Raw genomic sequence first — 71,177 nt, 5'->3', positions numbered from 1 at the left:
AATACAAACCCAGAGAGGCAGACAGTGATCACAGACTATTTTAAGGGCTTGTTCAGACTAAATAGAACAAGATACAAAAAAGGTTAAAAAGACAACAGCCTTAATAAACACAGTGTGGTTTGGACCCGGAAGCAGGTTTCATATGTCATCACTTAACAACTGGATAACGAAAGTAATCATTTCAGGTTGAGGAGTGAGGAGTTTGACAAATGCAACGCCTTCTTTTCTTTCATCAACCTTTCCCAGTTTGGGCAAATCTTTAGCTGTCAGACATCTAGTGTCTTACATTTGACACTAGAATACTTTGGTATTGAGAAGTTTATGGTCGACCCAATGACTGCAAGGTGCCTAGGTCCTGTGGCTGCAAAACCCAAATCACCACACTTCCATCACTGTGCTTGAGGTATTTTTGCCAACATGCTGTGTTTGGTTTCCTCATGATGTGGTGTTATGCACTATGGCCAAACATCTCCACTTTGGTCTCATCTTTCCAAACAACACTGATAAATTCAGTATCTTAAGTCTTGTGCTTTTTTCAAATGCAGCTTTACAACCTAAGCTGCTATTTTTCTCTAATTGTATTGTCATGAATGTTAACACATAACATGCTAACTGAGGCCTGCACTGTTACTGCAGTTTCTCTGAGCACTGCATGATCGAAACTTAGCAGAGAATTTACTTGGAATTCCACTCCTGGAAAGATTGACAGCTGTATTGAATGTTTTCCATTTGTGAATAATCTTCCTCTTTGTAGAAAGGCTGATTCAGATTTTTTTTTAAATGACCTTCTAATACTTCCTAGAATGAGAAGCAATAATTGCTTCTCTAAGATCACTGCTAACCTTGACAGTATGTCACTACATCTGAATGCTCCAGACCTGCAAACTGCTAAAGATGTCTGCTATTATAGAAGTAATCACACTTACTGATGATCAGTTAATCATAAATAAATTTGATTAAGGGCACTGAGTTACTACGCAAGTCGAAGGTTGTATTTAACTTGACCCGCAAAGGACCAGATTACTTTTTTTATGCATTTATATGTAAAACCTTTGACTATGAAGAGAGAGAGTCGTGTACTTTCTTAGCATCACATAACATCACTACATGCTTTGATTAACTAGCATGTCTAATAATGGCCTGTGCTTTTATTTTTAATAATAACATAAAAAATAAAGTAAATATAGCGACAGTCATTCTTGATGTTCAAATGACTACATATCTAATCCGCGAATGTCTAAAAATGTATTCCAGGAGCTTCACATTTTCAAAAAGAGGATAAATATAAAACAGGACAAAGTGAGCTGAAACCCAAAAGTTCATTTTCTTCAAAGCTTGTGACTTTTGAGAGGTGAGGTTTTGATCTGGAACCATAGCCAGTCCTGTCCTAACCATCTGCTCTGCTTCGAGGGCCGGGCTGCTGTCATCACATTCTGCCCCCAACTGCCCTTTTGTCCATGTCTCTCACTCACTCACTCACTCACTCACTCACTCACTCACTCACTCACACTCACACACACACACACACACACACACACACACACACACACACACACACACACACACACACACACACTTTCTCTGCTCTCGTTTTTTTATACCTCCTTCTCTCCTCTTGTTGTCACTCCAGCTGGTGGTTTTCAGTGAGGGCTGTCAGATGCTGAGCTCCCTGATGCGGAGGCGAGGAGTGTGGAGAAGAGGACGAATGGATGAATAAAAGATCACAGGGCAGCTATCACCCTATTCTGTTTTCCAATGAAAGGAAAAATTCTGACGCAGATGCACATGAAATAAAAAATGCCACAGTGTTTTGAGACTGTGTGAGAGAAGAAAAGGTTGAGCAAGAGCAAGTAATCAAATATGTGCAGTTTCAAAGTTCGTTGTTGGGTTTTTGTTTTTTTTTTGGTTTTTTACACATGTTGACTGTTTCTTTTTTGTTTTTTACATTTTGGCTCATTAGTGAGAAGGAGTTATTGTGGACAGAGCAGTGCCCTTTTTGACAGGTTGTTCTTGGACTTTCTGTGGATTATATTTTACTTTCAAGATGAATAAATTGAGGTTTGTTTGTTTTTTTTAATTCTGCTCAGTGACTGAATGTGTCATCAAGCTCTACATCCTCTTACATTCAGAGGGACCTAAAATTGTGAGATCTGAGGGAATTACAGCTTTTTTTAAAGGGATCAGTGTGATCATTCCCCGTTAAATTTGCACTGACGAGCGTTTGGAATTGTACCTGTTCTGCCCTTGATCCTTTATTCCACACGAACTGGATACTTCACTCATTTGTAGTTTTTGGCAGAATCATTTGTCTGTTTAATTCCTTGTTGTTCTCTTGGCAAACCCAGTCTTTAGAAAGAATTTCTTAAAAAAAAATCTATTTCAAATGATTAAATAAAAAGCTACTTTATTTGATTTAAATTCGTATTTTAAGTTTAGTTTCAAATAAATTATTTGGTATGTGCAGAATGTGACAAATAAACGTGGAAATCTGTATGTAGATTTGTTCCTTGCATGCACTGTTTATAAAAGATGGCAAGACACTGAGTTCTGCGCTCCATTTTGAAATTTTAAGTGGAGCATTTGGGTGCTGTCATGATTATTTTCAAACCAGGTGAAACAGGATAAGAGGCTGCTAAACCGAGAACACTGTACACTCGTATGGTTTCATGTATTTAACTCTAAATATCTAAAATATGCAAAGTAAGTGTCACACCTTTTTAAGTCAGACTTGAAATTAATTAAACCACAAACGTATTAAGAAAATATTTACTGAGGTAACAAGTCAATTGAAATCAATAAGCCTGTAGAGTTGCCCCCTGCTGTACATTAGAAATAATGCAGGTCTCTTGTTCACTAGGAGCCATCTGGGTAAGCCTAGAAATTCTGTCCATAATCTTGAAGTAAAGCCTCAAGAGTGAGGGAGAGCACCTGGTGGCCAGGGCCTAGCAAATGGGGCCCAGCTAAAGAAGAGATGGGCCTTCCCTTCTGTTGGACCACCATCTACAGGAGGTGCTGTAGGGGTTAGGTGCAGTGTGTGAGTGCTGAGGCTCTCACAGACTGATCCTCTGCTATCCAGGCTATAAAATGAAACACCATGCCATGCAGTTTTCCTTTTCTTTTTGTCCATATAGGGTATTTATCAGTATACATGCATGCTAACCACTGCTACTGAGTTTTAGAAAAATAAGGAGGATAAAGCAGCAGGTGATAGACGGGGCTATGGTGCACATTTTAGAGGATGGGAATGAGTGGGAGGGGAGAGTGCAGCAAGGCTAAATAAAAGTGACACATGGTTCTGCCCAGATAGAAACTGGATACGTTTTTCAAAGGGCTGACAGGTTAAACAGGATTGCCTATCATCAATGAATCAATCTAGTGTTATGTGATCGTGTGTGTTCAGTGCATTGGGTGTGCAGAAAAAAGTTTGGGAATAACAACAGTGTACATACCATAAATAAAAATAATTTTCTGAGTCAGCGAAATAACATAATCATGTTTCTTATTACAACAATAGTGGACATGCTTGAGCTCATCACCAGAGAAAAAATCAGCATCATATTTTCTTGCTGTGTCAGTCCATTTAATTCAATGCCAGCATTTTTTTTGGGGGGGGGGGGGTGTAATGAAGACCTTACAAATCTGGGACTGACTAACTTTAATTTTCCGCTTTAACTTCAAAAACCTCTGTTCCTGTGTATCCATCCGTACAAAAAAGAAGCGGTTTTCCACGGTGTTCGCACAATTTGCCCACAAGAGCTCAATTCCTCTGTGCAAACACCACGTCCTCCCCACCTGTGCTCCCCTCTGAATAAAAGAGAAAGTAATTGTGTGCTTTTCCGCGCCCTGTGGTCCACAATGTTTCATCCCTGTGGCTGAACGTAGAGCTCGCTGTGGTAATTAGCGGGGTTAATATCCCGGGCAGCATCTCTAAATTAAATCTCCAACTCTGTGGCGATGAGGCTGAGTAATGCACCTGCTCACAGTAATTACAGATGCAGCTTGGGAGTGTGCTTGTAATGAGTTGGGATAGTCAAGGTTGAATCACTTTAAAGACGCATCCTGCCAATTTGCCAATAATGTTTTTGTCTGTCTACATGGAAATAGAAATTATCTTCTGGCAAATGAAACCTGGGACAGCCTTCACCTTTCTTTAAGGTGGACTAATTCATTTTAAAGTTGGAGCGTGGGCATTTTTGGATAGAGGGATAGGATAGATTACCGTGGCCTCCAGAGGGAAAACAACAACAGTTGAGCTTTGATATTTCACCATTTCCTCTAAAAGCAGGCCAGACTTTGTATACATGCAGTGATCTGCTTTATCTACCAGATGGCATATGTTTCTGACCATTTTTGTTTCAGTACTGCTGAAGGTTAACATTTTTAATTTTGAGCAGAATATCCTGACATTGTGTTGAATAAAACAGATGTCACATGTGTCTAGAGGATATTCACTTTGATAAAACGCCAAATACATACAAAAATAATGGCAACAGGAGTATCCTTGGCTAAGACATTGGACTTATCTATACCTGACACTTGATTAGGGTGTGACAGTTAAAGCACTGAATATATACAAGAAAGCACTTAAACTTGGCTTAAATTTAGCTTGTAGCATAAACCTCCTTATTGACTATAGTGATAAGCTATTTAGATCCCTTCACCTTACAAGTCTCAATTCAGATTACACTCTCATATAGTACTCTGTGCACATAGTGTGATAAGTTGTATAGCAGTTGAGTTTAATCTCCATAATGTTGCCTCAAATCAAACACAAAGTGCAAGCTGTGCTCTCAGTGTAGTCAGTGTTGCCAACCATGCCTGTTTTATGCATTTTGTTGTGTTGACACTGTTCCCTAACATGAGCACTGGTAGTTTGATGGGCACCAGTAGTACTACTGTTATTTCATTTAGCCTTACGTTTATATGTACTCAGCTCGCCATTTGTCGTTTTGCCTCCATAGTCTTGCATATGTTCTTCTGTATGCTCCATTTTTGTAAAGTCCTGTTTGTCCCTGCATTTTTGATTACTTCTGCTCTAGAAATTGAATTACTTTTGAACTCATGTTTAATTTTTGGATTTGACAGTCCGCTATTACGACATCGCTTTTTGTTGGTGAACCCTGCCTCCTTTATCCAGCACCAGAAGTCTATATCTAGGTCTTTTCTTTATAGCAGTCTTTATTTCTGGGTTAAGCAGTCAAAAACACCTACTTAAATTTTAAAAGAATGCTTGTTGTAGCTACTGACATAAAGTATACATAACTGGCTCTACAGTTTCCATTGATTGCTGCAGCTTTAGTCCCAAGAGTCTTTTTTTGTTTGTTTTGACAATGTCCCAGTATTTAAGTGAATGCCGTTACGCCACAAAGCTCCGCAGTCCTGTAAAGCAGTCTCGGACAGATCCCAAGCTCTTAGATCTCCTCTGACAATTTTCTCCCACCTTTGAGGCTGGCTCTCAGTGTAAGTATGTGCTCAGGCAAGATGGCCTTCTGCACTAATTGAAGTCAATGACACAAGCTGCAGGGGCACGTGAACAAATTGCGTCTCCATGGAAACACACGGTGGCAAGTGTGTCCACTGAGGAGCCTGCAGCGCTACATAGGATTTGCTGTATACACTCATCTGAAGTCCCTCATCAAGAAAGAGGGGGGAGGGGGTGACAAATCAACCCCAGACACAGTAAATGAGAACAGAGAGCGAGAGAGAGACTCTTATTGTCTGAGCCAAGTCCTGCTGAGTCCAGTACATGTGGAAAAAGACACATTACATCGTCCCCTGGAAATTAAATCAAACGTGTGAGTGAGGTATTCAGATTCAAGTTCACATTAAATGAGGCTTATCTGGAGGGGAGGGTGTGAAAGAAAGAAGAGCAAAAAAAGTGTTAGATGAAAACATAATGACACAAGTTTATTATTAATTTGGTATATAGTAACACAAAATTAAGGGAAAAGTAAACTCAGACAAACACCTCACCCTGTCATAAATGTATAACTAAATATAAACAAAACAACAATGAACTTTGTGTCTGAACTTTAAAGCCTGCGCAGATGGAAATTTTAATATTTTAAATACCATGACAGCAGGGCAACAACTTTTAGGCACTAGTGGCACATTTTTGGTGAACACAGCAGTAAATGAATAATTTTGCTGCAAATATATCACAAGTTCAAAAAATCCTTACCGATGAGAAAGCGATAAAAACAGTGAGTATTATATTTTTATGTTTTCATAAACTTTACAAGCTGAGAAAACTGTGCAAAAGAAGTTAAAACGTTTCCGAAACTCACCGTCTTGTTCGTTTGGAACAAACTCGGGATGTACAGGATGTGAGTATCATTGTTTTTCAGTGTCTGTTGAACTCTGTAATGGCATAGCTGCTATTAAAGTCCTACACAAACACGCAGATGTCAAGGCCCTTTGCCGTGCATTTCATCAAAAATGACTCCCAACATTCGCTAATGGTCGACCACGTCTGTGCGAGAATTTGTTTCCCTGGGGCTTCAGAAATCATCTTCTTTCATGCTTCTTTAAAAATAACATCTCTGATCTTTTGAGATGTTGTGGGCAGAGGTTGCTCAAGCAGTTACCATGGAAACAGTGGCCATCAAGCTACCTCCACAAAGAAGAAAGGCTGTAATGAACAACTGTGCCGTACCCTCCCCCTCCCCTTTCTGCTTCTATATGTGATTTAAGATGGTAGGGATTTGTGGGTGGATTAATGTACGACTGGAAAAAAAGAAATAAATATGGTTCTCAGGCAGCCACTCACTCATATAAATAGTGTATCCAGCACATATACGAGGACATTTATATTCGTTCTCCTAAGCTCTCTGCTGCTTCTCCTCGTGAATCTGTTTCTGTTAATGATCAGCCTGCTGGATCTATGTGTCAGGCCTCCTGTATCTCCTATGCATTCATCACAACAGCTTCGACAAACCTGGCTGAGACGCTGTAAATAGAGAAACAAAACTCCGGACGCATAAAAAAAAAAAAAATCACTGCTTCATGTGATACCTGCAGCAAAAAAAATACAGGCTCAAGCTGTGTGCACAGCACACAGCACAGCTGTGATATGTAGTAATAATAGTTTGGTCTGCGACCACTGCAGGATAATGCAGCATGATGAGGTCATCATCACTAGTTACTGTGGTTTTTATTCAACTCCACATTTTGACTCTCGGAGGAAATGCGTGCACTTGTTGTTCCCTCAAGCTCTCTTTCTTTTTATTCCTAAGAAAGTAGTTTCATTTTAATCTGCCAAGTTTAAAAAGCCAAGTGTGTTGACCCCACCTGTGAAGGAACCGGATCATTTATTTAGGGATGTCCAGGTCAAACCTGCGGGGTATTTGTTATGTAATTTCCTGAATGTTATTTTTTTTACTTAATGTCTTTGTTAGTGACGTCTCCTTTGTGATTGCTGCCCTCCCTTAATCAGTTTCACCTGTGTTGTGTTAGTCACACCTGTTTCCAATTAGCCAATCACCTCCAGAGTACATAGCTGTTCAGCTCCAATCAGCTAGATTTTAAATCACTTTGCGACTTCTGTTCTTGAAACAAAAGTCACAAAGTACATAAAAGTATAAATGCAACAATTAAGGCATCTGCTCTGAAAGTGGTCACCAAAATTTTGAGATCCTATTTTACTTAAGCACTATATACAATGTGCCTCATTCAGCCACATGTGTCTAAGTGCTTTATAACCAACGTAAGGACTTTTGTTGCGTCTTCCTCCTCTCACCCCAACCGGTTGCGGCAGATGGCCGCCCCTCCTGGAGCCTGCTGGAGGTTTCTTCCTGTTAAAAGGGAGCTTTTTCTTCCCACTGTCGCCAAAGTGCTGCACCCCATCTGCCATGTCACAAAAACTGTGTAGTTAAAAATCTAGACTATGTGTTGTTTTTAGGGAAGCTTACATCAGTCAGTTCAGACTGTTAGGACGTGATACCATAGCAAAATGTGGTCCTTAATGTAATTACCACAAAGGTTTAGTTTTTGAAAGGTTTGCATTTTATAAATGCCCCATTAGTTGCCCCTTACCCAAAGTAATTAGAATATCTATTTTTAACTTCTCACAAGGTATCTTTACCTGATGTAAACATGTAAAACACACAGCTATATACTGGCCTAAGAAGTTTGTGTAACAGCAAGTATGAGTACATTGGAGGACAATTCCTAACTTGGGCTGTGTGTGCTTGTGCATTTTTTGCAGCACAGGTGTGAAGCCATAAGAAATCAGGAAACAGGAGAAAGTTCAAAAAAAGGAAAGGGGAGTCCAGCAGAGGAAAACGAGATCTGCTGCTGTGTGAGCAAAATGTCTGGCTGGCCTGCAGCTTGTGATGGAGGGTCCCAGGGCAGCAGGAGCTGAAAGTGTCTGGTTGAAACTATGAAACTATATTTGACAGGAGCAAACTGTCTGAGAGGGGCCAACGCGACCTGTCATTACCACTACAGGGGGCTGCAAATCCTGAGCAGAGAAAGTGTTGAGAGAGGAAACACACATACAGTGAGCAAACAGATGGAGGCACATTCACAAAGACACACCAGCGTGTCCGTGTGTCTAACCTCACAATGCATACAGACATGCGTAGACTGCTAGGGACACAGCGGCAAGTCCAGATCAGTGCTGTGCTCTCTGCACATAGACAGGCTGCCAACTCACTCAGACCCATCTTTATTCAGTTATGATAATGCAGTGTCACGCAGGTACAGGTTATGTTAAGGTGTCTGAGGGGAAGACTTTAATAAAGCATGAGAGGTCTCTAAACAGGAGTGTAACTGTGGACAGTGGGTGGTCTGAGACTTCATCCACTGCAAATTGGAGATGTTTAGGTCTACTGTACTATAAGTTATATGTTAGAAACACACAGTATTTTGACAAAGGATGTTTTTTTGTGTTTACAGTGAAGAGACAAACTATCCATTTTTTAAAATTACATAAGCAACTAAAATGTATTTTCCCTACTGTGTTGGGCTAATTCGCTGCTCTGACTGTACACAGGCTATCAAACACCCACCTATGCACAGTAAATGAATTTTTCATTTCATTTTACTGCCAGTAATGCTGATATAATACACATTATGATTGATGGACAGTGAGTCAGAAATCTGCACATTAGGATTAACCCATGTGCATGATTCTGCCAACCTCAACATTACCGTGCCAGCATTGTCAACAGCAATCAGTTGGAGCAATGTGAGATGGAGAACAATGTGGGCTAACGTCCTGAGCTCAAAGACTCCAGGGGGCTGCAGAGATCCAGGCTAAATGTGTGCAAGCTTTAGAATTACACACCATTACAACATAATATGAGTGAATAAAAGGGCTTTAAAGACAAAACTGTTCTGCATTCCAAAAGAAGTTAATTAATAAGTTCTATTTAATAGGTTAGGTAAGATACTTTTTTAGGGCACTGTCTTGCACTATGAGCTCCATTTACACATGAACGAAGAAAAAAAAAGTTTCAAGAGTTTCTAGTGCATGCTATGATTAACTTCATTAGTAGATCTCTTATAGCATTAAACAAAGAACAACAACAAAATACTGTAATTCATTTTCACATCAATCATCAGATAATAAAAACAGACTTTTCTGTTGATTCTTCATCAGCTGTCACCTATGAGGTGCTAATATCTTCCACTCCAAACAAGAGCACATCAGAGATAATGTACCTCACACATTTTACTCTTTAGTTGCAAGGTGTTGCATCCCTTTTAATTTATGTAGCAGAACACAAATACAGTGCGTAACAAATTTATTAGACAACATGTCATAAAAAAGAAATATATTTTAGAAATCTGTCAAAAACTTGTCTAAAACTAAAAACCTACTTAATGAACTGATGTTGTGTTTTTATACCACGTTTGAGTCGGCATACTGGACTTTTCTGGGAAGTCAGAAATAAATCAAACATCCGACCACTAAAACTAATTAATCTGTTCAGGAATGCAAATTAAAAAACTGTAATTTGGCATCTTAATCAACAATAATAGTGTGCAGTACTTTTTTCTGTAAAATGGTAAAAAATAATTAGATTTTTAGAATTAAAAATATTTCAATCAAAAAGCTGGAACATGCTGGTGGATTAATGATTACAGACACATAAAACATGATTTTTGGTAACTACCAATACTGTGAAGGACTGCATGTGCTTACTTTTTTCAACTAGAAAAGAGAAGTTGGACTGATAAATGAGTTTTCGGGGGGGAAAAGACACACTTCTGTGTAACTGTCAGATACATGACGACGAGAGCAGAACAGCAGAGGAGGCTGTAAAGCAGTTTCTCCACCTATAAAGGAAAGTGTGATGTACTGTTATTGTGGAATGACATTTCATATAAATGTGCATCGTATGCACACTTGTGCAACAATGTGATTTTCCCCTTACACGCTCACACGTGTGAATGTCCCCATCTACATTCAACACGCAGTCACTATTATAAACAACCGCCTCCGACAGACACGCAAATTCATACATGTGCACAGCAACAGAGCAAATGACAGATTCAGTGAAGGCGACAGGCAGGAAGAGAGAAAAGCAGGAGAGAGGGGAGTCAGGGAGAGGGAAGGTGGATGTGACATGATTTACAATGAGATCATTAACCTTGAGAAACAGAATGGCCTGTGCGACATAAACACTATCTCTGAGACAAACACCCTCTTAGAACAATACCATGTGTACACGCACAGACACACACACACAGACACAGACTGATGTACGAAAAGGCAAACACACATCCTGTGATCCTTAAAATAACACGACTTAAGCTGTGTCCCAGACACGGAGAAGATGTAATGGATTCACACTAGAAGAAGAACAAGAAGTGGCAAAATAAAGGCATAATGAGAAAGAAACGTGAAGCAAACTATACTTCCCTTCTCCTATTTTCTTTTTGGGGGTTTTTTGGGTAAGAAGACAAATTCTTAAAATGCAGTAAACACAATTAATGCAGTAGCTGCTCAGAGCTGAAGTGACTGCTTCAGGAGAAAGGGTGCAAAGCTTCAGCTAACCAAAAATATTCAGACATGCATTCTGATTTTAAAAATGATATACTAAGACATTTAGATGTTTATATCTGATCATGATTTTGTACAGCAGAGACAGTGGGCTTCAAGCCACAGTACTTCCAGTGTTGGTCCCAAGCCTGGAAAAAACTGGGATGGTTGCATCTGGATGGGCATCCGCCATGAAATCATTGCCAAATCAAACATGCGGATGAGATTTTCATACTGATTCAGTCAGGGCCCAGAACAACAGGGTTCTGGCGGAAAATGTGCAACTGTTGGACAAAGACAAAAGACGAAGAAAGGGGGAACACCACAGAGAAGATTCATAGATAGTGAAGGAGGGTTGGTGTGACAGAGGAGGATGGGGTAAAGATGGTAAAAACAGAGCTGCTGAAAGAAGAAATGAGATTTTTAATCTCAATGAGATTTTTACCTGGATACATTTTTAAAAAAGGATTGCTAGAAGAAGCGGTTTTAAGGATATAGGTACAATATCCTGCACTTTGAGTGCAATGAGCTATAAGCTAATAAGAGCATGCTAACACAGGACATTTACAAGGACATGCTAGCACATGTAGTTCTGCATGTCAGGTACAGACCACCTAACAGTTCTTTGAGTACACAGTATATTTACAACAGTCTTACTGTACTATTTTAACAGAGTATCAAATTAAATTTATACCAATTATGAATGCAAGTTAACAATCTTAGTAACTAAAATACTCATATGAATATGATAAAAATGTAACTTACAATTGTATGCAAGTTACATGTTGTAGTTTCCCTCAGATTTAATATTTCTTTTGTGTTTCTCAGATTTGTAATTTGGACCGTTTCCCCAACCTTTTCCCAGCTACATGCTGCCTATGTCTCTTTGTCCACTGCATTATGAGTACCAACAGCAGGCTGAGGAGTCTTTTGTATTTAACATACCAACTCTGTGCTTTGAGAACATTTTGCTGCTTAGTGAGAAAAATGCTGTTAAGTTAACAACAAATGCAGTTAATGTGAAATTTGAGATTGTAGATGTAAAGTAAGGTGGGTCGGGAAATTTATCCTCACCACAGGGAGCAGTCTAACCCACAAGGTGAAAACTACACAGAAATCGTAAAAAATATATAATGTTATCACTCCAACTCCAGCAGTGTGGATACCAGCATTATGTGACTAAAATATGCAAATTAAAAATTGTTCATTCATTTAAAGCTGTTTGAATCATAAATAACGTGCTGCTGTTTCTTTCCAAAAATGTAACATAAAAATATTTTCTGCGTTTGTACATACATTGTACATTTTAATAAACGCGGTGTAACAACAACAGATCCAGTAGTCACCTGTTATGTAAATAAATGTTTCACTGAACGTATCCTTTTTCATCCCGAGCTGGTAAGATTGCTGTTACCGGCTTCTAGTTCCTGTCCGCCATAGAAGTCGTACAGCCAGGTATGATCATGCTGTGGTCGGTGCAGTCAGGGCGTGACAGTCCCGGTACAGCGTCGCATGGAGCGCATCAAACTCACTGAGTTCCCTCTGGTCTTAATCAGCTCACCGAGCTCATCAAACGTTCCCCACGATGATCACTGTATCAGCTCCAGCACTGAAACCCTGTTGTTTACACCGTAGCTCCTCTGAGATTACAAGCAAAAATCACCCCCCACAGAGCATCTATGAAGGGGAAACTATCTATATAGGCCAAAACTACTTTCTGTAAACATGCCTTCTAATGCTTCACAGTTGGGGATTTTAACATCAGGCTAGCTTTTACTCCTTGTTAACCTCACAACCTTCAGCAAATTCAGCTGAATTGCTCCTCTGCAAACCGTACATGCGTGAATGTGCATGGTAGCTCTTCTGGTGGTTGTCGAGACACTTCCATCGTGAGCAGATTGACATCCACAGACCAGTGTGGCTAAAAAACAATGTGACCATCAAATACATCACAGTGATATGCTTCAGATTAAAATGCAACCACACATTCATCACACAATCCTTATTTATTAACCATAAACGTACATCATTTCTAGTATAAATATTTAGTTCTCATAAGACGTGCCGGCAGATTCCCTCTGGTAAATCCAGCTGTAAACATCTACAATCAAACACTGCCTACATATGGAGGAGAAAAAAACCTCATTCATCATCTGGCACAAAGGCTCATGGGATACATATCGACAAAAAGCCCTTTCACAAAGTGCATTATACAGCAGTCATGTCGCAGTGTCTTTAAATAGAAACTCCCATTTAAGAATTGTAAAATATACTTGGCAACTTGTCACTCTTAATGAGCGGATGTATAAAAATCAATTAGCATTTTTCCTTATTTTCTTTTCTCCTGTCAGTTCTTCACAACATAAATTACAAAATGGGTTTAAAATGGTGGAAGAGATTTTGTAAAACCTCTGGATAGAGCAAAGCAGTTAAATCAATGTTACTCTGTCAGTATTGTTAAATGATGAGACACTGAGAGGATTGCTGATTGAAAACTTGGATCATCTTCCACATTAAACCTTTTAAAGGTCCACATATGAAAAAATTCAAGTATTAAAGTAACAGAATTTTTGGACTTGTGTGATTTAAAGGCTGAGGCTCGTGTTTTCTGTTTGACACACTGCAGGTTTTGCACATTTCTCATAACAAAACACTCTAATTAACTCATCCAGAACATTACACAGCAAAAGCATAAAAAAACCCCAAGAAAATCATTCTAAAGATGATTCTTTTTTCTTTCTAGAGACAGTAACAGCTTTGTGCTTTTCATGAGAATTTGTCCCATTTTTGCTCACTTTAAATGTAAAACCATCAAGAGTGATGGTTAAACTGATGGGGAAAAACAACTAAATACTGAAGCACTGAAACTTACATTTTGATATGTGCGTAATGAAGATGGGAAAGCTTGCACACACTCTTAATGTTTGCATGCACAGAACCCAAGCAGCCACATTCCCCTCTGTCTTCAGCTGCAACCACTAGAGACAAAGCACTGAAATAAAGCCTGTTTACTCAAGATAAATAAAACCAAATGCTTTCCGGGTTCTTCCTGTGGTTCTGTTTCTTCCATTTAAGCTTGGTCATGATTGCAACACATCCATTTCATCTAATTTCTGACAGCTGAAAAGGCAACAGTAAGAAAGATATGTGAAAGGACTGCTGGGCTCATTCTACCGCAGCATTAATGTCCACTGATGCGTCAGTTAAGACTCTGTTAACATCAGAGTTGAATTCTTCCACTGAAAAGTTTTACAATCAAAGTTACCGTTAATAAATCAAGTGATTAGATTTGATCTCAGCTTGCAACCACAGACGCTTTCACAACAAGAGGCTCCCTGTTTGATTATGACTCAATCGCATGTGTTTGCCAGCAGTCAGAGCTTTTCTGGGAACAATGTACTACAATTATTACTGTATATTATTTTTTTTCTCATAAAGAATTTTTATCTTATTTACGCAACACCCCACATCCCTCCCTGTTTTTTTTTTAAAGTGTATATAAACACTTTCTCAACCCTTTTTGTTTGATTTTGATACTTTTGGATATCAAAACATAAAACTTCTCATACTATGAAAAGAAGATTTTAACTGACACACACATTAAGCGGTCACATTCAAATACGAAAGCGCCTGAACTTTGGATATCCTTCCTTATGTATATTTAAACTAGCTTTCATAAAAGTGCATGCTGACATACCGTAGTGTAATATTGTTATTTACTTATGTGTTTTAATGCTGTGACCTTTCCGCTGAGGCTGCTCAGCATCAGAAGACTCTGAAGTGATACCTATGCGCTTAAACAGCCTTGACAGTTTGAAAAAGTCAGTGTTACACATCCTCGTGCTGCTCCTGCCACACTCAGAGGAGGTCGGTTCCATCGTAGACCACAGGCTTGTCTAGACTCAGATGATACAGCACTTTCTTAGAGATGAACCTGACAAACAGGAGAGAGAGAAAAGGCTTTATGTTCTGCTTTGTTCAGTCTTATTCTGAACAGTTGTTGTTTAGAGCACAGCGTGACTAACCTGGAGAAGGAATTGTCAAAGATAAGTGTGTATTCTCCAGGATTTCTGACTTTTAGTTCCCCCTGTATTGTCTCCTTGTGGGAGTTACAACGGGTCAGAGGGATCAAAACCTGCAGAGAGCAAAGGAGAGAAATCCGGGTTAAGGATTTCTTCTGTGTACACAAGATGGCAACAGGAGGCAACATTTTACCAACTGTGAAACCAATTCAGAATCAGCTTACTGAATCTAAATCCCAATAAATGTGCAGAAAAGCTGTCGGACTTTCTCCACTGCTCCGTGACCTTTTTTAACCCTGTCCTGACACATTTTTATGTTTGTTGCCGGGCAGCTTACACAGTGGGCGGCTCTGCTACGGCTGCATAAGAACCACAGTAGAATAAAATATTAGCTCTGCTTTATCACTGAGGAAATATGAACTGAATAATTTAGTTGCTTCTGCATGCACACTGCATATTACATCAGGGGTCACAGAATACAGCCCCACACTATCAGCAGGCTGGGAAAGGCCGCTTGTCCCTCTCTGACTTGATTTATTGCTAATAAATATTTAGGAAAAATCCTGCAGCAGTCTGAGGTGTTTTGTTGACTTTGATGAAATAAACTGACACAAACTTTTACTTCAATCACTGGTGGTTAGACGGTTAGGCTAAATACACATCCACGGTATTATTAAGGTTACACTATATAAACAATCTCTAAACTGTAAACTATAAACTGTAAACTATACATGTACAGTTTATCTGTCATTGACTGCCTGGCAAATAGAAAAAACATATCCAAAATAAAAAAACAAACAAAAGTAAAAATACAAAACTATATACAAAAGCATGTGTACATATACCCGTATGCACATCTGTGTATATGTCAACCCATCAGTGCCAGAATTTAAACGGGAAACACTGACCAATCAGGTTTGAGCGGGCTTTGGATGCACATAGGTGAACGATCTGTATAGAAAGCAAAAAAATGGCGGCATTTGCCAGAAAACATCTGAAACCGTCAGCTATCGTCTGACAGCGTTTTAATTTTTTTAAATTAATTTTCATTTGTAAGTAATGACCTGAAAGCTTAGCCCCGACAACTGCTGCAAGCACAGGAAGTCCTCCATATTCTAAGACATCAGACTAGCAGATTGATTTTCATATCGCATCAGTGTTAAAGGTTGGCTATTAACACATCCATTACTATTCATTTGGAGTCATGTTTGTGTGGCGGTAGTCACGGCAGTAGTGCCTTTTGGTCACTATCCTCTCCTGAGGGGAACATCTGGCTATTTAGCTGCTGAATGCTCCACTGCGTTCAGCAGCTGTTAAATTGTGTTTGTTGAACACCAAGAACACTGAGACTGAGTCAGTGCTAAAAAAAATCAGTTTGAAAGATAACCAACAAACCCAGTGTTGTGATGAGCTGCATATGCGAGCGACTGTTTTCTGTAGATCAATTCTATTCTTTCATATTGCTTACCCTTTTCATTTTACAACTATCAAATGAGATCAAATGTTCACGTTAATGTTCACTGGTGAGTTTATATTCCTTTGGAGATCGGTTTACAGTTGAATAAATCCACTTTATTGGAATGGAATTGGATGGAAATGTATCTCTGTGAGGACGTGTCCTTCACCCATGGTTATACACATGCTGGGCTCTCACCTTGGCTTGTTCCAGTGGAGTCTCAGTGCTCTCCCTGTAGACCACACTGAAGGAGATGCTCTTTGGTTCAGATGTGAAGGTCCAGGACACGGTAGGACCACGGTTGCTCATGGTGATGGGGATGGTGCTGTAACAGCTGGATTTGATGAAGAGCTCTCGGGGGCTGTCGCCAAACGCTGCGATGTCATCCACCGTGAAGTGCACAGAGAACCTGCAGCATGTGGAACGAAACATTTCACGCTGAAACAGTGGCACTGCAGTACCCAACCCAGTTTAATCTCATATCATTTATCCATTTTTTAAACAAAATCCTAATTTCCAATTTACTTGATATTTTTCAGGTTTTTTTTCAGTTTATCCAGTCACTGTGCACAAAAAAGTATTCCGATATCTATCAAACACCTTAAGAAACACACCACATTTACTGTTAATGAGCTAGAATAAGTAACTTCAGGGTCATATTTCTGTTAAACTGTAAAAAATATTAATTACAAATATAGTTGGCTGGTATCTTATGCTACATGACTGAATTTGCAGCAGGTTGAGAGCAGCTAAAACGCTAACATTTCTCAAAACACAGTGGTAATAAGAAGTACCGTGATTCCCGGACTACAGAGCGCACCTGATTAAAAGCTGCATGCTCTAATTTTAGAAAGAAAATCAATTTTGTACTTGTACAGGCCCACCGGATTTTAAGCCGTATGCATTTCACCTGTAATATGAGATATTTACACAGAAATATTACATGTGAGGACTTTTAACGTTTAATTTAATCCGTAAAGTAACATAAACATGGTAACATAAACGTTATGGTAACATACAAAAATTCATACTGCAAATGCTTCTTTTCCTCGAACAGCGCCTGTAACACGGCTACCTTTAAGTACACGTACGTATCGTAACACACAAATTACGTTGCTTATGGTTTTTTTACAATGTCTCTTAACAACCGGTAAAAATATATACCGTATACAGTGGGGCAAAAAAGTAGTCAGCCACCGATTGTGCAAGTTCCCCCACCTAAAATGATGACAGAGGTCAGTAATTTGCACCAGAGGTACACTTCAACTGTGAGAGACAGAATGTGAAAAAAAAAAATCCATGAATCCACATGGTAGGATTTGTAAAGAATTTATTCGTAAATCAGGGTGGAAAATAAGTATTTGGTCAATAACAAAAATACAACTCAATACTTTGTAACATAACCTTTGTTGGCAATAACAGAGGTCAAACGTTTACTATAGGTCTTTACCAGGTTTGCACACACAGTAGCTGGTATTTTGGCCCATTCCTCCATGCAGATCTTCTCGAGAGCAGTGATGTTTTGGGGCTGTCGCCGAGCAACACGGACTTTCAACTCCCGCCACAGATTTTCTATGGGGTTGAGGTCTGGAGACTGGCTAGGCCACTCCAGGACTTTCAAATGCTTCTTACGGAGCCACTCCTTTGTTGCCCGGGCGGTGTGTTTTGGATCATTGTCATGTTGGAAGACCCAGCCTCGTTTCATCTTCAAAGTTCTCACTGATGGAAGGAGGTTTTGGCTCAAAATCTCACGATACATGGCCCCATTCATTCTGTCCTTAACACGGATCAGTCGTCCTGTCCCCTTGGCAGAAAAACAGCCCCATAGCATGATGTTTCCACCCTCTTGCTTCACAGTAGGTATGGTGTTCTTGGGATGCAACTCAGTATTCTTCTTCCTCCAAACACGACGAGTTGAGTTTATACCAAAAAGTTTTACTTTGGTTTCATCTGACCACATGACATTCTCCCAATCCTCTGCTGTATCATCCATGTGCTCTCTGGCAAACTTCAGACGGGCCTGGACATGCACTGGCTTCAGCAGCGGAACACGTCTGGCACTGTGGGATTTGATTCCCTGCCGTTGTAGTGTGTTACTGATGGTGACCTTTGTTACTTTGGTCCCAGCTCTCTGCAGGTCATTCACCAGGTCCCCCCGTGTGGTTCTGGGATCTTTGCTCACCGTTCTCATGATCATTTTGACCCCACGGGATGAGATCTTGCGTGGAGCCCCAGATCGAGGGAGATTATCAGTGGTCTTGTATGTCTTCCATTTTCTGATGATTGCTCCCACAGTTGATTTTTTCACACCAAGCTGCTTGCCTATTGTAGATTCACTCTTCCCAGTCTGGTGCAGGTCTACAATACTTTTCCTGGTGTCCTTCGAAAGCTCTTTGGTCTTGGCCATGGCGGAGTTTGGAGTCTGACTGTTTGAGGCTGTGGACAGGTGTCTTTTACACAGATGATGAGTTCAAACAGGTGCCATTCATACAGGTAACGAGTGGGGGACAGAAAAGCTTCTTACAGAAGACGTTACAGGTCTGTGAGAGCCAGAGATTTTCCTTGTTTGAGGTGACCAAATACTTATTTTCCACCCTAATTTACGAATAAATTCTTTACAAATCCTACCATGTGGATTCATGGATTTTTTTTCACATTCTGTCTCTCACAGTTGAAGTGTACCTCTGGTGCAAATTACTGACCTCTGTCATCATTTTAAGTGGGGGAACTTGCACAATCGGTGGCTGACTAAATACTTTTTTGCCCCACTGTGTATACTACTTATCAATTTTATTGGTCTTCTGTTACCAGGCAAAATGTTTTTGGCCGCATGAAAAAAAAAAGATGCATTAGCCACATATAAGCTGCAGTGTTCACAGTGTGGGAAAAAAGTAGCGGCTTATGACCCAAAAACTACGGTATGTTGAAGATTTCTGCAGAATTCCATAAATCTCTGTAGAGCTGAAAAGATTGACGTGCAAAAACACAAGCTCACATTGCAACATTTCTTTTCTGATTAAAAAGGAATTTGAAAAAGTTATCTTGGAAATGAGAAACGTCTGAAATCCTACAGACCAAACCTTCATTGATCAGCTGTCAGATCGATTGATAACAAGAAGAATAATACTAGCAGTGTGCGGCTAGCAAGCAACCTTGAGCTGCTCACCCCTTGTGGTGATGAGAAAATGATTACAAAAGTCTGGAATTTCACTTCACTCTTTTTGAATCATTTTAATCTTGACTGGTTCCATCTGACGCTCACTGAGTGGCATAAATCATCTCGTTATATGACTCGCTTTATACCATGTTTACACGTTTGAAGTAGTGCATTCCCTGAATCTATAAATAGACTGTTTCCCTTTAAAATGTTGAAATTCAAAGTCCTGTTTACAGTTTTCGACCTTATCAAAGGTGTGTTCTTTAACACTGTAACTGAAAAACAGTGCTAACAGCAGAAAGTTTCCACACAGCCTGAACAAACCAGCTCCAGGTTACACCAGAAGTGAAACTGTGGATCTGCAACATGTACTGCACAATATTTAGAGAAGTTGATAACCCCCAAACCAGATTTGCTTCATTTTTCAGTTCCCTTTTAGAATGTAGTTCAACACTTTTATCACAAAAAGACAAGAGAAACTTCTTCTGAAAATTAGAAACCCAAACAAAACATTTGACCTCACAAAATGCAACTACACTTGTGGCTTTCAGGTGTAACTTTCACAGAAACTTACGTCAGTTCTCCAGATTTCAGCAGGCAGATCTCTGCGTCCTGTACCGCAGCGCTGAGGTCGTCAGTATCCTCTGATGTGACGTCTCCCGCACTGGCACTGCTGTTTCTAATCAAAACGGCATTTATATTTCAGATCAACACATACTTTACGGCTCATTATTCAAGCATTTTTTGAAGCTTACAAAAACACTAGACTGAATACATGTATGAGACTGAGCAGCAGTCTTGAGCTTCCCCTTCTTTCATTATATTTTGCTAAACAAATGAAAATTATTGTAAGAAGGGCATATGTGGGAGGCAATATTTAAGAAAATCAGAACAGTTATTACAATAAAAACACTGAATTTTGGAAGCAGTTGATTCACAGTCTTGTAGACATCTAAAGCATCAAGAAATATATCTACCAAAGCCTCATCGGGCAAGTTTTGATCATTTAAAAACAAAATCTATTTAATAAAAAAAACTCACTAGTTTTTCAAGTTTTACAAAATTGTTTCAGTTTATATAATCCAGTGTTTTTAATTTTAATCAGACGTCTAGTTTTTATTTTTATGGTAGTTTACTGAAATGTAGTTTCAGTTAGTTATAATAACCATGGCAGCAACTGATAGAATCATGCGCTCACACAAATTGAAAGTCGATATTTGTTTTTCTTTCTTTCTTCCCCCCTTTCTCACCGTCTCTTCTCCCCTCTGTTTTTCTTTCTCTCCCTCTCTTTCTTTCATTCTTTCTCCCTGTCCTATCCCCCAGTCATGTCTGTCCCGTTTGTAACAACCGAAAATAAAATAAAATAAATACATAATTATAATAAAGGTCAATCAAATGGACCAATATGGCAAGGCCATGATGATCCACTTGGTAAAATAAATCCGCTTGGCATCTTTTTTGGCCTTAAGACAACAATTCTGATGGCTAAAGATCCAAACGGGACAAAAAAAAACAAAAAAACAAAAACAAAGTTGATATTTGGTATGAGCACCTTTATTCTTCAGCACAGCCTGGCCAAGTTTTCTTGTGATCTCTTTAAGCAGTCATCATAGAACCATAGAGAAGCCTGTAGAAGTACACCAGTACTTCTACAGGCTTCTTGAAGTGCATTCAAAGCTCTTCTTTGGATGTTTCTACCTTTTGTTTTGTTTTCGGGCGATCGTGGCTCAAGAGTTGGGAATTTGCCTTGTAATTGGAAGGCTGCCGGTTCGAGCCCCGGCTTGGACAGTTTCGATCGTTGTGTCCTTGGGCAAGACACTTCACCCCTTGTCTACTGGTGGTGGTCAGAGGGACCGGTGGCGCCAGTGTCCGGCAGCCTCGCCTCTGTCAGTGTGCCCAGGGTGGCTGTGGCTACAATGTAGCTTGCCATCACCAGTGTGTGAATGTGTGAGTGAATGGGTGGGTGACTGGATGTGTAAAGCGCTTTGGGGTCCTTAGGGACTAGTAAAGCGCTATACAAATACAGGCCATTTACCATTTCTGTCGAGATGATGCCACACTGTTTCAATAATAATGTTGATGTCCAGTCTCTGGGGAGGACAGTGATCGTCTAACTGGCATTGTGTTTGGGATGAACGCTGTTGCCAAGCTATAAATTCCAGATGGCATTGCATGGTGGATCAAAATCCGATGGTACAAGTTTTCTGTTATGTGTAGTCACAACACTGGTTCATCCTTCGAGTTAGGTGACTTTCTTGAATTACTCATAGATCAGTGTTGACTGGCTTGAGTTTGTTAAACAAAGCAAAAAAGAACATTCTTCTGAAAATGATCCAGTAAAATGACTGGAGTGGGAAGAAGTAAAAAAGCTGCCAATGTCCAAAGAAAAACTGAAAAAAAAAAAACAATAACGGGAAAATCGGACTGCTTGGAAGAAAAATATGAAGAACTGAGGAGTGGCTCAAGACTTTTGCACATTACTTAAATACATTTAAAAACAACAATAAAAGCCAAATAAATTAACAATAAAATCCTCAAGAATAGAGACCTCAAGTACAAGTAATAGCTTATTGACTTCACATACCAAAGACGCCAACGTACTGCTAAAGAAGTACAAATCTATGTCTTAGAGCATATGTCATTTGTTTTGGGATATGCAAATGTGTTAAATATAAAATTGTAATTATATTCTGGGGTAAGTGAATTTTTCAATAATCACTTTAGCAGTCATGCTTATTTCTGGCTGCTTCTGATTAATCTGGAGCACACTAAGTAGACTGTTTCAGAGGAGGCATGTTGCAAAGGACAGGTGCAAATAGAAAATCTGTTTTGGTGGCTGTTATTAATCTGCCATGCAGTGTCTGATAATCCTGTTGCTTACTATATCTGTCCATCTGTGTGTGAGATACTTACAGTTGTGCTGCCCCCTGCTGTCCATGTCCAGGCGAGCAAGCGGGGACAAAAGACAGGGATTCACTGTCGTACGCCCCAATCACTTCTTCATCTGTGATAATGTCAAAAACACCATCGTCCAGTTTCTCATCTCCACCTGCTCCTAGAAGATAAACATCATATTCACCATAGATCTTTATTGTTAGCTCTTACTGTAGTGTGTATATCACTACCGTGTCCCCAATATAAATTAAATATGTAAATATTTTATCCTTTGACACATTAATCCAGTGAGTGTGTAGGAGACTACCTGAAACACCGCTTACAGCCAGGCCAGCCTGCAGAAAGCGCCTAAATGGTGTTCCCGGTGTGCTGTGAGTCACTTCTTCCTGCGGGTGGTGCTCAACTACTGCACTGTGCTGGTTGTAACAGTCCTTACAGCAGCGCTCTCTGTTGCCACCCTGCTGGGTGCTCACTGTGTTGCTGCAACAGTAGTAGCAGAAAGGACGACCACACAGCCTAGAATAAGGCAAAAAGATTGAGACAGAGCGTGTTAGTGCAACTCGCTGTGAAATGTTCACTGGAGAGAATTGACCTGTGCGTTGTAGTTCCTTTTATGTGAAGTATAGATTTGCACAAAAAGAAATGAAACTATCAAAGGTAAAAAAAGGGCATTAAAAAACAGAAGACGTGTAAAAATGTAACTTGTAGGACTTGATAGTTCCTTAGTTTTCAGCCTTCATCTCTGGGTAGTCAGCAGTTTTTGATCTAAAACCCTAAAGCAGTGCTATGGGACAAAACATGTGACTCATAACAGCCACTTCAGAGGTGGAGTGGATAAACAGGAAAAAAGCTCAATTGAATGACCTATGAGTAAAGCTTGAGCACTACTGATGTAAGGTAAAAGTAAAGGAAGAGCATTTAGGCATGTAAATGTGGTTAAGACGACCTGCTGAAGCTCCAACAGAGCATCAGAACAGGGAAGAAAGCTTTAAGTGGCGTTGAACTTGATCGTGTTGTTGGTGCAAGACAGGCTCGTGTGAGTGTTTAAGAAACTGCTGATCTACTGGAATACTCCCACACACCCATCTGTAGGGTTTACAGACAATGGCTTTAAAAAGAGGAAATCTACAATGAGCAACAGTTCTGAGTAACAGTGCCTTGCCAGAGGTCAGAGCTGAATAGTAACGCTGCTTCAAGCTGATAGGAAAGCAACCACTTGTTACTACCAGTTTATGCAGAAGACCATCTCTGAATTTAGAACACACCGAATGTTGAAAAGGACGGATTGCATCACCAGAAGATTGTACCGAGTGTCACTCCTATCAGCTCAGGAAACGTCCCGCAAGTTCTCAAATTAGTGCCATGAAGGTTTGAGGCAACTATGAAGGCAAAAGAGGGTCCAACCGGGTACCCGACAAGGTGTACATTTGCTGAATTGAGAGTGATGCATTTGTGAGGGATACCATTCAGTGGTAGAACAGAGTGTATCTGAATAATGATCACAAAGCTTCATGAGGCACAAAGAGTTCTGTATCATAGTCACTTTGACTTTGTCTTCACTTCCCTCAGGTCACTGAGGGTCACGGTCATGCATTATCATGTCCTACACATGTGTGCATGTTTTGAATAAGCACAGTCTTTTGCAGAACTAAGTTTGTAGAAGTGCTTTGCAATGCTCAATGTAAACCAAGTGAGGAATGTGTGAGAAAACAGTTATCACACAACCACAGTGTAAACACGCAGTGAATGACCTCAGAGTGTTGAGAAGCTGTGAAAGAAATGAGTGTGCTTTTACTGGTTGGTGCTTCCAAGCAGTTTCTGTTTTGATGGACCATCACCTGCAGCTGTACTTGCGGAACCACCAGCTGAACTGAGTGTGGCAGCCCAGACAGTAGTTAACGTCCCTCTCCGACTCCTCATCCCGCAGCTTCTGCTCAAACTCCAGAGCGTCTGACTTCTGCCAAAGGGCATCTTTCTCCCTGCAACAAGCACAAGCATATTTTTACACTTTTCAAAATCCGCCCTTCCAGTGTGGATGTCACGGTACCAGAAATTTAGATTATACTGATACCAGTAGAATGATTTTTGACAGCCAATTTGATACGGACTGTTCTTAAAGTTAAACTCCATTATTAGGAATGTTGGAGGCAGTTTATTTAAAATGCTAACATTATATTTTATGAGACAGACTGAAATGTGATGGTTGCAGAATAGCCTAACCAAAAGAAAAAGGTAAAAAAGAACTTAAGAATAAAAACAAAAACCCCCAGAAATGATTTTGTATTAAGCTAATCTGTGGAAAAAGAAAAGACGTTTATACCTGATGAGCTCAACTCATCAGTTCGACCTTGGAGAAGCTCACATTTTACAGTCTGGTCTCTTAGCTTAGCTTCGGTTTCCTGGAGCTTTTCAAGTAACTCTGCTTGGCTTTTCTGCGACGCTATAATGTTCCCTCTCTAACTTTTCAGCTTTGGTAGTGAATGAATCCAGTTCCTGTTGAGTTGTGGCTAACTGTTTCTTCAGTGTGGACTGACTGCCGAGAAGCTCAGTATTCTCATGCTCCAGCTTCTTTAACTGAGCATCAGATTGCTCCCTTTGCATAAACGCCTTCTGAACCATCTCCTCCAATTTCAGGTTTTCATCTAAAAGCTTTTTCTCTCTGTCTTCCACACTCATCTTTGCAGCTTCTACTCTACTTCTGAAGTGCTTCTCAGACGCCTTCAAAGAAGCTAGCTGGTCTAACAGGGCAGCCCTGCTCTCAGTTAGCTCGGAAATGCTTACCTCACTTTTCCTAACCGTTTGGAGAAGCTTAGCATTTATTTCCATTAGACTGCTGAACTGTGTTTTGTCATCTGCAGTATTCTCTGATTGACTGCAAGATGTTATTTCATCATCAATAATTCGAGGGGCCACTGTTTCTTTCCCCACGTTTAGCTTATCTAACTGCTCCTCCAAATGTTTGATTCTTTCTGAACCCCCAGAAATGATTTTGTATTAAGCTAATCTGTGGAAAAAGAAAAGACGTTTATACCTGATGAGCTCCACAAGCCTTTCTTCCAAATTGATTTTGGTACGGTAAAGATCATCCAGTTCAGCAGCCATTTTCACGTCAAAGCTTTGTTTGTCCTGTGTGACTCTCCGTAGGTTTTCAGCCATCTCCTGACAGGCCCGCTGAGCAACTGCTAACGCCTCCTCAGATCTGCATATAGCACAAATACATGCTGACCAAAAAAACATGGAGGATCGAGCATCCATGCAGACCTTATCCCAGCTGTCACTAGGAAAGCAGGGTACACCCTAGAAAGGCTAACAGTCATCACAGAGCTAACACACAGAGACAAGCAATCATGCTCTCATTCACACCTACGGCCAAATTAGACTTGCCAATTAACCTAACATGGGTGTCTTTAGACTGTGTGACAAAGAGGGAGTACCCAGAGAGATTCGACTCCGTGCCACCAACACAGACAACGTGTATTTGGTTGTTTCTGGGCTAGACAGCTCACAACAGACAAGATTAAAAACTTTCATCAGGAGCTTTAATTTGGTCCAGAATGTGTGATTATGAATACAGTATCTCACCTTGATAAATTCCCTTTCAGATGGATTATCTCGTCTTCTTTCTGCTGGATGAGGTTTTCAGACTCGGCCATCTGGATGTTTGTCTCCTCAATCTGTTGGCAGTATCTCTGATTCTCAGCCTGCAATCAGCGCAGCAAAGCACAGCCTTATTTCTTGCTCTTTGTGAATTATGTTTGTGAATATAACATTATGGTTACTTCAATTGACAATATACAGAATGGAACTGCAATTTGTTTTCCCATTTATCAACCCCACACATGAAAATGCAGATCGAGCTGCGCAAGCTACACATGCGTTTTGTCACGCATCATCCTCCAGCGATGACTTTAGTGTGGTCAGTGTTAGACAGCAAAGAAGTTCCATTTCCACATGTAAAACCACTTCACTATGTGAATACTGTCAGCATGTTGACCACAACTAAAAATCTTCTTGCAAAATTAAACCAATGCGAGTTTCAGGTGGCTTTTATGACGATGAATAACAGACAAAGAGCCTTAAAAATAAGTGTGGGAAAAAAAGAACTATCTCAGGGAAGTTCTCTAAAATAATTAGAGATGTAAAATACAAAATGCTTCACATAAAGCAGTATTCAGAAGCTGTTTTCTTTGCATGAATTTCCCACTCAGGACCATAACCTGTTGGTTTTAATGGTCAAAAACCAACAGAAATTATTTTTAAGAGGAGTCTGTTTGTTGGTAGTTTGGCTCTTTAACTTTCTTCTTTAACCCAAGTGGAGGAGTTTAAGCATCTCGGGGTCTTGTTCACGAGTGATGGGAGAAGGGAGCGGGAGATCGACAGACGGATTGGTGCAGTGGCTGCAGCGATGCGGACGCTGTACCGGTCTGTTGTGGTGAAGAGAGAGCTGAGTGTAAAAGTGAAGCTCTCAATTTACCGGTCGATCTACGTCCATACCCTCACCTATGGCCACGAGCTGTGGGTAGTGACCGAAAGAACGAGATCGCAAATACAAGCGGCGGAAATGAGCTTCCTCCGAAGGGTGGCTGGCCTTTCCCTTAGAGATAGGGTGAGAAGTTCGGCCATTTGAGAGGGGCTCAGAGTAGAGCCGCTGCTCCTCCACATCAAAAGGAGCCAGCTGAGGTGATTCAGGCATCTGACAAGGATGCCTCATGGGCGCGGTTTTCCGGGCATGTCCCACCGGGAGGAGGCCCCGGGGCAGACCCAGGACACGCTGGAGAGATTATATCTCTCGGCTGGCCTGGGAACGCCTTGGCTATGCTGGAGGAGGTGGCTGGGGAGAAGGAGGTCTGGGCTTCTGTGCTTGGGCTACTGCCCCCGCGACCCGGCCCCGGATAAGCAGAAGAAAATGGATGGACTTTCTGTTTACAACACCGTACTGAATTTTTTATCCTCTTACCTCTAGCCCCTTGAGGTTGTTCTCCAGGGCAACTACCTTCTCATGCTCAGTCTGGAGCTGCAATTTAACATCCTCTAACTCTTGAATCGTGCTCTAGATGGACAAAAAATAATCAGAAATTCATCATTAACGTTGAGCAGGGTATGTAGAAAACATATCTAGTTGCACTCTAGCCGAGTTGGTATAAATCTTTCTATACATTCTAGTTATTTTCAAAATCATGGCCTAAATATTTTAGTAGTAACAAAAAAGATGACTTGTTTATATTGCTCGTGTACAGTGCAGTGAGACTGTGCAACTTTTTCTAAAAGCACGTGTCTGCATCTTAGCAAGAGTTCAGTGGTATGGTTACTTATTCTCAGGACTGCAGATGAAATTATTTGAGAATATGGGAATGCGTTTGTATTTCTCTGTAATAACCAGTGATTTTCCCCGATAACCAGGTGCAGGTTCTGTCGCTCACCTCACTATATTAAAAAGTGGAATCATCAAACAGCTCTGTAAATTGCTGTACAATTTGAGGATAATATTATTTCAAAGAAAAGTGTAGGCAGCAGATAAAAACTTCCACGAACTGACATAGAATTTGTGGAATTTCTGGCAGTTTTACAAAAACGCAAAGCGTGAAAATCTCCTCTAGTGCCGGGGAGGCTTTCACATGTAAATGAAAGTGCAGTACAAATGCAAATTGGGACCACTGCTCCAAAAGTAACACCTTTTTTCTCAAATGTCCTGACTCCATTTAAGATCTTGTATGCTATACTTAGATCAGGCTTCATTTATGTATGTACTCATGACTGAAACTTGAATAATCTGCTTTATATTTCCAAACACATGATGCTGAATGACATTATGTGGCAATACTCATATGCAAATGCAGCACGTAGCAGGGGTTTCAATGTCATTTTTGTTGAGTGCTCAACTTTAGCGTCATTTCAGCTCATCGTGTAAGATCTGAATTTTTGTAACCGACCAGACTCGAGATAAAAGTGCACAAGAGGGTCAGTCTGTACTAATATTTCAGTTATATATCAAAGCAGGAGCAAAGAGATGGTCAGAAAAAGGAAAAAATAAATAAATACCTGCTTTATTTCCTTCTTTAACTTAAGTAACTCTATACCAGCACTGATGGGTTGCGACATATTCATTAAGAAGAACACATGAACAATGCCAACCAACCATAATCACAGCTTACAAGGACAAGACTGATGCACAATCCTAAATTTGCATTAAAAGAATGAGCTCAAAAGTTAACATTAAAAAGAAACCTGTAATTTCGCTAACAGATTTCTTTCAAAAAATTAAGCTGCATAAAACTGTTTTTCAGTTTAAAAGAAACAGTTTTGTTTACAAGGAAGTATGTCATAAACGGGAAGACAACAGTAACTTTGTACATGTATACTTTACTCTGCCTGACCTGGAGCTGGCTTTCATGGCTCACAGCTTCACTGCTGAGCTGCAACTGCAGTTGTTGATTCTCTTCCTGGTTCATCTCCCGCACAGCTTCGACTTCCTGTTGGGCCTCCCTCAACTGTTTCTCCAGTTTCTCCTTGGATGCCATCAAATTCTCAGTGTTTGGGAGCTGACTGTGGAGCTCCTGGTTCTCCTTGCGCAGCTGCTCCATGCAGGCATTCAGCCTTCCTGCTTCCTGAGCCGCCTCCTCCTCCAGCTCCTGCAGCTTTGTTGACTGACCCTCCCAGCGCAGCCGAGCCTCCTCGTTCTCAGCGGTCAGCATGCACACGTGCACGCCTAGTTCTGCGGTCTCTGTGTTGGCTCTGTGAAGGGCCTCCCTTGATTCACTGTTCTCCAGACACAAAGCATTGTAACGCATCTTAAGCTTATCAAGCTCCTCTCTAGAGGCCGTCACCTCTGCAGCAAGACCGGCTCGAGCCTGTGCCTCGCCATCTCGCTCACGAATAAGAGCCTCCTCACGCTCGCGAGATCTAAGAATTTCATCCACATGCCGGCGGTTTAGTTCCTCCACTTGGGCCTTCAGTTGTTCTACTAAAACACGAAGGTCTTCTCTGGAGGCTTCTGTCACCTCCTGCAGGGCCTGAGCTTTCATCCTCTCCTCATTTCCTGCCAGGAGTTGTGCCCTAAGCTCCACCACCTCTTCCTGGAGCCTGGTTACCTCTCTCACGTTGACTTCCAGTTGTGCCTCAGCTATAACCAGCCTGAATGGGGCCTCTTTGGATTCCACTGAGGAAGTCTGGTGCTCACTGTGAAGCTTTTGCATTTTTTCGTTGCTCTCTGCGGCTCCTTTTTCATCATGCAGCTCCCCACTCCTGCTTTCTAGCTCATCAGTTCGACCTTGGAGAAGCTCACATTTTACAGTCTGGTCTCTTAGCTTAGCTTCGGTTTCCTGGAGCTTTTCAAGTAACTCTGCTTGGCTTTTCTGCGACGCTATAATGTTCTTCTCTAACTTTTCAGCTTTGGTAGTGAATGAATCCAGTTCCTGTTGAGTTGTGGCTAACTGTTTCTTCAGTGTGGACTGACTGCCGAGAAGCTCAGTATTCTCATGCTCCAGCTTCTTTAACTGAGCATCAGATTGCTCCCTTTGCATAAACGCCTTCTGAACCATCTCCTCCAATTTCAGGTTTTCATCTAAAAGCTTTTTCTCTCTGTCTTCCACACTCATCTTTGCAGCTTCTACTCTACTTCTGAAGTGCTTCTCAGACGCCTTCAAAGAAGCTAGCTGGTCTAACAGGGCAGCCCTGCTCTCAGTTAGCTCGGAAATGCTTACCTCACTTTTCCTAACCGTTTGGAGAAGCTTAGCATTTATTTCCATTAGACTGCTGAACTGTGTTTTGTCATCTGCAGTATTCTCTGATTGACTGCAAGATGTTATTTCATCATCAATAATTCGAGGGGCCACTGTTTCTTTCCCCACGTTTAGCTTATCTAACTGCTCCTCCAAATGTTTGATTCTTTCTGAACTCGCAGCTAGCTCTTTCTCTCTGCTTTTAAGCGTTTTTCTTAAATCCAAGCTCAGACTCTCAAGTTCCTCATTCTGGCTGCTACTGAGACTACACTGCTTCTCTACCTCCTCCCTCTCTTCCTGGAGCCTTTTTCTCAGTTCCTCCGCCTGCCTTTCCCTGCATTCCAGTGAGGCCTGCAGGTCCTGAAGCTGTGCTCTCAAATTCCCTGTCTCTTTCTCTTTCAAAGTCAATGCCCCCTGAATTCGACCAACCGCACTCTGGAGCTCCTCTAACCGCATGAGCGCTGCCTCCCGTTCGTCATCAGCTCCAGCTTTTACTTCAGCTAGCCTCTCCTTAGCATTCTTCAATTCTTCTTCCCTGAGTTTTAGTTGCTGCGACAGACATTCACAGTGCCTCGCCGTGTCCTCAGCCTCTCTCTTAGCCTCCAGCCTCCCCTCCTCTGCAGACTTGAGTTTATCCAGGAGTTCCTGGATTTTCCAGGCTGATTCACAGTAACTAGCAGTTTGTTGGCCCCTTTCTTTAAGAGCCTCATCTAACTTAGAAAGAAGCTCCATATTTTTGTTCTCAGCAGTTGTGAGTCTATCTTGAAGTTCACTTCTTATCGGTTCCCTGCAGGTTTGATAGTGATTAACTCTTTCTTCACTGTATGTTTCTGGGTTACTTTGGACTGCTGTAGATGTCGAATTGGCAGACTTCTGAGCTGACAACTGTTCTTGAAGGTGTTTTACAATATCTTTCAGCTCCGCAGCCTCCTTGCCTAACTCCTGAACCCGCACCAAAAGCTCCTGCTGTCTGAGCTCGGACTGGTCAAGCTCAATGCGCAGATTCTCTGCAATGCTGCAGGAAGAAGGTTCCCCCAGTTCTCCCAGTTCATCAAGACCACTGTGGCTCAAGTCTGGGACTGGAAGGAACTCCTGACCCTGTTCAGTGCATGGAAAAAGAGAGAGCAAAGGTCAGGTGCATTAAACATTAGTCACATTTAACCAGAAAATTGTGGGAAATACTGATATAACAGTTTTTGTGTACCTGTGAGTGTGAATAACTGCTAACCAGACTGTTCACACTAGAGCAGCGACTCGGGGGTTTCCAAAGGTAAGCTGAGGAGCCAGATCCTAATGTTCGCCTTTGTTAATGAGACACCAAATATTAGGGTCACATAATGACAAACAGTGAAAATGCTTTATTTTAAAGTTCTGCTAATTTTCTGTAATATATACCAGAAAGAACTGTATTATTTAGAAATGGTTAACAGGAAGTAAAAACCACACCTATATACAATACACATACCAAGAACATGCCAAGATTTTAAAGAACCCAAGAAAATATGCAATATTTACAGAGTATAACTGAGGTCATTTTAAAAAACTCTTAGTTCTTCATTTTAAAAGGAACTATCTTGCCTAATTTTACTGTGGGAGCCCACACTCAGTGGCATTTAATTCTGTAGAAAAGATTAACATAAAAAACGAAAAAAATCCCATAGACTGCCATAAAGTCTACTTTTAGATGAGATTAGTTCATTCGATGAAATGAGAAAAGTTAATTTAATTTTAGCAGTATGTTAAATGGACGAACAGATTTGAAATGTAGTCCAGCTTTTATGCTTTTCTTGTTAGTGGGGAAAATATGAGTCAATTTACACAAATACAAGCAAGGAAGTCACTCAGACGTTACACATTTCTTCTCTGGAATTAGAAAGTGATGATTTCATGCTACTCATTGGAAATAGAATTGACAACCGCAGCAAATTCTTTTTAAGAATTTCTTAAAAAGAGTGCAGGACTCTACTGTCTTCTTTTCTAATAGCTTGTAAAAATAGTAATAACAATACATTTTATTTATAGGCACCTTTAAAAACCCTCAAGGTCACCTTACATTATTTCAGCAAAATAAAAACATAAAGTAAACAAATAAAATCACAACTATAAAACTAATTGAGGTAACAATAGACTAAGACCAAGTTATAATGAAGGGTTTGCAGTTCTGAACAGATTGAGTCGTGATTTAAATGTAGAGGGCATTTATAGTCCGGAGATCTGGTGAAAGTGCACTCTATATGTATGTAAGATCACACAAATACGGAGGAGCAAGGTTATGAAAGTATTGCTTGAATTTATTGCAACGAAGTTGAAAGTTTTGACAAAGCTGCTGATAGAAGAAACAATGATCCAAGTTCACACACTGTCAGCAACCACACACACACACACACACACACACCTACGCACACACGAGCAATACAGCAAAAAGACAGAACTGTGAATGTGCAGGGAGATAAGATAATTAGGTGTTAACTTCAAGTTGTGAAAAACCCAGTACGCTTTCACCACAATTCAACATTTGCAAAAAAATAATGTGTTCAGTCTAGATATTTAGTCTCTTACACCTTACATGTTTTCCAGGTTGAAGAATTATGTGTTATAAAGTTTTTTAGTCTTCTATTGTTCATACATACATACCTTGCAAATTTTGGCCAATCTGCATCAAGGTCATAACCTCTGGCTGCCACATCAAATTGGATCTGGTTGAGTTCATAAAGATTGTTGATTATGTCTCCAGTGAGGTGAGACTTGAGGAAAGGACTCCGGGCATAATACCAGTCACTTTATCGGAAGAATAGAAAAAAAAGTTGAAAAAACAACTCACAAAATGAAAGTCAGAGAATTTCAACTAGTAAAAACAGAAACATTCAGAAAAAATACATTTAAAGGTATGATATACATCACAGACATTGGCATACAAAGCTAATATTCAAATTAAAGCTTTCCCTTTATGCCCACAACTTGTCAATAGAAACAATGGCAGTAAAAAACAGCTTTAAATAGCACTATAAAGCAATACTGTCACCTTGTTGTTGTTAACCTTGTTAAACGTGACAAGATATTTTATCTTTATATCTTTATACCGTACCTTTTACATAATGACAATACACATCACACTTTTAATAATAATTGTTTCCAAGTTATAAGACTTCTTGTTCATTTTCAACCAGTAACTCATTAAGTTACCCATGAACACCTTGGTGAAAGTAACGCAAATTTTAAATTTCTTGTTAACATGACTCTACACAAAGTTGCATTAAAATCCATTCAACGCTTATACATTCAAATTCAACAATGTATTAGTTAAATAAACAGCAGCCTCAGTGGAGGCATGTGGAGGAACCATACACACAATAGCCTGGCACCTCCCCATTATGCTGGTCAAGAACTTGGTCACACACTGCTGTGGGATGGTTCTTTGACCAGAAGTTGTTACAAGTTCACCAGTGTGGTTGTGTCGGTCAATCTGTCACAAACAGCATGCTCAAGCTTAAAACAAGTCTCAGTAGTTGCTGCTCAACCCCCAAATATATTTTCCTCCCAAATTTGGCACCGTGGAAAGGGAAACCAAAAAAATAAAATAAAATGTATTTATTTATATCAACCAAATATCAATATCCTTGCTATTCCTTTTCCTTGCTCTATCAACAATAATAAACACTCCCTCATATACTGAAAAACAGAAGACATTTTGCGCTATCTAGAGAACAGAGAAATAAAGGTTTCAAAGATTTAAAAAATAATTCAGACATAAAATGAAGACATAAAGTAATGAGGCTACCCTTTCTGAGAACGCTTTAATTGTTTAAATAAAACAACTGTCAGCATGTTTGCAGTGTAAATCTGATGGCACAGTCAGCATCCAGTTGGCTTGTCTTACATAAGCTGAGCCTTGAAATTTAAAAAAAAGAAAAGAAAAACTATTTCTAGGCACTATTTCTAAGCGCACTCAGTCCAGCACCAAAGGTCGTATGAAATGGTATTTTGTTTTTTTCATAGTTCATATTGGGAAAAATGCTTTTGCACCCCAGAGGTGAAGAATTATTTGCTCAAACATAGAAGCTGCCACCCACCACCAAAACACCAAACCTGTTTCAGGTCCATTCCTGAGGTTCCTCATTCCAGTGTGTTTGCTAACTACGCTGAATCTCTACTGAATGTAAAATACTTACAAAACCCACTGTGTTTAAATATAAGTTAAATATTTTCTCTTTCATACTGCCAAACATGGCCCATTAGACTGCGTCTAATTTGTACAGCGCTTCCTTTATTTGCAAAAGGCACAGATACTGCATCTCTGGTTTTTAAGATGAGCTATATTTTTTTTAACTCATTTCTTTATTTGTTAATTACTTATTACTTAAACCTGCATTTTGTTATTTGCATTTTTATTTTCTTTACATTTTGAATATTGTTTATGTGAAGAGAAACTTGCAAACTTAGCATGTCATTGGTGTAAACTGCTGTGTTTAGTTTTACTATGCGTGGAGAATAAACTACTTCTTTTTTTCCTTAACGCAAAAATAAAACTGACATTTTGATTTGAGAAAAGACAGGAACTGAGCAGTGCTACAAAGGTCTATGGTCAAGTTTTTTTTTGGTTGCTGTGATTTCAGTCGAAAAGGAGAAATAGGACATAAAAAAGGAAGGGAGAATCACACTTCCTAAGAACATCCAAAACAAAGCAGTACAGTATGCCTGGAGTAAAACACACATCTTGGCAACAGTTTTCAAACTGTCATAGTCAGGAACTGTAAAATGTATCAATTTATCTTCAATAACAAGTACTCTTTGATGAATTAGGACATTTAGAGATAAACCACTGTTCATGTTGCATGTAGCCATGAAGGAAATGCATGCAGTCAACAGAATTACACATTCTAATTAGCTTTGATTAATCGGTTAGTCCAGGGAAATACTTTAAGCTTCCATTATTAAATTATGTTTTCCTAATTTTGTTTTGTCAGTTTTTTGTAAATAATTTCTTCTTTTCAGATAAGTGGAGATTAAACCTTTACTGCAGTCATTTGCACAATGTCAGCTTTATCACTGCCCAGTATCCAGAATTTTGTCATTTCACAACTTGCAGCATAGAATACATTAAAGCTGACCTTTTAGATTTCAATATCATCAGCTACCATGAAAACAATAGTATTTATGAATTTAAGCCTAAGTGTGCATCGAAACGGGTTTAATATTCTCACTAAACTGAACTGTCATGGAACATGTCCATAGATCTCAATCTTTAAGTCAGGCATTCAATCTGATATCATGTTTTTTTCTTCTTAAAGCAGACATGAAACATACCATCGGGTCCTGCTTGCATAAACTGATACAGACTTAAAACTAGATTTTAAAAATAAGTGTTTAAAGTTACAGATTTTGGGGCATGTTTAGCGCTACCTTGTCCAAGTACAGAAAATGACATCACTAGGAAGTGATCACAGAAGCAACTGCTCAATGTAACTAAAGCACATAATATCCACTTTAAAATGTAAAATAGTGTTACAGATAGTGTTTCCAGTTTCTATCATTTACAGAATTCTTTTGCCCATAACACTAAGACTAAAAATAATCATCTAATTATTTTTAGTCTTAAATGTTACGATATTTCGATGCGTTAAGTGAACATTAGATTAATCTGAGCTGATGTGTCCTCTCACCTTGTGACCTTCAGATTCATAAAACATTGCTGCAGTGTGTCAGCAAGACGCTGGTGAACGAGCGAGTAGCGGATGAAAGCCCTTCCTTTCCCCAGTGATGTCTTCAACTGAGGACACACAAAAATAGACTCTTTTGTCATAAACATGCACAACACTGGCAAACTCAATCCAAGGTGGACTAACCTCCACTGTTTTTCTTATCTAACTTGTTAAATAGGTCAGACGTCAATTTCTACTTCCTAAAATATTATTGTATAAAGCATTAAAAGGAAACTGTTAAGACTTTTAAAAATAAGACTACAGCTCTTTTGCCATTTTTGAGGTTAGTAAATGTAAAATCTGTTCATCGCAGACTTTAAGGATCAAAGTTTTAGTTGTCTTCAGCAACAGTCTTGGCCATTTCAATTTAACATGGAAATGTTTAATTCTACTGCATAAATCGCAGTTCAGCTTAAAGATATCTAAATTTAAAGATGATCACCATATAGAGAATAGATGTACAATGTTATTTCTAAGCCTAGACTCTCCAATGCATTGGCAGATGGAGGGATTTAAGTAAGATAAGAGACACAGATACACCAGACAGACACCAGCTGGAGACGTCTTTATGTCTCTGACCAATGGACAGCAAATAAAAACAGTAAAAGAAGAGAAAAAAAATAATAATGTTTTAGGTTTTCAGAGTGCCAAAGGTTTTTAATTATTAATTATCAGTCAGATGTTATTGACTAGACTGTGTGACTTCTGAAAATAAACACGCTGACCCATTTAAACCCCACCCCTCCCCCCTCAAAAAAACTTTAAACCACAGATCTGTCTTCCTTATGTTATCAAATCAAGGATTACTTAACAGCAAAAAAATATTAACAGGCTTGTGATAAACAATTACAAAAATAGTTTAAAAATAGATGATAAGTCAAAAATGATCTGGCACATAATTCAGTACCCTAAAATTATCATCTATAAAAGTGGGTACCCAACGTCTATTGGAATGCAGGAAAATAACCATGAAATATGCAGATAATGAACGTAGTCATAGCTGTTGCCTTTACAAATAGAACAACATAACTTGTAAATGCTAATAACCAATACACAAAGAACACTTTGATCACTTAACCACCAAATATTACTAACAGTTCAACAGGAAACCAATTCATTACAATACAAACTAGGACCAAATCATGAATAGTTATTGAAGTATGAGGCTCACCAGTGTGAATTTCCAGGACAAAAAGTGAGGAGGAAACAGTACAGGTGGCACAAGTGTAAGATAGCATGTGAATTAGCAGCGTTGAGCCTTAGTGCACCTGATTGGTCGGAATATTAGTTACATGGTTATACGGTCACTGTCTGTATACATGTGCGCATGTGTTTCACGCCATGGAAGGGCTGAGGCACGAAGGGTGACTAAGTGTACGCGTGTGCTGCAGAGGAGGATTACCTCAGGGATGGACTTAACGAAACGGATGCCATCGTTAGCTCCCTTGATCTTAATCAGGCAGTCGCAGAAGTAATCCCAGTAGTCTTTTCTCTGGCCAAGAAAGGTTGTCTTCGCTTTTTGGTCAAACTAAGAGACACAAAGGACACAAAATTATTGCATTCATAAACAACGTGCTCTGTAATGTGGACTGTACTACATCACCGTGGTGACTGAGTTGCTAGTGTTTAGTAGTTGTTAATGTAATTCAAGAAGATTAAGGGAAAGAAAAAGACATAGTTGAGCTACACAAATGTGTATTTTCTTCAACTTGGACTTTACAAGAACAGCTCAAGCACATTAAAGAAATTACTCACTGGTATCAGGACTCATAACCTTTAAATACAGGAAGGCTTGTGAGATGAGTCTTGTGAAATGTTTCATTTTAAGAGTTCATAACTTAAGAACACTAGTCTACAGCACTCCCAATAGTACTGACAAGTCATGTTTGACCAGGCTTCTGTTACATGCAGGTAAATAGTTCTGTGTTTTTTTTTTTTGCAAGCAGAAATGGATCTCTTTGCTCAGAAATCCACTGGCTACACCGGGATCCCCTTAAAATTAGCCACTTCCACCAGAAGCTAATGGTGTATTCACACTAGGCAATCTATACAATCCTGGAGAGTATTTACTGAGTGTGATCGCTTCGTGCCATACTCTGGTGTGATTATCCTTACTGTGCCTTGATCTGGTTGAGAAAGAGCGGGGCCCAAGGTTTAGGTCAACTGGATCGGGTAAAGCATGCACATAGTTTGATGGCTAGACATGCCTCAGGAACTGTCTTTCTAGTAACAGCTCCAACAGAAATAGCTTTTGCTAAGCAATTAACAAATATGTTCAAGACAATGTGTGACCACTTCCCCAGTTATGCAGAAAAACGCATAAAATTGTGAAACCACAAAAGAAAGAATGAATGAAATAAAGGGAAAAGCAAGCATTAGATGGAAGTGCTGAGATGCTATGATTAACTGATGCGTTCTCTGGCTCAGATCCATTAAGGGCTATGTGAGCACATACGATAAAGGAAGAGTGTGTGGGGGGAGTGGTAGGTACTTATGGTTTAATTTACCCAATGCTACTCTCTTTGATATGGCGACATACCTGCAGCAGGTATTCTAGTTTGTAGAAGAACTTGTGCAGGTTGGCGAAGTCGTCCGTTATGGGTTCACCACACTCCCTGTGTTCCTTACTTAACTCTATCACTGCATCTACATTTTTAAAAAAGAAGAACAAGAGCATTATTAACCCAAACACAAATATGTGATTTTGTGTAGATAGATTTTTTTTTTGTCCCAGAATATTTTTGTGACATTTAAACCAAGCAGCCACGTCACTCAAGCCATAGACAGGTGGAGTGAATACCTTTGGTCGTGTCACTATAATACCGTGTTTGGCCGGGAAATCTTGGGTCATGTGGACACTACTAAGACACACCTTAAACATAATTGCAAAAGAAGACTATTCCCCAAGATAGTGACCTCCCACAGCAAAATTATGAGACACACCAAAAAAAACTGATCCTAGTATGTTGACTTAGCCTCTAAACTTAATGGGATGTACAGAAACATGACCTATTTACAGTATGGAGGCCCAAGTAGGGTTTGGATACTGAAAAGCTTTTAAAGGACTTTACTGTAATTGATTATTTTTTATGTTTTCTGTGAGGAAAAAAAGGAATCTTGCAGAGTTATTTTTAATGTGACTGCTTTGTTTCTTTTTTTTAATCTGAACACACAGTGTTGATATACAGTATGAAAAAAGGTTCTGTACATATCAGGTGTACAAAAACTCAAACTCTTCAGCTATGAATAAAGTACATGAAAAGCTCGGTGACACCGAATTTAGACCAACTGCACAAAATTGGACCCTTAACTGATTCCCTATTCTTGCACCCCAGGACATTCCCAAACGAGCTGCCAAAACAGCTCAGACAGGTCATAGCTTTTTTGGTGGCAGGTGGAGACTTGACACAGTATTTGTCTGGTGATGCTGGTAAATGCTGTAACTGGTTAGTGTATAGTTCATCTGGTAAAACAAACAAACAAACAAACAAACATTTACATATAAAAAAAATCTTTGGCTGATGTAAATATTGCAGAATCCTTTGGACAAGACACCTGATGCATATTGCATGATATTGTATCTACTGTAATGCACATATGGGGTTTGCTGTATGTGTGGAGAGCTTGATTACCATGCAGATCTCTGATTATCCTCTGCAACTGTTTATCCCCAACTGAGGTGGAGGCCATTGTAGGGATGTACTCAGGCAATTCTTCACAGAGGGATAAAAAAGGGAAATTCAAGTTATCTAGCACGTCATCACGAGTTCTCCAGAACACACACACACACACACACACCGAAAACACTCGGAGGTAAACAGTGCAGTCCTAAATTAGTTCCTCCTGCTGTAAAGTAGGAGGTTCATGAAGGCTCTGGTGGCTGTAAAACGAAGTAACAGTAAAGTTAACAAAATTTAACTGCATGTACAAAGGAACAACGACAGGTCACAATTTGTCGCTACATCGTCTTTGTCAGAGCGCACTGGGACAAGATTTGTCTAGATTTATCCACCGTCGCCATGACGAGCCAATAAAGTTGACTCCTATCACTTTAAAATGCAACAAACCGCGACATAAACATCGATTTGTCAAAACAGTGAGCGCTACAGGATGGACATGCACCTGCTCTCAGCGACTCGTTTCCTGGTTTATTTCATCTACATTTCTGTCGCTAATCATCCTACTTTGGTTGTAAATAAGGATAAAGACTTCGTTGTTGAATAAATCACAATACAAAACACGTACTTGATGTATAAAATTGTCCGGACTGTCCAGTTTATCAGTGGTATAGCAGAAACTTGCTGCCGGTGAGGGGCGGGCTCTGGAAATGATTGACGGCTGACTAACCACGGTGTATGGCCGAGGTCTGTTCACGTTTGGTTGAGACACACCATAAACAGAAAGCTGAAAACATGATATGTTTATATGACACGGAATACACATGATAGATAAAATAAATGCAAGGTAAAATAGAAAGCTGAATACAGTCTAATACTGGATATACACGATACAATATATAAAATAAATACAACGTAAAACCGTTTAAGAGTTCAAATTCATAATAGAAAGTAAAAAATTAGTGCAGGGTATTTAAAACCAGTTGTTAGAATTCAAAAACGTAAGAACTTGTTGGCTGCTTAAATAAAGGGACCATTTCACGTAAAAATAAATAAATAAAATAAATAAATAAAAACAAGCTAAATAAAAGAATTACAAAACAACTGACTGACATTAAATATCTGGGGTACACAAAGAGGTCTGAATCTGAATTTATTTAGAAAAAAAAGCTCTTGTTGTTAGTTTAGCAGTCTCATAAGGATAAAAATACCAAAGTGACCACAGACATATGCCCTCAAACAAGCACGCACAAAATCAGTGTGCATTTATTCACATTATTGACTTTTCTGTTCTAGTTATTGCTCAGACTTTTCTTAACACTCAGCATCTGGGTAGGTAGGTTAAATAACAGCCATGAAGTGACATCAAATGTAATTTGTGTTTACTAAGGGTTACATATTAATAAATTAGACACATACTTCTTTCCATCCATCCATCCATTATCTTCCGATTATCTGATTATCATGGTCGCGAGGAGGCTGGAGCCCGTCCCAGCTACAGTAGGAGGACAGGGAGGCTACACCCTGGACAGGTCGCCAGTCTCACGCAGGGCTAACAGACAGACAGACAAACATTCACATTCTCATTCTCACTATTCTTACATGGGCAATTTAGAATCATCCGGCTAAGGCAACAGCACTTCCTGAATGTCTATTTATTGTAAAAGGACTACCTTTGATGCATTGGAAAACTGATTTGATATCTCTTCCCTATCGGCTCTTTTCATTGTCTTTGGTTTATCTGCAGTAATGAAAGTTTCTCAATAAACAGTTACAGGTAGAACACAGATTTACAAATGAAACCTGTACACACCACTAAGTGTTTTCAGTTACAGGGAACATGTTTTCATCACATGTGAAACACAAGTCCCACAATCACTGCTTATTGGATGAACTGAAAAAAATGCGTAGTTTCTGTTCACCTTTGTGATATTCAAAACCACTCTCACCAACCTTTCGCTAACAACCTTGCTGAGGACCCTGGTGTGCAGACCCCCTTTGTGCAGGTACAGTATAGTTTTGATTTTCTTTCATTTCAGTCAAAGTCTAAGGTTGACCTTTGCTGAAAGTGACGTTAAAGTTTAGAGTGTGTACAGGTTCAATCAATGTTTACAGAGTGGGAACATTTTTCAGGCGTGACTGCTATTGCAGATTTGTGCACACATTTTGATTAATTTGTGCATTTGATTTAGTGAAAACCTGGACACTGATTAAGGAAACTATGGAGAAAATTGAAAACAATGACACACAACAGCACTTTGTGCACTGCACACAATGAATGTATGTAGCCTTTTTGTGGCTTTCCCCCCTTTTATGACCATTAATGCTATCTTATATTCACTGAACAAACTGAGTTGCATTGACATAAATAAATCTAGAACTCTACGTTTTAATTAGAATGTTTTCAAAAAAAATCCTACTTATTACTTAGAATGGATTTTTGCAAAAAAGTTCTCAAGCAAATTATACTAGCAACACAAAACAATTTCCTTTTTCTCAAATTACAAAACTTCTTGGAGTAGCTTATCTTTATTCTGTGTGGTAAGGTAATATTTACTTAGATTTACTAACTTTACACCCCGATTCTGATATGATTTATTTCATTTTCTACATGATACTTCTTGTGTTAACATAAGCCTTGTATCACAAGGCTTTCATAAAACATGAAATTACTGATGCTTTAAAGAACAGGCCACCAATCCTGATTACTTGCAATATTCCAACATTTACATATTGATCAACATTAAAGATGCATTGATTTTCTTAGTCAATTCCAATTTCCAATTTTTTGTAAGTGTCTCTCAGTACCAATTTTTCATGTTCCAGTTTTATTTCTAAAACCTGTACTTGATGGCATAAACAAACAAAATTCAACTTTGTGTCTTCACTCACAGTGAAGAGCTTCCATGGTAACGACACATTAGTATGCACCTGTGAGTATCTGTGCACAATTGAATGACACTTGGAATGAAGTTCACAGTCAGACATATGGGAGGCTGACTTACTGCTCAGGACAGAGAACTCTGGCAATCAGATGGCTCCTCTTCCTGACTGGTCGATTAGTGCATCTCTAATTACCAATTAGTCAATCAAACTTTAAACAAAATCACCTTTTGTGTGTATGCCTAATAATCTGATAAGAAAACTGAAAAATATACTTAGTAAAAATAAGAAATAGCAAAACAGCTAAAAGTACGAGCTAAAATATAGAAAATAAACTTAAATAATATAATCTACACATACTATATTATTTTCTTTTGCTTTCTAATCGCTCTCCATAGTGCATAATCAGTTAAAAGTCAGGGTGAAAAGGTAAAGTAAGTTTTGGTTTATGTTTAAAGCTTTGAGCCCTTCATCTTCTCTAAGGTTCTCTACCAGACTGTTTGGTCAGGCAATTCACAATGTGCTGTACCTTCTCAACCTGCAATGTTTCTCCAAGCCAGTTTGTACCCACTGCAATGACTAAATATACACAAAAGTGGCTCAGTCACAAACAGTCCTTGATTAGTTTTTATTTGCTAGCTTCTAGGTTTGCTGCATTTCTTCTTTGATGTTTTCGTTGATAAAATCCTGTCAAAAAACACAAATCAGTGCATAGAATATACTACACAAATACATTTTTAAGTCCATAAATATAAATAACTTTTAAAATGTATTCTTGGTTAAATATTATAATAGAGAGTAAGTGAGAAAAGTGAGATATGCATCCAAATACAGAGTCACTGACCATTAGCTAATATTTGTTAGATAGCCTTGTCTAACAAAGGTTTATAATATTATAAGTCCTTAAGTAAGACTGTGAAATTTGACCTACTTGATATACCTGTCTAACAGTCTTTTTTAAATTTCCCTTTATGCTGGAAGAAAGTGGATACAATGGATAACGTAGATACTATCAGCACCAGCCTTGACTCAACCTCGTACCCCTATGATTATGACTACGATGAACTCTGCAACAAAACAGGTGTCATCCAATTTGGAGCGATCTTCACTCCAGTCTTTTTCTCCATTGTGGTGATTCTCAGCATCTTTGGCAACATCCTGGTCCTCGTGGTGCTGGTCAAGTTTGAGAATTTGAAATCCCTCACCAACACCTTCATCCTGAATCTGGCTGTATCAGATCTCTTCTTCACAGCTTCTCTGCCCTTCTGGGCCTACTACAACATGCACGGATGGACCTTAGGGGAGCATGCATGCAAAATAGTGAACTTTATCTTCTGCCTTGGATTCTACAGCAGCGGTATCCTCCTCATCCTGATGACTGCTCACCGCTATATAGCTGTTATAAATCCTCTGTCTGACATTGTTTCCACCACAGGGTATTACAGTATTGTAGCATCTGCGATCATTTGGGTCGTTAGCATCCTGGTTTCCAGTCTAGCTTTTGCTTCCACCAAAGTTGCAGAGTCAAAGTACTGTGTATATGCAGATTCTTATTGGAGCTTGTGGGGAATCTACCAGCAAAACATCCTCTTTCTAATTACCTCAGTGGTATTCATGTTTTGCTACACTCATATCATGTGCAGGTTGCTTCATCCTGTGCAAAGAAGACGAAACAAAACTTTGAAACTAATTTTTATTCTCATGGTTGTTTTCCTTGTTGGATGGGTACCTTACAATTTAGTGATATTTCTGCAGTCCTTTTCCTACTGGCCCAGAGAAAGTGACTCATTAGGGGAAGATTGTCAATACAGCAAAAATCTGGATTATGCGCTTGAGATTACTCGACTTTTTGCCTTTTCACAATGCTGCCTTAACCCCGTGTTTTATGTGTTTGTGGGGGTTAAATTCAAAACCCATTTGAAGGAAATGCTAAAGAGCTTGGGCCGCAAAAAAAACAATAACAGCTTTCGCAACAGACAAAACCGGCACACAATAACATCGATAACAAGTGGTGAAGAGTTGTCACAGGCACCTTGATATTGTAAAAAAACAGAACTAATACATCTTGTTCATTAACATAGTTGATTCTCAAAATGTCTCAAACGGATTTCATTGTTCTTTTGAATCTGGGTTCACTTGGGAATGAACTGCCAATATGTTTTTCCAAAATGATTTCCCCCAATGTTGGTGCTTTTTACAACCATTTTCTGACTCTTCTTTAAAATTACTGATCAGTAACCTATATCAATGCAGCATAACGGCTTATTTTCATCAGATTATTGCTTGCCATTTATTATTCAGTCAAATATGTTTATATTAACATTCACTAAATAACATTAAATAAAAAATAAAATGCCAAAAATAGACTGAGCAACATAACCTGCTACTTCTTTGTGAAACTGCATTTGGTTTCCTCATGTCTTTAGCCATCAGTGATCAAAGTATGCACACATATTCAAGAGGTTTATTGTCATCATAAACATCATAATGGAGTGTGGTCTATATGATTTCAAACCAGAAGAGCTGGTTTGATTGTCTCAGAAACTTTTTGAGATATCTGGGATTAAGACTTATGTTTCTGGAGTTTACAGATAATGGTATAAAAAAAAAAAAGCACAAATTGAAATGACTGGCAGTTACTAATAACAGAAACTGACTTTTTAATGCAAAGTCTGAGTAAAATATTATAGAGCTGTTCATCCTGCCAAACCTATGATCGTAACTCAAACAGCCTCATTCAGATGATTGGATCATAAAGACTTCAAGTTGTTCTGGGGTCAGAGTGCAGTCGTGTAATTTACTGGAAAGGTGCAACTGAAACAAGAAGAATAGAAAAGTGGGAAACTTCTGTTTAACATCGATGGTGTGCAATATGTTGTAATATTTTGTAATATGTTGTAATATGTTATGTTTAATCAAGTTTGCTTCATGTACTTATCTGTGGTTATAGTTTCTGACCAAACTCTTCTATGATCAAAGAACCTTTTGTTGCTGTAGCAATTTCATTTGTGTTTAGATCTGCTGATTATGCTGTACATGGTATTACAGATATATATATACATATATGTCACTTTGATTATCCATGATAATAATAAAAAAAAAAAAATCTTTCCAGTTTTCAGCAGAACATGACTTCTTCCCAACAGAGTATTGGGTATTGTGCTTATTTTCATATTCTAATACCATCAGCATTATTCTTTTGCTTTACAAAATAATAAACAAAATAATACATGCAGTTATTTTTGTGTTCATTTTGGCTAGTGCTGCATGCTTGTAGTCTGTTACATTTTTAATAAAACTATGAGAAAATATTAAAATGTACTTTTAATTTTGTTTAAGTTGGATTTTCAATGCAGAAAAACAAGTTGCCCATGGTTTTTGGGCATGTTTTTTTTTTTTTTTTTTTTGTTAAGACGGCCTCTCTGACTTAATGTGAAACAAAAAGAGGAACTGTTACTTTAGTCAAGACCATCAGAGCTATCTGACCAGAGCGCAATTCAACACCAGAGTTGACAGCTGATTGTTGAGGTAAGTTGCTGTATTATTTCTCCTAAGTTGGACTTCAACTGGCTGCTCCCACTTGCTAACATAATGTACAAAGATTAAAACTAAAATAAAGAATTTCTGTTATTTAATAGAGAACTGCTCAGTTAACGTCTTTAATTACATTTTAAAAATCTAGTTTTTTGTTTTTTGTTTTTTAGAAAACTGACAAAGGAAAACAACTTCACAATGAGTGACTATAGACTGAGTGATCATGTTGAATTTCTTTGTGAGACTGACTTTCCAAACATCACCGGCCCCCTTTTCATCCTGATCTTCATCCTCAGTGTCATAGGCAATGGTCTCCTCTTATGTGTTCTTTTCATCTACGAGAAACTGAACACAATGACAAATATTTTCATCCTGAACCTGGTCTGCTCTGATTTGATCTTCACCATCACACTTCCATTCTGGGCCGTTGATCATTTACACCACTGGGTCTTTGGGGACTTTGCCTGCAAATTCATGACTGCTGCATACTTTGTTGGGCTGTACAGCAGTGTCATTCTGCTGACTGCCATGACAGTGGATCGCTTCATTACCGTGGTGCTGCACAACCGGCTGAGCAACCATGCTATAAGGCAGAAGTCTGGAGTTGGTGCCTGTATAGCTGCCTGGGTCATCAGCATCTCGGCATCCCTGAGTGATGCTATGATAGTAAAAGTAGTAGACTGGGAAAATGTTACCTATTGCGAGCCTGAATTTGATGACAAGCTTGGACATTATCTCCAAGTATCACTGCTATTTTTCCTCCCATATGCCATCATTATTTTCTGCTATTCTGCCATCCTCAAGACAGTTTTACAAGCTTTAAACAGAAAGAAGCACAGGGCTGTAGCTGTGCTGTTGTGTATTGTTGCAGCCTTTTTCTTTTGCTGGGGGCCATACCATATTGTGCTTTTAATTAAATCTCTTTATAAACCGATAGGTTGTAAGGCACAGGAACAGTTAGAAGTTGCCTACCATATTTGTGAAATGCTTGCCTATTCTCACTGCTGTATGAACCCTCTGCTATATATGCTCTCACAGAAGATGCGAAAGCATCTGTTGAATCTTTTGTTCAGGAAGAACAGGGAGAGAGACACATCTCTCAGTTCTGTTAGTCAGAAAGCAGTTTTCATAGCTGGGAGTTCTGCTATAAACTTGGAACTGCACAACAATCAGTTAAACAGCCACTTGTGAAGTTAAACATCTGTAAATATTCTTATTTAATTTGACATCTTTTTTATGTTCTCCTGAAATTAAGTAGAAATTACATGCATTTTTAATTTTAATGTGCCAAGTAAAAGCAAAATGTACGTGTGTAGGAATCTGTTTTCTACTGCACTTTTACAAGCAATGCTGTTTTTGTAAAAAAACAAAATACAATGTTACTGAAATCCAGTGAAGCTGTTTTCACTTCTCTCTTCTCTCTGCACGTCATTATAGGCTAGATGGAAAAAATGCAATGAAAGCAAATTTCTGTGGTCATATTAGTACGAAGTGTAAGTGTATTAACACAATCAGTGAGGGAAACACAGAGTGCATGCACAAGGTAGGCTCTTCTTGGCTGTTTTTCTCTTTTGAATTAGGTGATAATACTCATAAGAAATGATTCATGTAATAATAAAATATTAGTATTTATTATTTATTATAATAACAATAATAAAGTATTATTTATTTATTATTAACAAAAATAAATGTTGTGACAGAAATACAGGAAATGTAAGGAAATGTAGGAATATGGAGTGGAATTTGATATAACTGCGATATGAATTAACCAGGGAATATTAAATAAAACTGCAGTGCTGTTATGCAAGCAACATTATATGTTTTGACCATTTTCTTCACTGGTTCACAATAACCCCTGTGGACATGCTTTATTTGCCATTCATAGATTTATGCTGTTATATCATTCTTTTTACATTTCTACATTTAATTTTTCCTGAATGCTGTTGAAGGCATGAATATTATGCTGTTCAACTTTATAATCATTGGTTCTAAACTGTATTAGTTTTTATCTTGACTAACATATTTGTACCAAAATGCATTAATTATGTTACTATATATAAATAAATAAATCATCTTCACAGTATAAGATTTTTTTTCATTTCCTCAACAGTACTTTCCTCCCAAGACCTAAACAAGTAAATCATGGCCTTGGACAGTGACAGTTATGATTACATACACTTTAATGAGACTCACAGCAGTGAGACCGAGTATGACATTAAGATATCAGAACTTTACTATCCTGCTGCTGTCAACAGTCTCGTCTTCTGCATCAGCCTTCCTGCAAACAGCTTCCTGCTGTGGGTCCTCTGGACGGAACAAGCTTGGAAGATCACATCGGATATTTTACTTCTTCAGCTCACAGTTTCTAACCTCTGCCTCACTGTGACATTGCCTTTTGCAGCCTGTAATGCACTCCATGGGTGGGTCTTTGGAGAGTGGGCCTGCGGAGTAAGTGTAGGGATTTATTTTCTGGGACTATTCACCGCCGTGGTGATCCTCACTGCCATGTCTTTGCATTCTTATGTTACTGTGGTTCAGCCTTGGTGCTTGTCTGCACAGGCCTTAACAAAATATGGTGTTCTCATAGGTAGCATTGTGATGTGGCTGGTGTGTGCTGCTGCAAGCATTAAACTGGCTGTGAGTTGTAGAGTCATCGAATTTGCTGACATGAAAGTGTGTGTAAATTTGGTGGAGTCACTAACCATGAAACTCACTGAAATCTACACACAGATTTTTCTTTTCTTTCTCATTCCTGTCCTTATCACTTCATTCTGTTATGTTCACATGTGGATAATGGCGAAGCAGGGCAGGATAAACAGCCAACAACAGCCTTCAAAATTGATTTTAGGCATAACTGTCAGTACTTTTCTATGCTTGGCTCCTTCTAGCATCCACATGTTTATACAGTCCTTGCTACTATTGGATTTTTATGAGTACACACATGAACTGATATATGCATTGCACTATGCTTGGTTGATCATTCATCCCATCATTGACATCTACTGCTGCTTTATCCCTTTGGTGCATTTAATAGGAGTACAAAGGTTTAGGAGGTATCTTCCCATGCCGTGCAATACATTATCACTGTGCAGAGATGAAACTAAAACTGACAGTCCAATGGCATTAATCCCTCTCCAAAATGTGGAAGAAATTTGAATTTACTGTAGCATGCATGCATTAGGATGAGACAGCTAGATGCTTGAGGGTTTGATTAGATAAATTAGCTGAACTTAATATAGTACAAGCAACAGTAACAAGATCAAAAAATGGGCAGCACCTATTAAGATAAGATAAGATAAGATAAGATAAGATAGAACTTTATTAATCCCTCGGGTGGGTTCCTCTGGGAAATTCGACTTCCAAAAAGCACAGCAACGACCGAAGTTACAGTTACAGAATTGTTATATATATATATATATATATATATATATATATATACACACACACACACACACATATATAAATACAGAGACAAATATAAATAAAATATACAAAGGGGATAAATAGAATAAATAGGAATAAAAAATAAAATACAAGTGAATTGCACATTTCAAGTATTGAGTCTATTGCACTGTTGACTATTTACAAAAAGTATTGCACAAGGTATTGTACAGTGAGGTGAAGAGGCACTACAGCTTAGTTGTTCCCCCCTCCTTTGTCCTCCTGTTTCCCCTCCCTCTCCCCTCCAGAGAGGAGTTAAACAGTCTGATGGCGTGTGGGACAAAGGAGTTTTTAAGTCTGTTAGTTCTTGTCTTGGGGAGAAGCAACCTGTCACTGAACAGACTCTTCTGATTGTTTATGGCCGTGTGCAGAGGATGCCCAGCATTGTTCATAATGTCCATCAGTTTCTATTAATGATAGAGTCTGACTTTGTTGATGCCAAAGGGGTGTACCACACAGCAAGATTAATGGCTTAGTGACCTGAGTTTTCTGTTACGAAAGTGACTTTGTTTTTACCTGGCTAACTCACCATGGTAGCATGCTGAATACCCAACCAGTGAAAGTTGATAACCACCTTTGTAATATTCGTTATGTCCCACATGGGTTTTCAGTTTTGTTGAGCCAGGTAAGACAAAGAAAGCCAACATTCTCATAGTTTACCTCTTTGGTAGAGAGTGGTACAAAATGCCAAATAAATAAAAAACAGCTCAATTAGTCAAGCTTTATAGAAAGACAAATGCTACATCTGCTGCTTCATGCACAGAAAATTCAGGGTGTTCTGTGGTTAGACTGGGATTCTACCAGTTACTGCAAAGGTGTCCATCATATAAAGAGAAACAGAAGTGACAATTTCATTTTGACATTGTGTAATGTGTTGTGTTTCAATACCTTTTCTTAATGTTTTTATCTGTGTTTATATACTTTCTGATCAGAATCTTCTATTTTATACTTCTACTACTCCAAAATGATCTGTTGATTATACTGTACATTGTAGAAGTGATATTGTAGATCGGTCTCTATGATTACATGTGTTACATTTTCTGTTGTCAAAAAAATCACTTTCAAAGCTATTTTTTATACATTTGATATCATGATTATTTTCACATTTTATTTCATGTAAAGTATTCTCAATGCATTTGATTTAAAAAAATAAAACTAACGTTTGTATCTTGTGGAAGTTTATTTAATATGAAAGAGATACCTTTTAATATTTTCTTAACAGCATACTTTCTTTTTCAACAAGCGAGCAACTAGGAAGTAAGTAAGCAAATTTCACTTTGACCTGTCGACTTGAAAGATCAATTTTCTCTTTCTAATCATGTTGGACAAATTTCCTGGTGCAGATCAGTTAGAGTGAAGTGTGACTTAGCATGATAATAGAAAAGGCTCAACGATTGATCCAGCGTGTTAACACCTTGCATGTTCAGTTCAACAAAGCAGGCAAGTTCAGCAGGTGCAGACTCAGCCATCAGATTAGCATGTATGAAAAACAAATAACCAAAAAACAAATAACCAAAAAAACAAAAACAAAAACAAAAAAAAACTGGTTGCTGAATGTCCTTAATTTAACCAGTTTAACCACTAATACAACATCTTGAGTTTTCATAATCATGTTAGAGTTAATATATTATTACATATAACTGCAAGTTGTTTATTTCTGTATTTCTAACATTTATCATTATTAAATATGATTTAATAGTTAAATAAAAGAAACAGCTGCATGAAAATCAAAGATTAATTAAAACAGGGTCGAGCCAGCAGGTCTTTGTACCTTTCTCTGTGTTTCGTTGCAGGTGGTTTGGTGGGTGGATCCCAACTGATTTCTGCCCTCCTGTGAAGCTGCGTTTCTGGGCTTTCTGTCATACACCTGCAGGCATTGAAAGCTGCGTAGCCTGTTTTAGACTTTCTGCTAGTGGTGTGTGATATTTGTGCAAGTTTTGATGTGATACCAAGTAAATACGGGGCCAGTATACTAATACTTTTAACTTATAAAAGCAGCTTATGAAGGGGAGAGTGGTGCGTCATTATCTACAAGATTAACACATTTTAAAAACCACTAAAAAAAAATCACTGTGATTTTTACTTTTCATGATAATGAATGAACACAAGACCACGCCTTATAACTATCCTTGTGTTTTTGGGAGACCTGGAATGTCTTTAGACTTTTTCTGTATGCTGGTGGTCTGGGTCTGTCTGAGGGATTTACTTCCTCCTGTCTTCGTTTCTTTTGCTGCTCATTCTGTGTGAAAGCTCTTTTTATTTATACTAGTTTGTCACAGTACAGGATTTGTGTTCGCAGTGTTTTTATTTGCAGTTGTGAAGTACTTCTACACAATGCTGCGCTTTCTCACTCACTACAGCTCTGTGCGATTGAGTCACCTGACCACAAGACAACTAAACATAGTGGAGCAGGGAAGAAGGGGTGGCGCAAAGTTAGGCAGGATGAGAGGAGTGGTGTTTGCACAGACACGTCAACTTTCTGATGACTGGGAGCAACGCACTAAAGGTAAAGGAGCAAAACAAAGTATCGATCCTATCATGCTAGCATTGATACCAGCAGTGGTATTGATACTACCAATAATCAAATTGATTTAATAAATGTAAAAATGAGCATGCACCAGCATTTTGGATACTGGATTTAATAAACTGGTCTTTATTATCAATGCTGCAGCAGGATGTAAAATGCAAATTGGGACAGCTTACGCTGAGAGGTACAATCAAGTAGCTGGGATAATGTACAGGAACATCTGAGTTGCATATGGACTTGAAGTCCCTAAGTCCCAATGGGAGACACCAACAAAGGTGGTTGAGAACAACAGGGCTAATGTCCTGTGGGACTTCCAGTTTCAGACAGACAAGCAGCAGCTGGCCAAGCAACCACCACAGTGGTGGCTGACAAGGAAGCGAAGACTGAGGTTGTGATAGATGTGGCAATCCCAGTGGACAACAACATCAGAAAGAAGGAGCATGAGAAAATAGAGATGTACAAGGGACTGTAGCAACAGCGGGATGTGGAAGGTAAAGTCCAAAGTGGTCCCAGTGGTAAAGGAAGCATTAGAAGCTATAAATCTGAAATTGGAAGACTGGCTCCAGCAGATTTCAGCACAACATCAGAGGTGTTTGTCCAGAAGATTGCAGACATAGGAACACCTAAGATACTGCTCAACACCCTCAAACTATCAGGCCTCTGGAAGAGAGCCAAAGCTTAAGATTCACATGCATACTATCCCTTCTAAGGGGTGGTTATTTATTTATTTTTTTCATTTTTATATGGGAGGGTAACAATTACCGGAAAGTGTAACTTAGGATAAAGAGCGTGAAGTTTTAGTTTAATAACAGTGACGTGTATGCTGTGTTTCCTCAAGTTATTTTCAGGTTTTGCAGTTCATATGATTGGGACCTTTTATTGTTATTCTGTTGTAGCAATTTTAAAATACATTGACCTACTGAATATGCTGTACATATTATTAGAAGTATATTTTAGGTTATCATTGTCAGTTTTTTGAAGGTTTGCTGTATCTTTCCAGTTTTCAGCTGAAAATAACTGCTTTCCAACAAGTTTTGGGTACTGTCCTCATAATCACATTTTAATATCATCAGCAATATTCATGTGTTTTGCAAAAGAGAAAAAACTGCAACTCTGAATTACTGTGAATAAAAAGAGGAACTGTAAGTTAACACAAGAACTTCACAACTTTTCCAGCACAATGCAACTGACCACAAGGCATGACAGCTGATGATTTGGGTAAGTGATTTCTCTATCCCTGTTGCTTACATAAGGTGAAAACTAAAACTCAACAGTTTGTGTCATTTTATTGGAAAAAGAAGAGGTAATGTACATACATTTTATAAATCTAGTTTTGTGTTTATGTTTTTTCTAGAAAACAGACAATGACAAACAACTTCACAATGAGTGACCATGGACTGAGTGATGTTGCATTTCTTTGTGAGACTGACTTTCCAACTTTTACTGGCCCTTTCTTCATCTTGATCTTCATCATCAGCGTCATAGGCAACAGCCTCCTCTTATGTGTTCTCTTCATCTACGAGAAACTGAAAAGTATCACAAATATTTTCATCCTGAACCTGGTCTGCTCTGATTTGATCTTCACCATCACACTTCCATTCTGGGCCGTTGATCATTTACACCACTGGGTCTTTGGGGACTTTGCCTGCAAATTTCTGACTGCTGCATTCTTTGTTGGACTGTACAGCAGTGTCATTCTACTGACTGCCATGACAGTGGATCGTTTCATTCTCGTGGTGCTGCACAACTGGCCGAGCAACCAAGTTAAAAGGAAGAGGTGTGGAGTTGGTGTCTGTATAGCTGCCTGGGTCATCAGCATCTCGGCATCCCTGAGCGATGCTATGATAGTAAAAGTAGTAGACTGGGAAAATGTTACCTATTGCGGGCCTGAATTTGATGACAAGCTTGGACGTTATCTCCAAGTATCACTGCTATTCTTCCTCCCATATGCCATCATTATTTTCTGCTATTCTGCCATCCTAATGAAAGTTTTACAAGCTTTAAACAGAAAGAAGAACAGAACTGTAGTTGTGCTGTTGTGTATTGTTGCAGCCTTTTTCTTTTGCTGGGGACCATACCATATTGTGCTTTTAATTAAATCTCTTTATAAACCGATAGGTTGTAAGGCACAGGAACAGTTAGCAGTTGCCTACCATATTTGTGAAATGCTTGCCTATTCTCACTGCTGTATGAACCCTCTGCTATGTATGCTCTCACAGAAGATGCGAAAGCATCTGTTGAATCTTTTATGCTGTAAAAAACTGTGCAGCAAGAAAAGAGAGGAAGACACTGGCCAGAACACTTCTGTTACTCGTAATGTAGCTTTTACAACTGTGAGTTCTGCTGTTCAGTTGGAACTGCATCCATTAAACATACACAGTTGAAATTAAACACCAATTGAGTCTGTAACTATTTTTATTTGATTTGACATCTTTTATATATTCACCTGAAATTATTTTTTAATGTGTAAAGTCAAAGATTTATGTGTGTAAAGATGTGTATTTCACCGCTTTAATCAGCTGTGCCTGTAAAAAAGAAAATGTTGCTAGAATCGGTTGAAGCTATTTTCACTTCTCTGTTCTTATGGTATGCCAGGATAGACTGGGTTGGAAAAGAAATGCACTGACAGCAGATTTTTGTGATTGCTGATAGAGTCAGACTGGTCAAGTATGAGTGCAATAACACAACCATGGAGAGACTCATTGAGCAGTACCTAAAGTCACATGGAGTGCAAGCACACGGTAAGCTCTCCGTGGCATTTTATCTCTTTTGAGTAAGGTGACAACATAGTAATGGGAAATGATTTATGTAATAATTAAAATCTAAAAGGTTTCAAAGAGAAATATAGGAAAATGTTTTTGAAAAAATGACTCTGGATCTTATATGGGTGTGAAATTAAAGTGAACTCTTTTTACTATTTCATTACAAAGGCAAAAAGAAAGGTCTCGCATTATGAACTGAATAATTAACATGGGCTTGGTTGTTACTGCAATAACTAGTGGGTATTTAAGACTTTCATTTTCAGATCATTTGATTTACTTTTGTGTGTGTCAGTAGAATTCGGGTGAAGGCACACTGACTTTGTTGGTCAGACCTGGACACCTGGAGTTCTGTAGCTGTCAGGGTTTTGTTTATTTATCCGCTGCCTTGGTCTCAGTTTGAGATCTTGTTGCTGATTGTTGGTACTCCTGCTTTTGTATTTCTCTCTGTATGAGAAGAGGCTGACTCTCAGTTGATGATTTAAATTAAATGCACGAACTGATCAACAGCTTATTGACTTCTCTCTTTGTTTGTCTAATATGTTAACGTGCTCTGATTTCAAATTTCAGTTTGAGAAATTCAGTCTTCTTTTAAATCTAGTTTCACTTGGGAATTACCTGCGAACATGGTGTCAGTCTTTTTGCATGCATTCTTAATAGTCAACTCTGACTTCTGTATTGCATATCTGGACCACTCTAAGTTAATTGATGTGTAATATGATGTGCTTTGTTTGGTATCTTTCATGTAGTTTTTTGTAGTTATCTATTCTTGCTATAAAACCGTGCAGTTTTACAACGGAAAACTTTCGATGTTGATCTACTACACTGGGCATACCATCAGAGATATCATAAATCTGTCACTTTGATGATATCATGGATCCATTTCATTTTATCAGCAGGAAATACTTTCTTACCAACACAATGGTTGGTATTGTGCTTTTACATAAAAATTATGTAGTCAGCATTTTCATGCTTTACAAAAAACAATCATACATCTATGTTTATGTGTGTTCTGATCTGTGCAGCATGTTTGTGCACCGTTATATGTCCCTGATAAGTATGAGAAAAAAATATTCAAACATTTGTGTTCCAAACAGTCAGTTTGTGTCATGGTCCGCGGCCCGGTGTCTGAGGAGCAGATGGGATGCCCACGACTACGGGTGTGGCTGTCGTCTCCACACCTGCATCCCATTCCAGGCGATCATCAGGAGGACTATTTAACCCCTCTCAGCTGGCTGCTCCACGCCAGTCCGTTAGTCACCATTCAGCGGTTATCGCTCGGTGTGTTTGAGCCTACATCTGCCTGTCCTCCTGCCCGCCTGGAGTTCGAATAAACCACCGGTCATCATCTCCTCCGTCTCCCTGGAGCTCTCCCGCAGACCCTCACCCCTCTCTCTGGTTCCCACGGCCCAGCCCTGATCGTAAGATAAATAACTCTACCCCGTGTATGCTGTTATCTCCCCGCTCCCCAGTAACTCTCTTGCCTTTTCTGTTGCAGCCTCCCACAGTCCTGATCATGGCGTTCCCGAGTTGTTTGTCTCCCGGTCCCTTTGTTTTAACATTAACTCAGCGTGTTTTCCTTTGACCATTCCGGGACACCCTTAGTTCAGAAATAAAGTTTATTTTGCGTGCATCTCTGCGTATTGTGTTTGCTTCTGGGTCCAGCTTGTGTGCTTGAACTATGGTTCTTGACAGTTTGAGTTTCATTTTCAACTTTCAGTTTCACTATGAGAAAAGGATTGCATATGGATTCTTTTTCTTAAAAAAATGTGACCTTTGGTAAGGAGGCATCTTTGACTTAATTTGAAACAAAAAGAGGAACACCGATTTGTTTAAGTACATTACAGCTTTGTCAGCACAGCTCAATTCAACAGAAGACTTGACAAGAGATGCTTGAAGTAAATTGTTGTGTTTGCTCCTCTAATTTTGTACTTTACTAGAATGCATGGTTTATGTAACATGAAAAAACTAAAACTAAAAGCAACAGTTTGTGTCATTTTAGAGAAAAAAATTTAGCTTTGTGTTTATGTTTTCTAGAAAATTAACAATGGCAAACAACTTCACAATCAATGAGGCTGCCTATCTTTGTGAGACTGACTTTCCAATTTCAACTGGGACACTCTTCATCATCAGTCTCATAGGCAACGGTCTCCTCTTATGCGTTCTTTTCATCTACGAGAAACTGACAAGCGTCACAACTATTTTCATCCTGAACCTGACCTGCTCCGATTTGATCTTCACCATCACACTTCCATTTTGGGCTGTTGATCATTTACACCACTGGGTCTTTGGGGAATTTGTCTGCAAATTTCTGACTGCCGCATTCTTTGTTGGGCTGTACAGCAGTGTCATTCTACTGACTGCCATGACAGTGGATCGTTTCATTCTCGTGGTGCTGCACAAGTGGCCGAGCAACCATGCTAGAAAGAAGTATGCAGTCGGTGCTTGTATATCTGCCTGGGTCATCAGCATCTCAGCATCCCTGAGTGAAGCCATAAAAGTAAAGGTGGTAAACTGGTATGGTTTTAACTATTGTGAGGATGGATCTGATGAACAGCTTGGACGTTATCTCCAAGTATCACTCCTATTCTTCCTCCCATTATTATTTTTTGCTATTCTTCAATCCTCAAGACAGTTTTACAAGGTTTAAAGAAAAAGAAGCACAGGGCTGTAGCTTTGCTGTTGTGTATTGTTGCAGCTTTCTTCATTTGCTGGGGGCCATACCATATTATGCTTTTAATCAAGTCTCTCAATACAAACAAAGATTGTAAGGTACTGAAACGGTTAGCAGTTGCCTACCATATCTGTGAAATGCTTGCCTATTCTCACTGCTGTATGAACTCGCTGCTGTATATGATCTCACAGGATTCGCAAAAGCATCTGTTTAATCTTTTGTGCTGTGAAAAACTGTGCAGGAAGAACAGAAAGAAAGACACCAGTCAGAAGACTTTTGTTATTCAGAATGTAGCTTTCACAGCAGAGAGCTCTGTTGTTAAGAGTAACTGAACACTGATCCATTAAGCAGGCACAAATGAACTGTTGGTTCAGTGTGTAAATACTTTCATTTGAATTTACATCTTTTATATATTCTCTTGAAACAATATACATCTATTTTTCAGGTGTTTAATGTGCCAACTAAAGGATGTATGTGTGTAAAAATGTGTATTTTATGCTGCACCATCACTTTCTGTTTCTTCTTTTTAAAATGTTGCTTAAATACAGTGAATCTGTTTTGTCTTTTCTGCTGTCTCATGGGAAAATGTGTCTTTTCTGTGGCATGTGAAGATTATTCCATTAACACCCATTTTTTGGCATCCCAGGTAGAGTCAAACTAGTGTGATATGCAATACAATGAGCAGTACTTTGAGTGACATAGGGTAGGTGCTTAATAGACAAATTTATGTAATGCAGATGTGCAGATATATCATTTAAGAAAGAAAATGTCGATGTTATGCAAGCAACAATGTTTGCTGTGACCCTTTGTTTCTTTGACTCTCAGCGACCCCTGTAGGCTCACTTAATGTAATTAAAGATCTCTGTCATATTATTGCTTCGCCATTTAAAGTGGTCCTTTAAATTAAAATCGAATTCTATATACTTGTTTTGAGAAGAAATGCCCAGAAAGTAATAGTCCTCCCAAAAGTGGAGTCACCACTCCACCTGAAGGGAGGGGAAATCATTGATCATTTAACATTAATCACAGTGTAAGATACAAAACAGAGCAGTGGCAAAGTACTGACATTATTTATTTAAGTAGAAGTACAGACACCTGCGTTAAAAAAAATACTCCAGTAAAAGTTACAGTACTGAGCCAACTTCTTTATTTAGGTAAAAATAGAAATTAAAGGATCTGAAATCTATTAAAAGTAAGATAAATGTAAAAAGTAGCTCCGTGAAGCAACTTTGCAAAAGTAACTGAACCTTTGCAATATTAATATTGATATTTCTGTTCTTTACATCCTGGCTTCTTTCCCATGCTGTCAATCTCAATATTGACATGTCTGATTTCTTTGAGTTTCTTTTCATGTAACCCACCTCCTCCCCATCTCCACCTCAGGCACCTCGGCCAAAGCTCTATTCAAGCCTCAGTCTTCATCTTCACCACCACCTCCAGCGTCTAGATTCTGGGGGGTTTATCAGAGTCTTATCGCGAATTACATTCATTTCTTTGTCACAATAAATCATGTTCAATTCCTCCAAGTGATCTCTCCTTATAGAAATGATAATAAAATAATATTAGTACACGAGAGTACCACATGGAAGCTCTTGTCAGACATCATAGCGACTAAGATGAATAGGCATGGCTCACTAATAATAATAATAATAATAATAATAATAATAATAATAATAATAATAATAATAATACATTTTATTTGAGGGCGCCTTTCAAAAACCCAAGGTCACCTTACAGAAGAACAAAATGAATAAAAGGAGCAATAGTCATAAAATACATAAAATAAATTAAAATTGCAAAACAGAACTTGACAACAGATAAAATCAGCACTAAACCGAATAAGCCAGTTTGAACAGATGTGTTTTTAACTGTGACTTAAATACGGGAAGAGAGTCTATATTTCTTATGGCTGGAGGAAGAGCGTTCCAGAGCCGAGGAACAGAGCGACTGAAGGCTCTGTTCCCCATAGTGATAAGACGTACGGACGGGACAGTAAGATGAATAGCAGATGAGGATCTGAGAGGGCGGGAAACAGTGGTGATATGAAGCAGGTCACACAAATAGGAAGGAGCAGATTTATGGATACACTTGTATGTGAGAAGTTTGATTTTAAAGTTTATCCTGGCTTCTGGGCAACCAGTGAAGCTGCTAAAGAACTAGGGCAGGGTTTAGCAACCTTTAACACCGAAAGAGCCATTTGGACCCGGTTTCCATGCAAAAGAAAACACTGGGAGCCGCAAATACTTTTTGACATCTAAAATGAAGATAACACTGTATATATTGGTGTGTTGCTTATGAAATCCTTGAAGTGCTACAGAGAAAATAAAATTTTATTTATGTAATTAACACATTTTAAACTCTTAAAGAAATATAACAAAAGGAAAGACACCCAGCTGAACTAAAATGATCCATGTAGCAAACAAAAACTGTTATGTCGCCTTTGGGCTTTTGGAGCCTTGACCTGACTTTTAAAAAATAACTGGAAAAAAAAGCACTATGCTGCTAAAAAATGAAAAATAGATATTTGCAAAATTCTGCCTAAATATGTATTTTACCTGGTTAATGTTTGTGGCGGGGCGTGGTCTGCAGCGCCGCTGCAGGGGAGGCGGACGCACCTGAGCGGCACCCGCAATCACGCCTTGCCGCCTTTACGTCTGTGCTATCTATGCTGTTGTGTGTGTGTGACGCTTATTTTGAGCGATGAAAAAAAAAAAAAAAATAGAATAGAATTCTATTTTTATATTTCAATATCACAATAATCTTCCAATTTAGAACTACAAGTTAAAAAACAACTTACATACACTTCAGCTAAATACTTCTAATTTATTTTCCCAAACCACACGGAGCCGCACTATAAGGACTAAAGAGCCGACTCCTGAACTAGGGTAATATAAGCTCTTCAGTGGGGCACAGAAAGAAATTGGCAAGAGCACCAGAGGCGCAAAACACCAGCTACTGGTAGACAGAGCAGTTGCCCGACATTGCAAGACTATAGGCTGACCAACCTGTGAAATGCCTAGAACTATACAAAATCAACAGGACCCTAAGAGCCTTTATCAGGAACTCGATGGGAATGTGGTGTATAAGACTACAAGCCCAAGTCGCAATCAAGTGCGGGCTCTGCCTCAGTGAGATCACTGACAAGACTGGCTATGGATGACATCAAGCTGTATGTCAAGAGTGAGTTGGGTCCTTGGACAAGACACTTTACCATATTGCCTACTGGTGCTGGCCAGAGGGGCCGATGGCACGATATGGCAGCCTCACTTCTGTCAGTCTGCCCCAGGGCAGCTACAACTGTAGCTTGCCTGCACCAGTGTGTGAATGTGAGAGTGAATGAATAGTGGAATTGTAAAGTGTAAAGTGCTTTGGGTGCCTAGAAAAGCGCTATATAAATAATAAATTATTATTATTATTAGTTAGCGTTCTGCTATCTAGTCTAGCTTTCGCTGCCAGCAAAGTTTCAGAGTCAAAGTACTGTGTATATGCAGATTCTTTTGGGAGCTTGTGGGGAATCTACCAGTGAAACATCCTCTTTCTAATTACCTCAGTGGTATTCATGTTTTGCCACACTCATATCATGTGCAGGTTGCTTCATCCTGATGAACAAAAAAGAAGAAACAAACATGGAAACTAATTTTTATTCTCATGGTTGTTTTCCTTGTTGGATGGTTACCTTACAATGTAGTGATATTTCTGCAGTCCTTTTCCTGTGACTCATTAGGGGAAGATTGTCAATATAGCAAAAACCTGGATTATGCACTTGAGATTACTCGACTTTTTGCATTTTCGCAATGCTGCCTTAATCCCGTGTTTTATGTGTTTGTGGGGGTTAAAGTCAAAAGCCACCTAAAAAATCTGATAAAGATTTCAGGCCCCCCCAAAAACAACAACAACAGCTTTCGCAGTAGGCAAAATCAGCTCACAGTGACATCATTGACAAATGCTGAAGAGCTGTCAGTGGTGCCTTAATGTCGGGAAATCCAGAAGAAAGACATCTTATTCATTAACATGGGCAGTTCTCAAAATTTCTAACGTAAATTCATGATTCTTAAAAAAAAGAATATCTTTATCTTTATTGTGACTTTGCAACATGTACATTACAAATCTGCTTCACTTAGGAATTAACTGCCAACATGTTATTCCAAAATTACTGTTCCCACTGGTAGTGTTGCTGTGAAGTGTGTCATGCAGATTGTAAGATCTGAGAGAATTCAGGCTGGTGTGGTCAGAGTGACGTCCTACCAGGTACTGCAGAGGGGTAACTGAAACAAGAAGAATACAGTGGGTGAGGATGTGTAACATGTTGTATTACATAAAGTTTTTTCAATGTAGTTACCTGTGATTATCTAATCCTTAATTCTAATTCAAAGAGCCTTTCAGTGCTGTTAATGTAGTAGTTTTGATAGCATGTTGATCTACTGACTATGCCATACATAACAACACACAAATAAATGAATAACAAAAAATCTTATATTCATATTATATTTTATATACTTGCAAAAAAATTTTGTGTAAAATTATGTCAAAAATATTAAAAGACAAAATGTTTTATGGGGTTTTATTTATTTATTTTTTCAAGATGTGGTTTATGTTAAGGGCGGTATCTCTGATTTCGTGTGAAATGAGGAAAGGAACTATTACTTATCTCAAGACTATCACAGCTTTCACATCATAGTGCAAGTCAGCAACGTGGCAGTTGACGTTTGCGGTAAGTTGATCAGTACTTGTTTTTATTACAAATGTGCTACATAATTACTTTTTATATTTACCTAAAATACAAAAACTTAAACTAAAATCAACAATTTCTGTTTACAGAAAAGTGTTGAGTTAATGTGTTTAATTACGTTTTTAAAATGTAGGTTTGTGTTTATGTTTTCCAGAAAATTGAAAATGGCAAACTTCACATCCACTTATGATGGAGTGAGCGATCATGCTGCATACATTTGTGATATTAATGTTCCCACCATCACTGGTCCCTTCTTCATCTTGATCTTCATCATCAGTATCACATGCAACAGCCTCCTCTTATGTGTTCTTTTCATCTACGAGAATCTGAAAAATATCACAAATATTTTCATCCTGAACCTGGCCTGCTCCGATTTGATCTTCACCATCACACTTCCATTCTGGGCTGTTCATCACCTACACCACTGGGTCTTTGGGGACTCTAGTTGCAAATTCGTGACTGCTGCATTCTTTGTTGGTTTGTACAGCAGTGTCATTCTGCTGACTGCCATGACAGTGGATCGTTTTATTGCTGTGGTGCTGCACAAGTTGAATAGCAATCATACTAAAAGAAAAAAGTATGCAATCGGTGCCTGTATAGCTGCCTGGGTCATCAGCATCTCAGCATCCCTGCATGATGCAATGAAAGTAGAGGTTGAAAACTTGGATGGTAAAAACTATTGCTACGATAAATCTGATGAACAGCTTGGACGTTATCTCCAAGTGTCACTGCTATTCTTCCTCCCATTTGTCATCATTATTTTTTGCTATTCTGCCATCCTCAAGACAGTTTTGCAAGGTTTAAACAGAAAGAAGCACAAGACTGTAGCTGTGCTGTTGTGTATTGTTGCAGTTTTTTTCATTTGCTGGGGGCCATACCATATTATGCTTTTAATTACTTCTCTTTATAAACCCAACGGTTGTAAGGAACAGTTAGAAGTTGCCTACAGTGTTTGTGAAATGCTTGCCTATTCTCACTGCTGTATGAACCCTCTGCTGTATATGCTCTCACAGAAGTTGCGAAAGCATCTGTTGAATCTCTTGCGCTGTGAAAATGTGGGCAGAAAGAACAGAGAGAGAAGCATCAGCCTCAACCCTTCTGTTACTCAGAATGTATCTTTCAGTGTACAGAGCTCTGCTGTTTAAATTATTTACATTTAATACATATTTAATCTGTAAATACTTTTATAACAAAAAACTGGGTTTATTTATTGTTAAATCTTATTACATCATCCAATGACATTACAACTTTCTTGAATTTAATGTAACAAGTTAAAGATGCATATTTCACTGCTACTTGTGGTATATGTAAAGGTATGCTAGATTTCAAAATATTTCATTGATAGTCATTTTCTGCCATTTCAGCCACCTTTACTTTCTGTTTGAGAGTCACAGCTTTGACTTTAGTCATTGTCTATTGGGTGAAGATCAGATGACTGACTTGACCATTGGAAGATAAATTAAAGGTACTCTTTAATTTGCTCGCAGTATGCTTTGGGTCATTATCTATTTAAACTCCTGTGCGATCAGTTTTGCAGCATTTGGCTCAGTCTCAGAAGAGAGTAAATCCTGTATAATTACATGCATTAATTGTCAGCCTGAACAGAGTTGGCAAAAGTATAGATTTTCTTTCCTGAGGTAGAAGTACAGATGCCTGAGTTGAAAATTGCTGGGGACAAAGTACTGAAACAACTTCTTTACTCAAGTACAAAAAAAACAAAAAAACAAAACAAAACTTCAAGTGTGAAAAAGTAGAAGCTCTGAAATGTACTCAAAGCGAGAAAGTAAAAAGTAGCTTCTTGAAGCACAATTCTACTAACCATTTTAGTATAAAGGTAACTGAATCTTGTGCTATATCATTATAATAATCAAATAATATTACTACATAAGAATACAAATATTTGAATCTAAATTCTAATTCTAATTAATGTACTTAACTTGAATCTGCTATGAAGGGCACATGCAGTGAAATGGAACTAATAAAAACCCAGGCTATTTTATTTTGTTTCCTGGTAGAGGGTGACTTTATCTCCTCAAAATTAAATAAATAGTTACATTTCTCCAAGAAGTGAGACTGGAATAGGCAGGAATGTCCAAGGGCATATCGACTGGTAAGGAGTCTGCAATGTTGCAGGACATACAAGGCAAGTGTGGCAGGTTGCCGTCAATGTAGAATTGATCAAGCATAAAACATTTTCATATGAAGTTCTCTGGGTGATCTAAATGCAGCAACTAATGTGCCTAAATAAGCAAATTACTCATAAAATCATTTTGTATGTCCTAAATAAAGGACACTGTTCTCTAAGCCAAATGTACTTATTTGCATTTGTGAACTGCTTACTTAACATGCAGATCTCTGCTTAACCTCATCTTCGCCTACTGATGAGAAGGCTGTTGGGGAGATGTACTTAATATCTCTTAATATCAGATTAAAAATGACAAAATTCAAGTTATCTTGAATGCTTCAAAGACATCCTCACGAATTCTCAAGAAAAAAGAGAACTCATCAGTGACTGTAAAAGTTGTTAATCATAATCTGTTGGTTTAATCATTTCCACTGTTGGTGTCAGAGCTGGGATCACATTCATACACAAACATATGGAAACAGAAGCATCAAAAGGTGTCATGATCCTGGGTTGTTGACCCAGCGTTTTGTGTTCATTTTGGTATCATCTTATGTTTTGTGTTAATTCTTATTTTGTGTTAGTTCTCAGGGTTTGGTTCTTGTGTTTAGTGCTTTAGTGTTTTATCAGCCCTACCCGTGTCTTTACTCTGTGCTCTGTTCATGTCCCCGAGTTTGTGTTGTAAAACACTCTGTGTGTTTCCTGTTTTACTTTGAAGGTTTGTGTCTCATTGTGTCTAATTAGGTTCGGCTGTGTTCCCCTCCTGTGTGTCATTCCCTCATTACCTTGTGTGTATTTATAGTGTGTACCTGCCTGTGTTCCTCGTCGCGTCGTCTGTGTTACTCAGCGTTAGTTGGTATTTCTCTGTCTCTCTGTTCTCATCTCGTGTTCCTCTCCATGTTGCGTGTTCCAGGTTTATTAGTTTTTCCCAGTCCTCGCCACCCTTGTTTCTGTTTATATTTCACCCTTTGTAAATAAACGCTCACCTGCATCTAGCCGTTTCCTGCATATACTGTAGGGTTCTCTTTCCTACAAACACCACACGACTGCTGCCCCAACCGTGCCTTCATTTCAGGAAACATATGGTTTGTTTTAGTTATGATGTGTGTAAACCATAGGCACAATGGCTGAAAACACATTACCTCCCTGGTCAGTTAAAAACTGAGACAGAATGTATGGTCTTCACATTTGAATAAGGTTCCTATGAAGCCTTGATTATTTTAAGATATTAAAATGTAACTTATTGCGTCGGCTAGTTAGATTGTATAGATTTTCTTCTGAGTCAACCAACTTGCTGCTGAAAAAGCCTTTTCCTGTGTAATGAAATGTAACCACAGCTTCCTGAACTAAGGAACTGTTATGTGATTAGTTAGTTTGTGACTTGAGTTTCAAAGATTTAAGTCTGATAATGGCCATACATAATACAGGTTATCATTTTGGGGTTTTTACTCTCCTGTTGCTCAGTGCACATTTCTTTTCCTGTTCACCTGATTTCTGTAGTGATCACAGATTTGATATTTAAAATTTTTGGATAAATTAAATGCTTTGAATGAAAGAAATGTGTAGCATCGATTTTTTTTTTCGAGCACCGGACATCAGATCTTGCTTGAGATCTGATGTCCGGCACTCCCGCACACGGCCCTGTCATTACCCCAAACCAACATTACCTGCTGATCTGTCCACCACTGACTGATGTCCCCCTGGTCCCAGCTCCTATATTTGCTCCACTTTTAACAGTAATACACAAAACTCTGGACTCGGACCTCTCTCTCCCACAGTCAACATAATACCCGTCATAATCACAAACAGAGAGCATCAGAATTATCATAAATCCACTAACTCCAAAAACATTAATAACCTCCGGCCTCTTCAAAAATGTCAACATCCATTGACCTCTACTGTCAAAAATCCACCAGTCTTGATCAGTATGGCACTTTTAAATGTCCGCTCTCTGTTGAACAAGTCTTTTATTATTAATGATTTAATTTTAGATAATAAACTTGACTGTTTATTTTTAACTGAAACATGGCTGGGTTCGGATGCACCAGTTGTTCTCACTGAGGCCTCCCCACCAAATTTTAATTTCTCTTTTTCTATTAGAAGTGGTAAGAGAGGTGGTGGGACTGCATCTTTAACCAACAACACACTCACCACCAAACAAATTTTATTTGACAATTTCACCACTTTCGAATTCCATGCTATTGTTTTTAGCAGCCCTCCAGTTTTATCTGTCACAATTTATAGACCACCTAAAGACAGTGCTGCTTTTATCAAGGAATTTTCAGAATTTTTAACAAACATACTGTTCTGTTTTCAATATGTTCATATGCTAATGACACAAATAAGTGTAAAGTGTATTTCTATTGTTATATATTGAAAAATGTTGAATCTTTTATTTTGACATCTGGATAGACAGGGAGGCTTTTATTTTGCATTGTGCATAGACAGGAAGCAGGAAATGCAGAGAACAGTGGGAAAAGCATGGCTACAACTTTGTAATCATTCATGTGGAATCCAAAGCAATCCTTCAAAGGAGTCCTTCAGAAAGCAATAGTCGTAAGTTCTGTCAGTTCTTTGTATATTAAGCAATTAATAATAGGGTGTTTTGAGACATTATTTTGTACCTTCTTTGAAGTGCAGTTATAGGGTGTAGCTTCTGAGCTAATGATACAAGTGTACGCTCACCCACTACCTGCTTGTTTTTCTTTGTAGTAATATCAGTTTGCATATCTACAGTATACTTATTTCATGGTCTCCTGTGTAAGTGCCTGAATATATTTACCTGCTGATTATATGTCAATCGATTAAGAGTTTTGTATTATGTGTTTTTCTAGTTTCACTCCAGTTCAGTGATGTCAGTGCAAGATGATTGCTATGTTTGGAGTCATTAAAGGAGCAAGTACGCCAGAGCTATCGCTGAAGCTGCACGCACCAGGGCCACATTTGCACAGAGGGAGCTCGAAATAAAAAAACATAAGGCCAAGTTGGATTTAGAAAAGGCTACTCTTGAGGCAGATCTAGAAGCATTGGAACTTGAAAAAGCAGCTCCCGTTGCTGTTGCTGAGGCTGAGGTTTTAGAAGCAGCAGCAGCCATAGACTGTGATGATATACACAGCAACAGGAGTGGCATCTCACCTTTGTCCATAAAACAGCAAACCGAGGCATACCTCGAAGATCAAGCTCGAATCAGTTTTAAACCTGCCATAGATTCTCAAGCCACACTGAGTCCCATCTATGTTAAGAAAGCATCGTTGTCAACAAAACAAGAACTCCCAGAATCCAACGTAGAATATAACACTTTATCTACAAACCCTGGTTACTCACAGCTAAGTGAGCATCAGCCAACTACAGGACAGCAGCCATTCTCGCCTCAACCCACTCCATTGAGCCCTCGCTATTTTTGTAAGGCATCTGTAGAACGCAGTCCACACATCAGGCATTCAGATACTTCTCAAAGGAACAGCATACAGCAAAACTCTCAGACTCCATCTACAGGCATGTTAGACTTTGCAAAGTATCTGGCACGCAGGGAATTAGTAACCACAGGTCTCACTAAATTTGATGATCAGCCAGAAGGCTACAGAGCTTGGCAGTCATCCTTCCTCAGCACCATTCAGGATTTGGAGCTGACAGCCAGTGAAGAGTTAGATCTACTAGTAAAATGGCTTGGCAAGGAATCATCAGAACATGTAAAAAGGATCCGTGCTGCTCATATCACTAACCCTGAAGCTGCGCTTAATTTGTCATGGTTGAGACTTCAAGAATGTTATGCAACCCCAGAAGTGATAGAGTGTGCTCTCTTTAAGTGACTGGACTGCTTCCCTCGCCTCACGTTGAGAGAAAACCAAGGAAGATGGTTATCTACCAGGTCTTAGTTATAGGGCTGCTCAATTAATCGAATTTTAATCTCGATTACGATCTGGGCTTTCAACGATCATTAAAAATGACTGAGCCGATTATTAGCACCTCCCTCAAGCTTTACTCTCGCGCTGCTCCGTGTGGAAAATCGAGCGCACCTCTCTGCATTTCGAACACGTGTCACGACAATTAGGAGGACCCGAGGGAAGCTCGGAAAGCTAAGCAGAAGTTATTTGGAGAGGAGAGTGACTGCCGTTGGTTGAAAAGAGAGGTTAAAAAAAACAAACTTCAGTGGTGTGGAAACATTATGGGTTCGCGGAGTCAGACGTGGATCAAGTAGACACAGTGTGTAAACTTTGCTACGGTGTCGTAGCTGCACCACAGATCAACACTGCAAAGTTCACTAAACATAGATGTTTACATTTTTCATTTATTTCTTATATTGCAAACATTTGCACTGTTATCAGTATTTGCACACTATTTTATATTATTTTTTAAAGTCATTATTCAATACATTGTTATTGTTAACCCTTTAAAGCCGGTCAGAGCAGCACGCACCGTTTTGTATAACTATTTTTAAATCCCTGTAGAACCTGAACCATGTAAGCTAGCGCAATAATTTTTTTGGCATATGAAACTTATATCTTATGCCATCATTTGTCCTCGGTCACGGTTTCCTTCCACATAAAGCTTTGCAAAAAATTGCATAAAAAGCGCTTGCAGGAACAAAAACATAATATTCCAGAAACACGCTTTGCCGATCCGATCAGCTGTTCGTAACACTTCCCACATTGAAACAGACGTCAGCGCGAACTATCGCATGTCCGCCATTTCCTGTCCAAAACCGGAAGTGACGCCATATTCGCGGAAAATGTAGTTTTTTACTTGTAGGCCTTAAAAGCCTATACTGGTGTTTTTATAAGTCATGTTTGACGTTTCTGAATAGTTTCTGGGATGCTTAGAACTCAAATTGCACAGCTGGAAATATTTTATTTTGATGCTCATGCTGTTTTCTTTGCAAATTTGCATCATACGATTGCTTTTTTGTTTTTCCTGCAGTATATAAAAATTGCTGTATCTCCAAAGTAAAACTATGAAGACACTCAAAATAAATTTCCTGTTGTTGTAAACTATTTTTTGCAACTTTTTTGTATTTAAAGTTTTGAGGGACAAACCTCTTAAATTTCTCCAAGTAGAAATATATGTAAAAAAAAACAAAAACGATTTTCAATTTTTTTGTAGCTTATTGCACGTTTTTGCAATTAATGTAGTTACTATGGACTTAATGCATACATATTATTAAAAATATGGGCTATAACAGTTGTATTGATGTATAGCAACTTGAAATGCTCCCACAAATGGCACTACAACATGTAAAAAAATAATATAAGCTCTGGCGGACTTGGTTCTATAGTAGATCTTAAAGGGTTAAATAAATATCGTCAAATAATCGAGATCTCAATTTCAGTGAAAATAATTGTGATTACCATTTTTGCCATAATCGAGCAGCCCTACTTAGTTACTTGGATACTCCAAGAGGCATTAACCCCATTGTCGAAAAGCTGCCAGTGAACCTGCAAGAGAAATGGCTCTCCGCTGGTTCAAGGTATAAAGAACAGCATAGGGTATGCTTCCCCCCATTTGCCTTTTTTGTGGATTTTGTCAACAGTGAAGTCAAGGCTAGAAACGATCCCAGTTTTGTTTTGACAAACAGCAGCCGTTATTATAATTGAAATGAAAAACCCATGGCAAATCATGATGGTGGGAGAACTGCCATAGCCGTTCGAAAGACAAATGTGTCCACAGTAGCTAATCCAAGCTCCAGACATAGAGAAGAAACAGATGGGAGAGGCGCAAATGATCCTGCTAAGTACTGTCCACTTCACAACAAACCCCACCCTCTGGAAAAATGTAGGGTCTTTAAAGCGAAACCACTCATGGAACGGAAGAAATTATTAAAGGACCACAGACGGTGCTTTAGGTGCTGCTCAGTTACTCAGTTGCAAGGGAATGTCACATGAACCTACAGTGCAATGAATGTCAGAGTGATAAGCACTGCACTGCTCTTCATCCGGAGACTACTCTCCCAGAAGTGTCGCCTCCTGCATCCGTGTCAGATACAGACCAGCGAAACAACTCCACAACAGAGGTAACCTCAAAGTGCACTGAAGTCTGTGGAGTTGGTCTCCTTGAACGATCTTGTGCTAAGATCTGCCTGGTGCGAGTTTTTCCAAAGGGACAACGAGAACGCTCAGTCAAGATGTATGCCATCCTGGATGACCAGAGCAATCGCTCGCTGGCCAAATCAGAGTTTTTCCAACTCTTTGGGATCAGTAGCAACCTTTCCCCGTGCTTGCTGAAGACATGCGCTGGTACTACTGAGATGACAGGGAGAAAGGCAGTCGGTTTCCAGAATGAGGCTTTAGACGGTGAAGTGTGCTTAGACTTACCTCCACTCATTGAATGTAATGACATCATGACCAACAGGTCTGAAATCCCCTCAACAGAGGTAGCACGTTCCCATGCCCACTTGATGCCCATAGCGCCTTACATTCCTGAGATAGATCCCGAAGCACAGATTTTGATCTTACTGGGAAGAGATCTCATACGTGTACACAAAGTAAGGCAACAAATTAACGGCCCCCACAATGCTCCCTTTGCCCAGCAGTTGGATTTGGGATGGGTGATAGTTGGGGAAGTTTGCATCAACAGGGCACACAAGCCTACTGTAGCTGTCTATAAGACTAGTGTCTTGCCTAATGGACGTCCATCTTTCATGGTGCCATGTCAGAATGAAATATCTGTGAAAGAAAAGTTGGCGTATGGCGGGGAGAAAAGACCCGATATTTACCCTTGCCTGTCCAGTTATGGCTCCATCAACATGCCTGCTGAGGAAAAACTTGGGGTAAGCGTATTCACAAGACAGACATGTGATAACGAACCGGCTTTGTCGTTTGAAGACGAGAGCTTTCTGAACATCATGCAGAAGGAGTTCTGTCAGAATGAACAAAACAGCTGGGTTGCTCCACTACCATTCAGGTCGCCCAGACCACGCCTACCAAACAACCGTGCTCAAGCCTTGTCTCGTCTCCACTC

General features: G+C 39.0%; 6 protein-coding genes and 2 pseudogenes across 10 annotated transcripts; 7 read left to right on the top strand and 1 right to left on the bottom strand.

Moving 5' to 3' along the window:
* Window positions 1-12,988: 12,988 nt before the first annotated feature.
* fyco1b (FYVE and coiled-coil domain autophagy adaptor 1b) lies at window positions 12,989-40,326 on the bottom strand. 4 transcript variants are annotated; one of them, XM_086271644.1, is made up of 18 exons: window positions 40,183-40,326; window positions 39,570-39,650; window positions 38,477-38,583; window positions 37,340-37,465; window positions 35,899-36,005; window positions 32,873-33,016; window positions 31,443-31,539; window positions 28,895-31,336; window positions 27,478-27,570; window positions 26,103-26,221; window positions 25,552-25,719; window positions 24,359-24,499; window positions 22,828-23,036; window positions 22,539-22,680; window positions 20,200-20,304; window positions 16,667-16,877; window positions 15,016-15,125; window positions 12,989-14,924 (listed from the first exon to the last, which is right to left on the bottom strand). In XM_086271644.1, the coding sequence occupies exons 2-18, from the start codon at window positions 39,625-39,627 to the stop codon at window positions 14,849-14,851; spliced, it is 4,455 nt and encodes a 1,484-aa protein (XP_086127770.1). In that variant the 5' UTR covers window positions 39,628-39,650; window positions 40,183-40,326; the 3' UTR covers window positions 12,989-14,848. The 4 variants fall into 4 exon arrangements, with proteins under 4 accessions (XP_086127770.1, XP_086127772.1, XP_086127771.1 ...); XM_086271646.1 differs by having other exon boundaries at window positions 22,539-22,674; XM_086271645.1 differs by lacking the exon at window positions 40,183-40,326 and adding an exon at window positions 40,060-40,115.
* A 1,206-nt stretch (window positions 40,327-41,532) lies between these two features.
* On the top strand, window positions 41,533-45,621 carry LOC147308238 (chemokine XC receptor 1-like). The gene is made up of 2 exons (XM_086271525.1): window positions 41,533-41,560; window positions 43,419-45,621. Exon 2 carries the CDS (start codon window positions 43,431-43,433, stop codon window positions 44,472-44,474), a length of 1,044 nt encoding a protein of 347 aa, XP_086127651.1. The 5' UTR covers window positions 41,533-41,560; window positions 43,419-43,430; the 3' UTR covers window positions 44,475-45,621.
* A 281-nt stretch (window positions 45,622-45,902) lies between these two features.
* Window positions 45,903-48,082, top strand: LOC147308237 (chemokine XC receptor 1-like). Its single transcript, XM_086271253.1, has 2 exons — window positions 45,903-45,965; window positions 46,142-48,082. The coding sequence occupies exon 2, from the start codon at window positions 46,170-46,172 to the stop codon at window positions 47,160-47,162; it is 993 nt and encodes a 330-aa protein (XP_086127379.1). The 5' UTR covers window positions 45,903-45,965; window positions 46,142-46,169; the 3' UTR covers window positions 47,163-48,082.
* On the top strand, window positions 47,415-49,355 carry LOC147308236 (chemokine XC receptor 1-like). Its single transcript, XM_086271252.1, has 2 exons — window positions 47,415-47,514; window positions 48,082-49,355. The coding sequence occupies exon 2, from the start codon at window positions 48,114-48,116 to the stop codon at window positions 49,125-49,127; it is 1,014 nt and encodes a 337-aa protein (XP_086127378.1). The 5' UTR covers window positions 47,415-47,514; window positions 48,082-48,113; the 3' UTR covers window positions 49,128-49,355.
* A 2,968-nt stretch (window positions 49,356-52,323) lies between these two features.
* Window positions 52,324-56,624, top strand: LOC147308235 (chemokine XC receptor 1-like). 2 transcript variants are annotated; one of them, XR_015125992.1, is made up of 4 exons: window positions 52,324-53,157; window positions 53,294-54,680; window positions 55,796-56,119; window positions 56,197-56,624. XR_015125992.1 is itself a non-coding variant. In XM_086271364.1 (2 exons), the coding sequence occupies exon 2, from the start codon at window positions 53,304-53,306 to the stop codon at window positions 54,321-54,323; it is 1,020 nt and encodes a 339-aa protein (XP_086127490.1). In that variant the 5' UTR covers window positions 52,324-53,157; window positions 53,294-53,303; the 3' UTR covers window positions 54,324-55,530. The 2 variants fall into 2 exon arrangements, 1 of the variants encoding a protein (XP_086127490.1); XM_086271364.1 differs by lacking the exons at window positions 55,796-56,119; window positions 56,197-56,624 and having other exon boundaries at window positions 53,294-55,530.
* Window positions 56,625-56,745: 121 nt separating this feature from the next.
* Window positions 56,746-57,776, top strand: LOC147308234 (chemokine XC receptor 1-like; annotated as a pseudogene).
* A 2,748-nt stretch (window positions 57,777-60,524) lies between these two features.
* Window positions 60,525-61,344, top strand: LOC147308233 (chemokine XC receptor 1-like; annotated as a pseudogene).
* A 900-nt stretch (window positions 61,345-62,244) lies between these two features.
* On the top strand, window positions 62,245-63,435 carry LOC147308232 (chemokine XC receptor 1-like). The gene has a single exon (XM_086272166.1). It carries the CDS (start codon window positions 62,245-62,247, stop codon window positions 63,244-63,246), a length of 1,002 nt encoding a protein of 333 aa, XP_086128292.1. The 3' UTR covers window positions 63,247-63,435.
* The last annotated feature ends 7,742 nt before the right edge of the window (window positions 63,436-71,177 follow it).

The sequence above is a fragment of the Aulonocara sp. 'chitande type north' Nkhata Bay genome, linkage group LG18, assembly GCF_057382095.1.
Source record: "Aulonocara sp. 'chitande type north' Nkhata Bay isolate Kocher_YH1m ecotype deep benthic linkage group LG18, A_spYH_male_GT1.1, whole genome shotgun sequence".
NCBI lineage: Eukaryota > Metazoa > Chordata > Actinopteri > Cichliformes > Cichlidae > Aulonocara > Aulonocara sp. 'chitande type north' Nkhata Bay.
This window is presented reverse-complemented; position numbering and strand designations above follow the sequence as displayed.

Excerpts from the sequence above, each read along its gene's own strand:
- fyco1b (XM_086271644.1), bottom strand. The coding sequence starts at position 39,627 with ATGGCCTCCACCTCAGTTGGGGATAAACAGTTGCAGAGGATAATCAGA. Across the intron at positions 26,222-27,477 it reads ACAACCTCAAGGGGCTAGAG|GCTGAGAATCAGAGATACTG; the intron begins GTAAGAGGATAA and ends CGCTGATTGCAG. Across the intron at positions 24,500-25,551 it reads AGGCTTGTGGAGCTCATCAG|GGAGAAAGATGCCCTTTGGC; the intron begins GTATAAACGTCT and ends TGCTTGTTGCAG.
- LOC147308238 (XM_086271525.1), top strand. The coding sequence starts at position 43,431 with ATGGATAACGTAGATACTATCAGCACCAGCCTTGACTCAACCTCGTAC.
- LOC147308237 (XM_086271253.1), top strand. The coding sequence starts at position 46,170 with ATGAGTGACTATAGACTGAGTGATCATGTTGAATTTCTTTGTGAGACT.
- LOC147308236 (XM_086271252.1), top strand. The coding sequence starts at position 48,114 with ATGGCCTTGGACAGTGACAGTTATGATTACATACACTTTAATGAGACT.
- LOC147308235 (XM_086271364.1), top strand. The coding sequence starts at position 53,304 with ATGACAAACAACTTCACAATGAGTGACCATGGACTGAGTGATGTTGCA.
- LOC147308232 (XM_086272166.1), top strand. The coding sequence starts at position 62,245 with ATGTTTTCCAGAAAATTGAAAATGGCAAACTTCACATCCACTTATGAT.